At 42.3% G+C, this 56,733-nt stretch overlaps 2 protein-coding genes across 3 annotated transcripts; one reads left to right on the forward strand and one right to left on the reverse strand.

Annotated features, from left to right (window-relative positions):
* The first annotated feature begins 4,312 nt into the window (after positions 1 to 4,312).
* Positions 4,313 to 36,712, forward strand: LOC140997785 (nuclear receptor coactivator 3-like). Of its 2 annotated transcripts, none has more exons than XM_073467813.1 (23): positions 4,313 to 4,370; positions 22,395 to 22,462; positions 24,586 to 24,690; positions 24,961 to 25,121; positions 26,252 to 26,352; positions 26,573 to 26,747; positions 26,890 to 27,081; positions 27,373 to 27,459; positions 27,783 to 27,926; positions 28,809 to 28,956; positions 29,053 to 29,627; positions 29,780 to 30,738; positions 30,827 to 30,950; positions 31,123 to 31,359; positions 31,504 to 31,716; positions 31,903 to 32,023; positions 32,166 to 32,340; positions 32,456 to 32,818; positions 33,415 to 33,552; positions 33,666 to 33,927; positions 34,019 to 34,211; positions 34,594 to 34,864; positions 34,967 to 36,712. In XM_073467813.1, the coding sequence occupies exons 3-23, from the start codon at positions 24,605 to 24,607 to the stop codon at positions 34,976 to 34,978; spliced, it is 4,737 nt and encodes a 1,578-aa protein (XP_073323914.1). In that variant the 5' UTR covers positions 4,313 to 4,370; positions 22,395 to 22,462; positions 24,586 to 24,604; the 3' UTR covers positions 34,979 to 36,712. The 2 variants fall into 2 exon arrangements, with proteins under 2 accessions (XP_073323914.1, XP_073323915.1); XM_073467814.1 differs by having other exon boundaries at positions 33,666 to 33,918.
* A 3,342-nt stretch (positions 36,713 to 40,054) lies between these two features.
* id1 (inhibitor of DNA binding 1, HLH protein) lies at positions 40,055 to 41,287 on the reverse strand. The gene is made up of 2 exons (XM_073467815.1): positions 40,831 to 41,287; positions 40,055 to 40,615 (listed from the first exon to the last, which is right to left on the reverse strand). The coding sequence occupies exons 1-2, from the start codon at positions 41,191 to 41,193 to the stop codon at positions 40,580 to 40,582; spliced, it is 399 nt and encodes a 132-aa protein (XP_073323916.1). The 5' UTR covers positions 41,194 to 41,287; the 3' UTR covers positions 40,055 to 40,579.
* Between the last annotated feature and the right edge of the window lie 15,446 nt (positions 41,288 to 56,733).

Genomic DNA, 56,733 nt, shown 5'->3' on the forward strand with positions numbered 1-56,733 from the left:
GTATTTTAGGAGCTTCCTGTTTTCTCCATTTGCCTACTGTACATTTTAAGAGATGTGAGCTTAACGTTATTCAAATATGTTAGGACAGCATTAAACTTTACATTTGAAAAATAATCTCATAAATCGAGGAGGAGGTGTCACGTTTTGCCTAATCTAATTTTTATTTTCACTCCCACCTCTTTTCAACATTGGCCAGTGATGAAAAACCCTGTCTCATTTTGACATGACTCATTTCGCTTACACATCTCACAGTGTTATAAACCCTCATGACTTTAGTTTCATACTTTTGCACTTGTGCAATATGTGTGCAGCTTCCACAAACATACTGTACAGACCAGAGGGCTGCAAGCATAGAGACAGCTAGCAGGTAGGGGCTAACTTTGTAATTAGAGCTGCAAAGATGAATTGATTATTTGTCAACTATTAAATTCAAAAACAAATATTTTGATAATCAATTAGTTGGTTTATATAATGTTTAAGCATAAAAGTCAAAATGATCTGATTTCAGGTTCTTAAATGTGAATATTTTCTGGTTTCTTTACTCTTCTACGAGAGTAAACCGGGTATCATTGGGTTGTGGACAAAATAAGACATCTGAGGACATCATCCTGGGCTTTGGGAAACACTGTTGGACATTTTTCACCATTTTCTGACATGTAATAGACCAAACAACCAGCCGATTAATTGAGGAAACAACCGACAGATTAAACAACACCGAAAACAATCATTAGTTGCAGCCTTGTTTGCAATTTGTGCAATATCAAATGTAAATGATTATGACTTAATATAAACTTTGTGAAAACTAGCAAAGCCAATTTAAACTAGAGTTGCTATTACCACATAGGTCATTGCTTCCCTGCAGTTGAAACATGAGGCCTATATGCTGGAATTATTTTTTTATTTTAGTTGGTTGTTGCTGGCAATAGTAATAATTGTGCTCTGCTTTTTATAATTTATAAGATTTGGCTGCTCAGAAGCACCTGCCTGCAGTTTACTGTGGCCTCTCCTTCTACATGAAGACAGACAACAGCTGCCTCTTGTGGCAAATCTCTGTAACAGCAAAGTGCACAGAAGAACCGCCAGATTCAGATCTGAATCTGAATTTTAATCATAACCATATATGCAAAAACGGTAATCATATGATAGAATACTACCTGCACTTAAGTTTGAGCCACTTAATCTTAAATTGATAAAACAAATTAATTTATGAATGTACCTTGTGTAAGCACAATGTCAACAAGTTGTAATGTCTTAAACCCACCTTTTCTGTTTAAAAAACTCAAAATAGGGCCAAACAAATAACAAACTGTGAACTTTGGGTTCTTTGTGGACAGTTCCTGTCGTTGACTATCCAGCATTGCTTTAGGATTTCACTGCAGGGGTTTACCAAGGCCTCAGAAGTTATGGTGCTGACTTTTTTTCTGCCTTTAGTGAAACATAACAGCTCAATACAAATGGTACAAAATAATAAAGAAATAGCCTTGGAAAGAGTGATTGTGGGTTGTATCAACAAAGTCAGGATACCAAGTTTTAGCCCACAATGTCTAAATGTCAAATGATAAAAGTTAAGCTAGTTTTATTTAGCTAGTCTCACTAAATTTCATTGCTAGTTTAGTTGCAAGCAATTCATGTGTCGACATGGGACAAGATAGGCCTAAACTGTAAAATGTATTTTCCTACTTTAGAAGCTTTTTTCATTTTCATATTCTCACCAACTGACTTTAACATTTTCCTAATTAAGGCGTAGTTAAAGTTAATTAGCTTAAGAATTAGCTTAAAAGTTAGCGAACTGATTAGGCAGGAGCCCTAGACACACTCAACAGGGATAACTCGGCTAACGACGACGTGTAAAACACTTCCATACTAAAAAAAAAAAAAAACATTAATATTATTTTTATGTTATTAACTACATTTTATATTCTGTCACCTTTGTTTGTCCTTACGGTACCGTTCGGTCTCCAGACGGCAGACGACGAGCTTCAAAAGCGACCGACTGGTAACGAGCCCTCTGGACCACAAGATGGCGCCCTAGCCAGACTTTCACTGCTCAGACCAGTCCTTGAGCAGCCTTCAGGTCTTCAATGGGTTCAAGGCCTTGCATGTTACATCCGTAAGTATAAGTGGTTTTAGACTTCGATCATCTGTTTCCTTTTCAGTGCAGATGCTCTAGAGAAGTAAATATTCCTGGTCGCTTGCTGGCCTGTAGTTTGACTCAGTAATATCATTATTAATCTAAACTGCCAAAGAAAATGGATTAAACCATCAGAAAGTTGCATAAAGCAAAATGTTTCTTTATCCACTACTTGAGACTTGTACTTTTTGTGATCAATCACCAGGGACCACTGAGACTTTGGTATAAGTAATCATTAGACATGGGCATCTAATCCCTAAAAGGAGAATTCAGAAGTCATTTCAGGCATTTTAAACAGAAATATAATTTTGTTTAATTTTCCACTTAAAAATGTAGTTTACATGCAATGGATCAGAAACTGATTGTCAATGAAAAGGGAAACATTGAGAAGAAAATAGGCCTACGGATTAGGCCTAAACCAGCAGTTGATAACACAATGGTTTGTTTTACTGAACTTTAAAGACAAAAATTAAACTCACAGTATCATGTAATATAGAATACACAATGTCCGTTGTTAAATATCTATTGTCTTTGCAAGTAAAGATGCTTCTTTTTGCTTTATTGCATCTGCATTAGCCTTGAGAATTTGGGGGATGGGAATGGGTTTGGAGCAAAGAAAGGCATGCTGTTGGCTGTTTGCAGGTAAACCAATCTGAATACATTAATGATTATGGGGCTATCTCCTGTCCTTTCAAACTGTTATCTCCTGTCCTTTCAGAGTAGAGAGGCTGTGTAGGGAGGGGGGATGGGATAAAGTGTCTCACACTCACTGAGGGGGGAGGTCAGTTTGCCATGTTTTGTGGGGGAGGGGGCACAAACAGAGGGCCACTGGGCCCCTCTTTGGGTCTCCGTGGAATGTAATTGAAGCTCTGTCACTCAGGCACACATACAAACAGACCAAAAACACACACACACTCAGCAAGGTTTTTTAGTTGTTGTTTTTTTTTTCACTTTGGGTGATTTTATCATGTCATGAACCATTACCTTTACCATTACCAAACCATCTACATTGATCTGAATTTAGCTATATGTAGGCCTAATCATGTTTTGTATCAATATTGCTTATAATTGTATGAGTGACTTCCATATTTATAAGCTGTGTAGCACTCCAGTGAGGACTCTATGTCCTGCCAAAAATTGCAAAGTAAGAGTTCATTTTGTGAAGTGGTGGCATAACCTAAAATGTTGTGACAGTGGCGATGAACTTCATGCTTTCTCAGCAGCTATGTTTAACCAAACAATCTGTATGGATATTTCTGTCCTGCATACACACCTTTACATTTTGTCTACCTCAATGTTTTGATGCTGATTGCAAGAGAATTATGTTCAGACAGGAAAGAGCAAGTAAGGAGCTAATTGCCTTGATTTGAATGTTGCCTCTTCTCTTCCTTACTCTCTTCAACCCCTTTTCTGCTGCTCTCCCTCTGTCTTTGGCCCTCCCTCATCGGTAGTAAACATTTAAAGCTAGTGTGCCTGAGAGATCACCATGGAGCTACTTTCCTCAATACTCTGTGGCCACTCAAGGGCTCTGATATGACTGACAGTGGACCCAGAATCTGTGAATTAACGGGCTGCACACGATAGTATGTAGCCTAGCCAAGCCACGGAGACCATAAATCATGATTGCAAATTTATCTTCTCCAGTTTTATTTATTCCTGCTTGATACAGGCAGCATTACATATCATGACTGATCCTGTCAAATTGCCTGGATATTTATACCATGCTTCTACCTCAAATAATATTTACATGTTTTCCAAATTCGAAATGCCCACTTGCTTTAAATTATATTTTAAAATAACATGTATATATATATATAAATATTTTTAAAAAATAACTTTTTATTTTACATTTTGTGAAAAATACTCTATGCAATTATATTTATATTGAATAACATAATAATGTAATACTCTATGGCTTTGATAAATCATTTGCATAAAGCTGCTTTTCTGCCAGCCTATAAATACATTTTTAAATCTCTCCCCTAATAATATCAGTGACTGCTGCTCATATCGCCTATGGGTATTGGTGTAGTTCTTTCGCAGAGCGTGTCACACTGATTGCCGCGGCTTGAGAAGGAAAGCGACTCCATTACCCAGAAGTCCTGTCGCTGTGCTACAAGCTGGCTCCCTCCGCTCTGGGAGTGTTTCGCATTTAAACAAACACGGTCCTGCCGAAGATGGCGGAGAGTTTGTAGAGGCGTAAAAGAAACTGGTCTACTCAATGAAAGCGTCGAAGCCGGTGAGTTTTCTGTTAATGGTGTATAATTCGTTAAAACACAAGTTTTGAACTAATGCTAGTGTGTGTTTTGAAAGCGCAAATTTGTCACAGAGGCAGTGTGTGTGTTGCTCCGCTTCCGAGCAGGCTGTGGTTTTAAAGCTACCGTGATACAATGAACCACCTTACCACTGTCCATTTGTTATGGAATGTTTCTCATCATATTATTGGCTCCGAAAATACAAATAAGCTCATATTTGACGTGAAGCCTGGCTTGATAATGTGCCATTCGTGTCGGCTACGGTGTTTGTTGGTGTCCCTATTATCCGCTAGCTACAAAGTTTACGAGATACAGCCTCTCAGATTCGCTGGGGTGCAATAGCCTAGCTGTTAATACTCAACACTGCCTGTGAGTGAACTCGTTTGTGTTTCAAAACGTTCGTGTTAACTTTGCAGCACCACTAGACTGTGTTCATTGTCCGCAACGCAGCCGAATAGCTTTGGGCATTGTGTTTTCTTTTAGCAGACAGCTTCGGTTAAAATGAGAGCTGCAGAAATGTACAGCTAATGTTAGTTACACCGCAGCAGTAGTTGTACTGGGTTACAAAATAAAAATAAAAGCGTGTATTGCTCGTTTGTTACGGGTGTGTAGCCTCCACCATGAATGTAAACACACTTAAACACGTTTAGAGGACCTACGTTTTGTTTGTAAAATAGTTGTCTTGCCTTTAATTTGCACCACAAAATGCAACCCAATCTAACATATAACAACAAACTAATTCAGTTGATGTTAAATCACGTCATTTGAAAAGAAAAATTATGGCTTTTATATCTTGGTTGGTATTAAATGTATAATGTTAACCAACTTGTATTTACCAGTACATCACTGTCCCCTACTGCCTACAACTAAACTTGAACTGTCTGGCTCGGCATGGCTGCTCTGGAGATTCTACAGCATCTGTTATTTATTTTCATGGCTGTAGTGAGATTACGTACTCGTGATTACAACGGTTGGTATAATGACCCATCACAGTATGATAAATGTTGGTTTTCACCGCTGATAAATCATATTTAGGTTGCATGTGTGTGTGAGAGAGACAGGCAGACTGGCAGAGGGAGATGGATGTGTTTCAGCGCAGGGGAGGATGAACACTTGCAGGGTTCAGGTAGAGTCCAGGTTTGCTTTCTGTGTGCTCGACAAGGTGTATGCTGCTGAGATCTCAGTTGTTGTTTTTTTGAGGTGGCAAGAGGACATTTTTGGAGAGCGTGCTCATATGTAGGCAGACAATGAAGAGGGAACTTAGTCATTCCACTGAAACGGTTGAGGTCTAGGTGTGCTGTCGCTCTCTTCGCCTGGGGCCATCCCTGCCAATACTTGCAGGTATTTACAGCTCAATGCTCATTTCCATGCAAGAGTTTCTGAAGTCATCGAGGCATTTTTGTCATATACTGCTACACACATGGTCTAACTACTAGATTGTCACAGGAATTTTTCCTGCAAATACGATTATTGAGATTTTATCTCAATAATGTGAGCATTTAAATGGCGTGTAGCTGGGAATAGGCATGTGAGAATGGTGCTGCTGGCAGTCGTCAGCCGTCAGATGAGCTAACTTGTCTTTATTTTGAGTCTGATGGAATGCCATTACTCAAGCCCACGTATGTGGTATTTTTGTAAGTGGTAGAATGACCACTGTGGGAACCTGTCCAATGAGCTGCTTCTGCGCATATTCTTGGCAAATGGAGCCCCCTGTCCCCCATTCTCTGTCCCTTTATCTACCACTTTCTTTCTCCCTCACACAGGGTGTCAGGCTGCGTTAACAATGAATCAATCTTTGGGGGGATTCTTTGACTGCAGATGGGGTGAAGAAGTGACTGGGATGCATGGCTTTTGCTCTTTGTCTGCCGGCCCCTGTGCTCTCAATAATTCATTAACTTATCACTTTTTCTCATGGGACTGGGAGAAGTCTCTCTGCGCTGGCAGATTCTGTGGTTACATCACATCGCCTGATTGATAATCGAATGAGCTTACATTAAGTGCCGTTGCTGATATTTAGTAAATACTCACAGAGGTTAGTTTTTATGTTTTATATTTTTGCATCCTGTCAACAAAACTATAAAAATCTAAAATATTTTGACTTGATAAACTGATAAATCTGTGGAGCAGGCATGGCAGATAATAAAAAAAAATAGAATTGGCTGGCCGGCTGTATGAATTTATTCAATGACATCTGTGACTACTCATTAAAGATGGATGTTTGAATTTTGTCAATTCTGATTTTGTGCACTGATTCCAGTTTCCTTTTGAGCACCATGTCCAGCCCTTTCTAAGTTCAAACTGCACTTTCTGGAGGCTGAATTAAACATAGTGTTTCTCAGTGGAGCTCTTATAAAGTTGGATCTGTGTTCAAAATGTAATCTTTAAAATAATTAAAAACATATAAGACAAGAATTTATAAACATTTCGCAACACTTGCTGCTGACTTTTAAATTCTGGCTGGTGTCAGAGAAAGGACGAAAAATAAATGCAGAGCTTTCCACTTTTGTTTTTTTGGTATCTGTCTCTTATCTGTCCTCGTCAAGCTGCATTTTTGCATCCCTGATGTCTGAATGGGTGGCATTCTTTTAGCGTTTCGTCAGCCTGTGTGCCTACAGAGAGTCAGAGATGGTGAGTTTCGTTTCAAGTAATTGCCAATTGGTCATGTGGTATGTGTTCAATTTAAGATTAATAGCAGCGTGGGTGAGCAGTGGCTCTGTGAGCTCTCTTGATGACAAACAGAGCTGAAAGGAAAGCCTGATTGTTTCCCCTAATTGAAATATGATTCCACGCCCTTGGTACCTTTTTTGTTAGGCAGCAGTACAGGTAGTGTAGTCAAGGAAAACCCCAGAGTTGTGGCCTCTGGCTGATAAGTTTTAAGTAGCACAACATCTTTACGTTTTCCAGCATTCGTTCTTTTCTTCAATGTTAATGTGATTTACCTTGGCCTATTTCTAAGTATTCAACAGTTGGATTCTCTGAATCATTGCTCTTTACCATGAAGACTCGATTCTGACTTGTCAGTGGAGGCTGTTTTTACAACCAAGCTTTAAAAACACAAAAGTTTCCTGCGGTCAGCTCAAGCTCTGTAAAACATCCTGTTTAGTCCCCACATCTCAAGGTCACTCAAGCACTGACAGTGATCCGCATTTGTGTTTGCTAAAGTGCTCATACCACACACTGGTGTGCAAGTACTCAACAGGTAGGTTGGCTTTTTCTGCCTACCTCTGTTGAGCTAAATATAGAAACTCTGCTCAACAAGACAGTCGTGTTTCCTCTGCTAAAATATTTACAGCTACTTCGCCCAAACAAGTGAGAGTGAGACGATGAGAGCTGCTGAAACCAGATTTTTATTCACTATTCAGAGGAAGCCAGACAGCTGAGTCTCAAGTCAAGCGGTGCAGTTTGCACTCTGACTCTATTTGAAGTCACATCTCATTCATCCCCTCGGTCCCCTCTTCCTCAACTCTGAGGTAATACCCAAGTGTTAGGCTAGCTGCGCCATATGTGAGCCATGCACACTTCTACAAGCCAAACGGGCAGCCTGAAGCAATCATTGCACCCAATTCCAGTTTATAACCAGCAAGGATTTGGAACAGTTCACTCTCTGTAGTCCTCGTTGATTGGACGAAGGAAAGAGTTTATTAGGGAAGGGGGTGCCAAGAGCTTTGTCCCCCTCCCCTCCTTGCCCTTCCTCTTTAACTTCAACTCCCCCTTTAACTTTCGCTCCCCCAGCTGAAGAATGCTCGTAAAATGGGTTCACCTGAACAAGCCAGTGGGAGGGTAGCTCCCCGGTCTAGTTTTGTTACCATTGTAAAATGTTAGCAAGACCTTGTTTGTGTTTTGTTTAGGGCCCCCTTTTATAAAAAAAAAATGCTTTGGGGGAGAGACAGCAAGGGTGAAAAAAAGTTTGGTTTGTGAGATAACTGCTACCAGATGCTGTCTCTGTCTGTTATTCAGCATAAAGAGAAGGAGAAAGAGAGGCTGGTGAAGAAGGAAAGAGAAAAGACACACTGTCATTTCTGGATGAACTTCCCATCTTCTTCATGGACACTCCATCTTCTCCCAATTCTCTGATTTTCTTGTCCCATGTGTACTCTGCCTACTTCAAATACGCAAGAATTTAAAAAAAGATTTGTTTGCACAGGCGAAATAGTAAGTTTGCAACCAAAACAACAAGGAGTTTTCTCCTCGACCACAGCTCTGTCCAAAATCTTCACAAAACGTACCTTCTTTTGCCCTCAACACTGCATCGCCTGTAATTCAACAGTGTCAAATGGTTGGTTGCGTTTATTTCCTTTGTTTACATTTTGTTGCTCTTTCTCCCGGTACATCTCTGAGATGAAACAGTTTAATGTTAGACTTATGTGGCAGTGGGGTGGGGTTCCCCGGTCTCACTGGATTGAGAGGCAGCTGTGGCAGGCATGGTGCTGCAGTCAAAGTTGTAAGAGGATATGTGCACGTATGTAACCACGCAAGCTGGGACTGTAAGGGCACTGAGCCCCTCCTATCTTATAGTTCACCTGCAATTAAAAAGGCCCCTTTAATTAAAGTTGCAGTAAGTGAGCAGACATTTGCTCACAGCACTGTGCTAGACAGCAGTTTAAGTTTCCACAAGTTTGATTCTACTTTATTGCATGCTCGAGTTCAAAGAAAAGTCAAGTTGTGAATGACAGACTTCCACGCCATCGTTAAAGGCTCCAGACTTACTACAGCATGTCAACACTGGCAAGGCATGCGTCAGATAATTTATTATTATCCCTTTTTTCAACAACACTCTTTTCTTAATTGGGCTGATTTTTTTTTCCCCTTTTCTCGGTGAAGTGGAAAATGTGCTTTTCACCATTACTGCTTTTCAGTATGTTGGGTGACGTCACCCTGTGTATGTGGCGAGTCGTTAAGGCAACACTCTAATCAAAAGGTTGCCGCTCTGGAGCTTACCGTTGTCCTCAGAATAGCCGAGCCAACACTTGCCTCCTGACATTGCCACACCACATCAGGCTTCGCACCAATGCGCTCGTTTATATAGAAAACAACACTCACTAAAGTTGGCCACTCAATCCAGTATTAAATTTGGAAATGGCTCGACGTTTGGCTGGTGATCACCATGTTTCCATTCAGCGCTTTGTCGTGCTCATATATGCTCATCTATTTACTATTGCCATACTTGAACAAGTGATTCTATATGACTGCAGTATGACTAAAATAGGTCAAGTTAAGGTCCCTGTTTAATTAGCACCAACCTAATAGTCTTTACTACCCCGTTTCTTGTGGCCAACATTCAGCATTATTTAGAGCAATTTATGAGTTTGGTTTTAAGTAGAGATGGCAGACTTTTGACAGTTGTTTGGGCCAAAAACACAGTCAGTGGGGCAGATCACAATAAGTGTGTATTGGCCCAATGTGGATGAAGTCAACCCACATGGTTTGGTAAGCGTCAGTAAATTTCTTTTGACAGAGCAAAACATTGTAATAACAAGACAGTCACTGCGGGATACAAGGCTTACTCTTCAGTAGTTTTTAAAAATGAAAAACAGACTAGAAGATTCCTTACCCATTTTTCAGGAGACCTAAAGTGTGTACAGCAGTTGTCTTTTATGACTTGCTGTTTTCTTAGTTTTTTCATCAATCTCATAATTGATAATCTTACTTTTTGCAACCAGTTCCTTATTTGTACCTTATTTGTAACTTAGCTGAGGAAAAAATGGTTTCAGTGCCACTTCTGAATCTTAGTATGAGTTGAGCAGTACATCCTGCTTTATTATTTGCATCACATGTTAGCAGCAGGATATATCTTTATTGCTTCCATGCAAATTTCTTACTAAAGCCAGTGCACAAAGAAGTATATCATCACAGTGAACTCCACTCATGAGCTTCAGGGCATGTTGATCAACAATGCACTTTGAGTGGACCATTTAAAAAATGTCACCTTTCATGATTTGTGTTGTGACATCCTGTAAGATACAGGATACGGCATTTGCCTCGCTCTGCAGGTGTGTTTCTGTTAATACGTATTTTGATGTAATCGATCCAGTTCAGTGAAATAATTTGGTAAATTAACTACAGATACTCATGGGAAATGTGTTCATATTTCCATAGCAGTGCTACAAATAACATGTGCTTACATGTTGCTGTTAAGCTTTTTTACTTGGCATTGGATGTGTCTAACAGGGACCAGTTCTGAGTTCTTCTGACGGTGACATAAGTAGGCTGCAGACAGTTTTACAAGGGCAAATTGTGATTGAGATTTTGGCCTCCACAATAAAACTTGACCAGTTCCAGTGTTGATGCTTTGTGTTAAGTCCGTGTTCAGGTTCAGTTTAACCAAGATCAGCGAGGCAGGATTTTTTCATTTGGTCTCTAATATGAACGGGTATGATTACCTGAGAAGACTGTCAACATTGTGTTGTTGTTTTTTTATTTCTGGCAAAAACCATAAATAGATGTATGCACTTTTCTATGCTGCTTTAAGAGAAAAAAACTCAAAAACAACAACAGTAATACGAAACGTTTAAAGGCTCAACTATGTCGGGTCCCAACAGCAGTTTGACAAAACTCTGATTCTAACTGTAGGAAAATGGTTGGTCTGTGGACTAGAGCCCAAGCATGGATTTTTTGGGGGTAAAAATTCTAATATATGTATATTGGCAGATATTCAGAATATCTGCAAGAACATACATTTTTTTGCAATGATCCTTTCTAATGTGGTTATCAACACCTATGACAATGATACATCTATAATGGAGATGGGATATTTTGCAGTTTAACAATAAACTTCAGTCCAAAATGACATCGGTGCACTGAAACAGTCAACTTTACTGGGAATTTAATAATCATGAATTACCTCAAGCATCCGTTTTTCTGCATTATGTTCTGTAAAAAAAAGTTTTCATATCACACTTTTGGATAGCAGATACGGCAATACTGATATACTGGCTGGGCTCTACCATGGACAGCTATAGCAGACATGTTTTATTTAACACAGTTAGGTCTAATCCAAGCCACCTTACAGTATGAAAACATCACAATGATTAACAGTCTGCAGTATGTTTCTTTTATTCATTATACTTTTGGTTTGACAGTTTGAAAGTGTCTGAATCCATCAATTTGATTTCACTTTGAGCAGTATTCAGGTCTGCAAGAACATTGAACCTGAACTTTTTTCCTTCTTTCTTTTTGCTTGTGGGTAAAAACTAATACAGCAGTTTGAAGCAGAGACTAGAGTGTGTCTGTGTGTGTTGTCCTATGCCTGCTCCCTTACAGTGTGAGGGACTTGATTAGCAGTGCAGACTTAATCAGTCAGCAGATGGGAACAGAGTGCAGTGTCATCAAGACAAAAACAAACCCACAGTTGGATTATGGCTCGGCATGTGCGTGTGTGTGTGTACATGTGTCTGGTCAGATCGAGCACCTCTGATTTGATTTCTAAACAGATTCCTGTGTGTTATGATACAAGCTCAGCAGAGCTTCTCCTCTCTTTCTCCCCCCAGTTTGCTCTCTCTGGCTGACTTTCAACACTTGGTCCTTGTGACCCCTGTATCCCGCCTGTCCTCATAAGTCATTTAAACACACTTTTAATAATGTTAACCTGGAACTGAGCGGCATGTGGTGGGCAGAGTGTGTGGTAGGCTCTGAAAAGCAATGAAGGAACATAAAGAACGCCAACCAAAGAGTAAAGTAGGAGACCCTATAAATTGCGCAAGAATTAGGTTTATGTCAGGTTTTTTTTATAATTCATAATTCTACAGGTTTTATTGCACTGGGCTTGAAAAGTAGAAGATTACAATTGTCTTGTATGTGACAGAAGGTAATATTATCCATTGTTCTCTGATTTTTAGGTAAATTCTGCCATATTGTTTTTTGTTTGTTTGATTGTTTTTTCAGGTTGGCCATTCATCACCCGGGAGATAAGGAGGTATTTATAGTGGAGCTGCAACTATTGTATTGTGTGTATAAAGAAAAGTAGCCACTATTTTGATAATCGATTATTTGCTTTCAAACATCTGCTTCGCTTCTTTAATGTCAGGATTTGCTGCTTATCTTTGTCATTTATGACATATATAAAAAGTCTTTGGATTTTGGACACTTGATTGGACAAAATAAGCAATTTAAAGATGTCACTTTAGGCACTGGGAAATTGTAATGAGCATTTTTCCTATTTGTTTGACATTATTTAGACTAAATGATTCATCATTTAAATAATCAGCAGATTAATCGATAATGAAAATAATCAATAGTTGCAGCCCGAATTAAAAGTTTTCTAATAAAGTGCGGCTGTGAGGATTAAAAACCACAGCTCTGCTCCTGCTCTCCGTTTCCCCTCGTACCTCATTTCTGGAATCTTTTTCACCTAGGCTCTGTCAACACATGAAACTGGCCAGTTGAAAGAAAGGAAAAGGAGTAGTAAGGGGAAAAATGAGAGATGGGAGGGGGTGCAGTTGTGAAACTGGCGTCAGACCATCTTTTGAGTGGAATTCTTTGCAGGGGTCAGAGTTCAGGCGCGGCAATGTGGCTCTGTGATTGGCTGAGGAAAGGTGAAATGAAAACCACAGTAAACTTTTGACCCCGGCGCAGGAGCTCTGCAGGAACGCCCAGCCCCAGCTCTGCCGTGGTGGAACAGAGCCCGCTCTCTTCCTGTGTTTACTCCACCAATCCAACAGGGACGGTGGGGAGAGGAGGGGGGAGGGAGCACAGAGAGGGAGGAGAGAAAGACACAAGAGCGGGAGGGAGGGAGGGAGAGAGAAAGGAAGGGAAGAGAGAAAATCGTCAGAGCTGCGCTGCGGTCTGAAAATGAATATCTTTTTTTACTGAGTGGCACAGTTGAAACGTGTACACAAACACTGCTGCTGAAGGGCAAAGATACAACCAAGGCAGTTTTTATGTCAACATGGTGTCATTTCAAATACTGCCAAAAGTTAATACAATGGTTGACATGTCTTCACACTAAATTATCTGAGGTTACATGAGATTTCTCCTGGTTGCATCTGCATTAGTGGCTAGTAGGAATGTGTGTGTTATCAGACTGGGCAGCATGGCAGCTGATCAGGCCCTGGTGCTCTGGCCCTCCAGATAAAAGGCTGTTTAGCCATTGATTAATGAACTAATTTCCATAATATTAGCCTTCTGTGATCGCAGCCGCCCAGATTTTCTTTGGTCGCTGTGGTCTCCTCTGGACGACATCGTGTCCTCGCTGTTACCACTTCGACATAAACACCAACATGTCAAGCTTATAGAAAATAAAGAGGTGGAAAGAGATGCAGCGGTGCTCTGCCATGTGTTAGCTGGTTGAATCTGTGCCCGCGTGTGTCCTTTCCTGTTCCTTTCTGTTCTTTGTCTCTATTAATGATGGATAGTTGTAGGAGATGCTTGTGTGACACACACGCACACACACACACACACACACACACACACACACACACAGTGGAATCTGCCATCTCTTTGTTTCCACCTTCATTTATTTTCTCTGGTTTTTCTACACGTTGCAGTTTGTGTGAGAAGTATGGGGAGATGCACACACACACAGTCTGTGTGAACTGTGTGTGTGTTGTGTGCGCTGGGCGCGGGTGGGGGATGTTTTCTCTAGGAGAAAAGCGATCTTATGAAGGCAGTTTCTCTCTGCTTTGAACTACCTTCTCTCCCTCACCAGATTCATCTATGGGCATCATGTACACTTCGAGGAAAAGCCAACAGGAAAAATAGCAGTTTTGGGTTTTTATACTTCAGCTGTTTTCTATGTGCCCCTTTTTATGGGAAAATTTCTAATATAAATAGCCTCAACAGATCTTGTTTTGCAGTAAGTGTAAATGATTTGCAGATGGGCTGAGCAGTTTTTAATTCTTCTGATAATTCACCCCATATTATTTTTTGCTTTAATGTCTGACATAGATAATTAGATTTGGAAACCGTCTAATGTATAGAACATAGCTGACTTATAATACTTTTATTTATTTATATATATATATATATAGATAGATAGATAGATAGATAGATAGATAGATAGATAGATATAGATACACACATATGTAGGGTGTTTGATTGGTCAATCAAATTGAATCTTAGTTGGATCTTTACAGACTGAGGTTTCTTACTGATGCTTTTCTGAAATGCTTCACAAACTGTATTTCTGTCTGCTTTCCCAACTCCACTTCCTTGTCATCTTCTCTCACATTTGCGTCACCACCAGAGTTTTGAAAGGTGTGCTTTATTCCAAGGTGAAGTGCTCCTTGTGTGACTTTAATATTAACTCTAAATCAGTGACGCTTGCCGAGGCTTTTCATTTGAAAGACTTAACTAAGTGAATGAAATTCGTAAAAGCAGACATGAAAAGAATTTGTGTTTTATTTTTGGCTGTTGATTCACAACCCAGACATGGTTTGAACGGACCTTAACATTAAAAATGATGCAGAAGAATAAAGAGACAGAGACGTCTCGCTCTACTGCCAGACACACAGACAAACGAAGGGACATAGCCTGTGTTTTCAGTCTGGTTTTTAAGCCTTGCTGGAATTTCACAGCTGCACCTAAATGGAGGCTTTCTCTGAACAATTTACAGCTTCACTTTTTCAAAATCCACACTTGTGCACACATGCCTGACATATGTCCTCCTCATCCTCATCCCCATCCCCAAATTTCATTGTGTGGCAGTACTCCCCATGTCGCTATTAAACCGTCTGGCACCAGTGTAGTCCCACTACCCCATGTTTCATTAAAATCATGTGTGATGCTGCCAGGAAAACAGCTAAAAAGCAATATTCACCAACAACAAGGTTGCAATCGAGACTATGAAAAATGTTTGTTTCTGGAAGTTATCTTCCCTGAAAATTGAGGGGGAATCCCCACAATGTCACGATGGAAGACAGCTGCTAAACTAAGTGAAATTTGGTGCTAAATTATATGAAGCAAAAGCAGTAATGTTGTGAATGGTTCCTTTGTTTTTCCTGCCATCAAGTAACAGTAAAAAAAATTATTGGTTCCAGCATGGATTTCATACGTGTTAGATGCTGTGTTTATGCTACAGCAAGGATCCTTTTTCAAGTTAACTTTTGATTATCTGTTCATCAACACTGCAGCACTAATTAACTATCTTAAGATTATAGTATGTTATTATTGTACAGTACTTTTGGTTACATATATATCTATCACATATCTCACTATTAGTCACTGAAGTGAAGATGTAAGGACGATATGCTAAACCCCATCCCAGGACATTGATTGTCAAATCATAGCTTTTCATGCCTCTGAATAGAAAACACAAACGCAAAGGTGCAAGGAACATATTTGACCGTGTGTTCGTCTGCTGTCAATATTCGCATTCAAGACTAATTGTATGGTGATTATTTGATTTGTCACTCCATCCGCATTCATTTCCCTCTCTTTGTCATGGCCTTTAGAGCTAGTTCGTGAAAAATCGCTACTCACAGTGCTTTCTGAAGATTTGTTATCGGCCTATAATTAAATTATAGCTGATAAATAGAGCTAATATTAAGCGAAATTGCTTTCATTGGCTTAACAAGTGCCACATGTACACATTTTGATATAGTAGGTGGTGGTATGCACCCTTTTAAAATTGGTTTGCAATCCGCCATTACACAGAGAAGAAACCGCTGCACATGGGTAAAGCCACACATCACGAGAGCCAATCCCATTTCTTTGCTCACTACATCTTTAGTGTTTCTTACCCTCAGTGTGGATAAACTATAGGTTATGAACTTTTATAAAAAATGAAAAAATGTGAAATTATTGGTTATCTTATCGGTACCTGCCACCTGCAGGTAATTATTGGGTATCGTTTTGGCTGAAAAAATCCATATCGTAAATCCCGAGTGCTAACCAACAAAAGCCAAACAGGATCCTCACATTACAACATTTCCCTTCAGCTGTACGCAGTATGCCACAGACTCATGAAGCAATCATGAAAAGGTTGTTTTATTTGGATTTATGTAGTTTCACCAAATTGCACAATTAGTTTCACAGGATTCATTCAGTTGAGCATCATTAACAAGTTTCACAAGCTGCTTCTTGTTAACTACTCATGAAAAGTATTTTACTTCTACTACAAAATTACAAAAAGTGGTTATAAAGACAGCCCATCCTGTAGTGTGGATGGAGAGCTGAGCTGAGCTGTAGCTGACATTACAACTGTCTGTTTAGCTTGTGGGGTCCACATCTCCAAATGGTTTTTCTTTTTGCCTTGCACATGCAGGTTTTCATTCAGGACTATGTGTCCATGTAGCAGGGTTCCTATCTTATGTTATTCTTTCATAGTTTTTAGCTATTTTTTTATTTTATTCATGACTGAAGTTCAAAAGAGCCCAATTTGCAAGTTTGAAGGATCAACATTTGGATTCAGAAAACCATGGCTTCAGATTTTCCCAGGATTTCCTCTTGAATAAAGACATTGAGGCTGGGGTTGATGTGAGCGCCAGTTGCACTTAACTTAAAGTATATAGCTGGTTGTATGCTCAGCAGGAGGTGGAGAAGTTCTTTGAAGAAAAACAGGAAGTCATTCTGTCCTTTTGTTTCCTTTTTGCTCTTGATGTCCCAAACTCAAGTAGACACCTTTTGTTGCTTTATTACCTTGTGCTGTCTGTGTGTGTGTATGTGTGTGTGTTTCAGTGCAGTCAAGTAATGATGCTAAATGCTTCTGGTAGCTGATGTCTGCCTTGATTTTGAAAAGAAAGGGTTGCACTATGGTTTCAGTAGTACAGTGTATTTCCCACAACCTCAAACCCTGAGCAGTTTCTCACTCACACTGTTACAAATAAGACAGTTTGAGCACATGTTTTTTGGGTGTGTTTCTGGGGGTCTATAATTGTGTGTATGTGTGCCCCACTTTGTCTGATCTTTGTTTTGGGTAGGCCAGTGTTTATTGTTGGGCCTGCCACTCATTGTCTCAGGGAGCTCAGATTGCAGGCTTTATTTCAGGCCGAGCAGGAATGTCCTCCTCACTATTCTGGTCCTGGCTGACTGACTGACACTGCTGCCATTCTGGCTTTTTGCCAAATGCCTGTATATTAAAATAGTGTATTTCTTGCATTATATAGTACTAATTGAAATGCTTTGATTCTATAGAATGAAGAAAAATCTACATCATTCATTAGTATAGTATACATGAGTATACTTGTGTATTTTTATTAGCATCATAACTGAAAGCGAAAAGGCATTTTTAGTTTTAGGGATCCACAAGAGTGATTGGTTCTCACGTCTGGTAGACTTTCTGCTGGTCATTTAATGCCAAATGACTTAAGACACTGGCTTGTTATTCATCCACCGTATGGTGTGATACCAGATTCATGATAGCCGTCAACTAAGCATGACTGTCTTCAAAATCTGCTGCATGTGCAACAAATCGGCTAATTTAGCTAGCTAACATTAGTTGCCTTCCATGTTTGCTCTTGGGGAGTTGGGGAGATACAGCTTGTCACTCAAATGAGAAATGAGAATAGCTGGTCCAACTTAAAAGTCAGTCCACCTTAAGTGAGCCTGGGTCCAAGTTCTGACTCCCACCTTCACTTAAATCAGCAGGTGGCAAGCAAGACACAGGAACTTGGCTTGGGTCCTGAGGAGTTTTAGCATCTATTCACCGACAAACAGCCTAAACTGTCCACACTGCTGCATTCACAGCTGTACTTCACACCTCATACTCACTGACACACACACACACACACACACACACACACACACACACACACCCTCTTTTACTCTCTCTCGACCCCTAACTTGCTGAAGTTACACACACAACCTCTTCAACCTCTTTCAAATCTTGAAAGGTGTTCGCTACTTCTATAACATATTTTAGTTTAAAAACATCTTTAAAATACATTTTAGAACGTTTCCACAATGTTAAGGCACTGCAGGGAGTCAACTTGGGCCTGGTGAACAATACGCTGGTGGAAACCCTGCTCATTGAGGCTACAGAATCACTGACATTTTTCAAATGAGATCTGTGCGTAAGATTACCCTGTGAAAGAAACAAGAATCAGGGGACAGATTCTCTCCCTTCATTTACTCAGTGAAGTCATATTGGATACTAGAACTTTAGGCATGCAATACTTTGTTTGATGATTATATCTCCAGTGACATTTAAAAACTTGTTCTGTAACACATGATTGGTACAGGAGTGGTTGCTATGATGCCTGGGAAAACCCTCGATTCCAATAATGTGTGTCAACAAATGAAAAGGGAAAGGGGCAACAACGGTCTGGGAAAGCTGTGGAATACTCCAAAAACACCTGTTTGGAACATTCCACAGGTAAACGGGTTCATTGGTAACAGGTGATAGTATCATGATTGGGTATAAAAGGGGCATCCTCGAAAAGGCTCAGGCGCTCACAAGCAAGGAAGGGGGCGAGCTTCACCACTTTGTGAAACACATGATTGTATGAAGGTTAATACTACATGGACTCAGGAATGCTTTGTAAAACTGTTTGTTTTATTTGCACAGCCGCACGTTCAGATCCCAACTCTTTTTTTGGAACTGTGGTGGTAATTTTGATGAAGATTTGAGGAGCCAAAAGTCCACGAGGTCAATGGGGTTTGTAGCACACTGCAAAGTCACTGCTTACTGTCACATCTGACCAGCTCAACAAGCAAATTCACTGTCAAAGCTCAATCACTGCCCATTATGAAGAAGCACTGTCACCATTTAATCATTTCAAACTTATAGATATTGTTCCTGCCTACTTTTACATTTAACTGTTGGTTAGGTATTTTATGGCTATAGATATATATATATATCTATAGATATATATATATATCTATAGATATATATATATATCTATAGATATATATATATCTATATAGATATATATATATATATATATATAGATATATCTATATCTATCTATATATATACTGTATATATATATATATCTATAGATATATATATATATATACTGTATATATATATATATCTATAGATATATATATATATATCTATAGATATATATATATCTATAGATATATATATATCTATAGATATAGATATAAAGACTACTTTTATTCATACTGACAGGTGAAGAGCTGCATTACTATATTTAACAATCTCTGAATTTATACATTCAAACACAGTGGCAGACAGTAAATATATTGTAGTATATAGAAAACATGGTGCGAACACAGCCTAGAAGATGCCTGCGATCTTTGTAGGTATTACTCTGAGTGCTCTCTCAAAACAGACCTGAAAGCAACAAAACCCATAACTTTAGTTCTCACCCTGACAGTTACTCTACTCAACAACAGACAGCATTAGACACACGCAACTTTCTGTTTCACTCCCTGTTTCACTTTAGCTTCAATTTTTTGTTGCTTTGTAGTAACCTTACAGTACATCTGTAAGGTTGTGAAAAGCATTCATACGTTGATACTTTTTCAATCTCATACATAGATATCAATATTATTACATGTGTGTTGGTATGTGTTAAGTGTTTTTTTCTGTCTTAGCACAGTGTGCAGAAAAGAAAAAATATATTTTATTTCATGTGCCATGGACTTTTGCCTTTTAGCCCTGGTATGAAAAGATGTATTGAGTAATCTTTTTTTTACACTAGTATTGTATTCTGGTTTCGTGACAACCTTACATTGCGGTCTAACTTGTGTGTTTTTATTGGGGCTGCATTGAGAACTTTGCATTTTGGTTTTAAAAGTATTCAAAAGCAGATATTTAATTTTAAGGCAGTATATGACAGACATTCTGTTTCAAAACAAGTAGCCAACAAATTTACTTTAGGAGCTAATTCAAATTGAAAACGCTACCAGTATGGTAGCCATCACAATTCATACACTGTGTCTCCTCTCTTCTCCCCTCCCCCTCCTTGTTCCCCCTCCTCCTCCCTCCCTATTTCTACTCAATCTGCCTTGACTCCTCCTCCTCCTGAGGTCCATATTCATATACAAGATCTTATATCTCCTGGTTTGAATAAGTTTAACTTCCAGAAGTGACTTGTGCCTGTGTGGTGTGTCAGTAAATAAGGATAGAAAACGCAGAGGTGAAACAAGGCTAAAAATAATCATTTACATGAACGAAAGTTCATGCTTAAGTACTTTTATTTTTATTTCACTTTTTTGAGCATTTTTTTGTGAATCGTTGATTCGTTGTTTTGATGTTAGCAAGAGCCGACTCAGAATTATTAAAGCGTGCTTGGACAGTTGACAGAAAGGGAACACTTTTCTCTCTTTCTCTGTGTTAAATTATTCAACTGCAGCATTAGCTCAGTAGCAGCCCGGCGTTTAGTACTGATGTGATCAGTGGTCTGTGGTGGAGGATCACACACACACGCACACACACACACACACACACACACACACACACGCTGTGGGCTCAGTATGTTGCATGCTCGTAACTACTGCCTTGTGAGTTAGACTTATGACTAATAAGAATAAACCTTGATGGAGACATCATGAAAGAATTTTTTTCTCTTCAGGAGTTGAAACATTTAGCAAATCCAAGTTTTGCTGCTTTTGGGGAAAAAAATGTATCTGTTATTTTAATTACCTCCCCCAAGCATGTTATGTTTTCACCTGTGTCCGTTCGTTGGTTGGTTTGTCAGCAGGACTACACAAAAACTACTGAACATATTTCCACTAAACTTGGATAATGGATGGGTCTCGGCCCATGTGGAACCAGATGAAAGGACAGATCCAGGAATTTTTTTCTCACTGTCTAACATTGCGTGAAAAGGCGTTTTTCGACATGTTCGATAACTTCTCTGGGAATATTGCATGGATCTTGATGAAAAACATCTGGTGTATTTAGATGGCTGGTATCTATGAGTTAGTACAATTTGATGTGAATCCGGATCTAGCAGAGTTTTTTGTTGGATTAGGCTTGATTGAATTAAAGGGGACAGTTAAGCCTTGGCGGAGGTATGCGCTCCACTGCCTGTCATTCTAGCATGCATGTCCTTGGAATACAACGTACATTTTTCAATGAATCTTAAAGTCACATTATTGTAGTTATATTATGAAAAATGTGTATTTAGAGCAGTGAGATTATTAATAGATTTCATGAAGGCAAGAACAACTGACAGAATTATCGATGGCAGGATGACAGTGGGCAAGGTGGGAAGTTTTAGGAGCAGTTTGTACCCAAATACTGAAGATCAGGCTCTCAGTTTTTTGTTTTTTTTGTCAGGAGCCAATGACAGGTCCCATTGATATGAAAATGTAACTAGATATGAAAATGTGACTAGAAACAAAAACAGTAAGTGATTGTATCCGAGTGTGACATTGCAAAGGTTTTGAAATGAAAAACTGTACACAGATGTCAGAGACCAGCTCAAGAGAGACTCATTTGTGTTGCTTTGCTGAAAGCTTATCCAATTGCTCTGATGAGAAAACATTAAACCCCAGAGGGCCTTCTTTACTGTGATTATGTATAGCATTGCAAAGTACTGAAGGTTATAAGAGCTTTGACAGAAAGGTTAGGAGCACATGTCACATAGTGTCTGTCAAATGTTTAGTAGTACAGCACTGATTTTTATAAAGGAAGAGAAAGGTGGCATGGTCTACTTTTTAAGACACTACTTGCTTAGTTATGAACACAGTGAAGAAAGGTCATAATTTAGTGTTAGAAAATGTTTTATAATTGTTTTTTTGAATTGTCTGACCTGTGTCTGATTGTGGTCATTGGCACACTGTCTTGTTGTCTTATTGCTGAGTTAGCTGAGCTCTGATGGCCAGCAGCCATTGTACAAGGTGTGAGTAGCAACAAGGGCGACAGGGAACCAGCCTGATAAACAGAATATGTAAATAGGGTGGATGAGTGGCCACATTTCCAGGAAAGGGAAGTGATGACGCAGTGGAACGGGCTGAGGGGAGGACGCAAACAGGATGCTATCTGCTGTGACTTCCTGTGCAATTTTAGAAATCAGATTTTCCCATGAATTTCTGTGAAAGCAAACATGTAAACAGCTCGTGCTATTTTCTTAGGAAGTAGAGCAGGCTCGTTAATATCAAGTCATGTTGAGACATCCACAGTTCATGACCTTTTTTTGATCTTTTTCTGTTTTCAGGAGATGTTGAGACACTGAAGCGGCACTAGACCCTGGATGGAGCTTGACTGGGGCTTGTACTGGTCAAGGTGAGCATGTGTTATATGTAGAGAAACACACACTTATACACACACCCCAGGTGGAAAATCCATTAAAGATTCAGACCAGTTCAGTTTTAACTATGAGATGTAGTATTTCTCACATTGGCAGCTGCAATTTGTGTACCTGATGGTTTGTGCAACACACCTCATATTGTCCCTGAGCAAGTGTCACGTTGTCAAATGAAGCTGATTCAGGTTGGTGGCATACTGACAGGCCTGCTGAGACTGATTTGTGGTTGTGGTGGGCTGCTGCTGCTCAGTGTCTCACTCTGCTAGAGAGTTGTTGTCTACTTGGGTTGTCAGTTTTTAGATTTCAGTCATGTCAAACTTTTAGAAAGTCCAAAATGTCAGTGTGAGTGAACTAATGAAATATGCTATTGTAAAAGAAAAGAACAGTAAGTTGTGAGTCCCATGAAAAAAATAGTTGTTTTGGTAAAGTTTCAGGTACCAAAAAGACTTTTTATAAGGAAATTTAGTTTATTCAGGTTTTCTGCATGGCTTCCCCATGACCAAAGTAGAAACTGTGCTTCACCAATATGCATTCCCTGTTTTCATTAAGACCCCCAGCAGCCCCCAGCTCTGCTGTTTGTCCGTTTCAGGATGTGAGGCTGACTGAGGGCTGATGTCATCTCTCTCCACTGCTGCAGAGGTGAGCCTTAGGACAGAAACCAGGAGGGAAGGAAGAACGAGAGAAGGGAGGGAAGTGAGAGTCACAGCCGGAGCAGGATGGGCAGATTTAGAGAGGGGTGGTGAAAGGTAGACAGACAAGAAGCATGCGGTGCAGATTTATGGCGCAGAGTGCGTGTCTGAGACTTGGTGCTCTTCTTGTAGTAGTAGTAGTAGTAGTAGTAGTAGTAGTAGTAGTGGTGGTAGTAGTAGTAGTAGTAGTAGTGGTAGTAGTGGTAGTAGTGGTGGTGGTGGGTGACTGGGCTGCATGTCCTGGCCTGCCGTTGCAGAGCAGGGGTTGCATAATGGCTCCCATCCGTTCTTTTCCACTCTGGAATAAGCTCACTCTGTGTTCAAGAGTGCTTGTGTGTGTGCAGACACAAAGTCCAGGATAGGCTTGTAGTTGAACAATCTGGTTGCAGAGTCACACGCGAGAGCTTTGTGTGTGTCTCTGGGTGGGAATAGGAAAGAGCAGTGACCTTAGAAGCTGGGTACAGAGGTTTCCTCTAACATGAACTCTGAGGGGGTCAGACACAGGGCAATGCCAGAGCAAGAAAACAAGGGCAGGGTCCCCAGCCCAGTACTGCTACACCCAGGGAGGGAGGGAGAGAAGGGAGGGGCTGTCTTCGGATGGTATGGGGGGGAAACGGCAGTAAAAACCTATTGGAAGAAAGAACGGATGTAGCCTAGTATGGAGAGTAAAGAGAATGCGGAAGAGGGATAATTCTCACTAGTCCCTGAAATGCGCTGTGGAGCCTCGCCTGGATTGTTTCTAGGCTTCACAAGCTTCAGCAGTGTGCAGTTTTTCCCTGTGCAGACCCAGGCATTTAGACAAAAAGACAGGCTGCTGGTGAATATGTGCCTTGCTGGGACAGTAGCTCCTAGCACTCATCTTCCTACCAGACTGCGCTGCGACATGCCTGAACATGTAAGCATACTAGAAACGGTTTGTATATGCAGTGTGTACGTGTGTTGCCGCTGCTAGCAGAGTGGTATCATTCTAGCGGGCAGGCTGGCTGAACGCAGGATGACCCATCTCCCCCGAGGCTCCAAATCACTACATCATCATCAGTCGCTCCTCGCAGTGGAACAGATGAGATTTCACTCCCATCAAGCACTAAGCAGGAACCAAGGCTGCTTTACTAACTGGATAGTGTATTCTCATAAATCTGTAGGAATCTACAATCTACTCTCCCCTTAGAAGTCACTTCATTTATAACCTTCCTCAGTAGCTCTGGGATTTTTCAAGATTTGACCGAATTTGGCAGAATCTCTGAGTGGACTTTTGAGGGAACTTTCCAATCCATACTAAACCTTTGTTTAGTTGTACAACACACATATGTGTAGAGTGTATAAAACCACTCCCAGTTCAGTCTTCGTGATCATGTTGCACAATATGTTTGCGTGTGTGTGTTTACATGTATATATAATGTGTGTGCTTTCAGGTGCTGATATGCGCTGAACATGAGTGGCGTAGGAGACAACTCGTTGGAGCCGCTGTGCTCCGACCGCAAACGTAAACTGTCCACCTGTGACACACCAGGCTTAGGGTGAGTGCTGTAAATTTCTGCTAAGTGTCAATCACATACCAGTCCACTTTGTCTACTGCTGGTGTGAATGTCAGCAAGTGCACTGGGTCACTTCCTTCCTCCTGGCCTCACATAAACATCCCTACCCTCCTGGTCCAAATGTGTGTCTACTGCTCGCAAAATATCTAAAGCATCTGAGCCCCAGCCGTATGGCCTGCATACATCCGTTTGGGGGCATGGGGAGGTGAGGTTGTCATGGTAACGTGTCTAATCCCTTTTGCGCCCCGGCAGGTGTGACAAGCGTCGGAGGGAACAGGAGAGCAAGTACATTGAAGAGCTGGCTGAGCTCATCTCTGCCAACCTCTCCAACATCGACAGCTTCAATGTCAAGCCTGACAAATGTGCCATCCTCAAGGAGACCGTGAGACAGATCAGACAAATCAAAGAGCAAGGTACCAGCACTGTGCAAATTACACCCATACACTCCTGGTCATAAACAAAGCCACATACAAAACATATAATTTGTACCCTGCTGCAGGACAGATGATGCCACTGATGAAGTGGTGTGTTTGGTTCATGGCCAGGCTGTTTCAGAGTGACAGCCACCCTGGCTGTTTGTATTGCTGGGGGTAAACGAACACCAGTAATTGAAACCAATCCTTGGTAGTCATGGCTCAAGGCTGCCAGTGACAGTGTGTATCTGTTAGTGCCAAATGCTGCCTCTCTCTGGGAGGCTGTTGGGAGACACTGGTGATTCAGAAATCAGACCTTATAGAGAATCGCTCTCCCTGGGTCTTTCTCCAGTCGTTTTGCAGATTTGACACAAAGGAGGATATTTTCTTCCACCTGTTTTAGCTCTGTTGAGATTAGATATGTGAGGTTAAGTGGGTAAGGAAGAGAGAGAGTGAGCAATCACACTAGAATCTACCCAGAGGGTCACAGCTGGCTACTGCTGGCCCCGGTGTTATGCAGCCAGGTTGCTATAGTTACAGGATGGGAATGATGGAGGGCCGTTCTTTTTTTTTTTCTTCTCTTTTCTTTCTCTTGTCCAGTTAGCACACCTTTTCACTCCTCTTGTTTACACATCTTTGCATCATATTCCCAGGTGTCTCCTTTTTCTGTGTCAGTCACTTCTTTCTCAGTTCTGCTTGCTTGTGCAGCCTAGTTTGTGGTAGAAATGGAATTAAATCCAGTGTCATATTATTTGTTGACTTGCTCAACGCCACAGATGACCCCTATATAGAGTGGTATCTAACAAAGCCTCAGACACATGCTGATTTTAAAAATAGAAAGGCATGCTAACCATGCATCCATGGCTCATGCTGCCACCTGCTGGTCAGTTAAAAAAAAAACTACTTTATGTCCTAATGTCTAGGGAAACAGCCAACTGGAAATCATAGAAAGGTTGCCATGAAAGTATGATGTACAGTATTATCAGGGAAAATACTATGAAATAACATCTTTTATAGTGTGGCTGAAAACAAAGCTGTAAAGTACCAAATTGATAAAAAGCCAAATGAGAATTGATAGCTGTTGTAAATATCTCTTGATCAGTAGTGTGATGTTCTTCCTCTGTCCTCAGGAAAGAGCTCGTGCAGTGATGACGATGTCCAGAAGGCTGATGTGTCCTCCACTGGTCAAGGGGTCATTGACAAGGACCATCTGGGGCCGCTGCTCCTACAGGTCAGCTTACAGACAATCAACAGGGGGCAAAAGTCCAACTCCTATTAGCTGCTGTTCCATATGCTTGACTATCATTGCTCACTTTTCGCTGATAGAAAAGTCCCAGCTGGGTTGTAAAAGACCCAAAACCATAATCGAATAAGGTGTACTTTATGTTGTTATTTGCTTCGATAAGTCTTCCTCCATTCATCTCTCATTTTTGTGGCCCTGTTGTTCTTAGGCATTGGATGGCTTTCTGTTTGTGGTTAACCGAGAGGGCAGCATTGTATTTGTGTCAGACAACGTGATGCAGTACCTACAGTACAAGCAGGAGGAGCTTATCAACACCAGCGTGTACAACATCATCCATGATGAGGACAGAGAGGAGTTCCACAAGAATCTGCCCAAGTCCAATGGTGAGACATGGGTTTATACATGACTGGGTGTAAACACATTCAAGATCATATGTACCTTAATGTACACTCAAGTGTGGGCCCTCTCACATATGCGCATAAATGATTTAACACATGAATATCTGTTGCCTGTGTCTCTCCACAGCACCAAATGGGGCATCATGGGGTGGAGAGGCACCCCGGCAGAAGAGCCATACCTTTAACTGTCGTATGCTGGTGAACTTTGTTCATGGTCAAAGTCATGGGATGACAGAAGAGAGGCCTGTGGGGCAACGCTATGAGACAATGCAGTGTTTTGCACTCACTCAGCCTCGGGCCATGATGGAGGAGGGAGAAGGTAAAATGATTGTTAACAGCCTCGAATGTGTTGTTTGCTTCTTTTGTGTTTGTTTGTTAAAACACTTAAAGATGTTACAATGTTTAACATGTACACTTGTTCATGCAGAGGATATGATTTGAAGTAGCAGTAGGCTTACACATAGTGTGTTGCTGTGGGTTGTGCTGTATTTATTGGTCAATTTGTACTCAAAATTTGCAAATAAAACACACAAGTAAGCTTTTGAATGCCTGGCTTCTCCTCTGGTACAGTCAAATGAGGAATTAACATTATGCTGTCTTTCTTTGTCAGATTTGCAGTCATGTATGATCTGTGTGGCACGACGCATCATTGCAGTAGAGAGGACAGAGAGGTTTAGCACTCGCCATGAACTGTCTGGTAAGTTGCCACTGTGTTAAAACATATAGATGCAAGTACTTTCCCAGAGTGTGGTAAATTTGTATACTTAGGCACACTAGCTAAGGCCCATGTCAACTTAGACATACATAGACATTAAAATACCCCACGTATACCTTCATTATAAATACTGATATGACAATGTGACTTTTCAAGCCATGTCGTTCTAGATATTTGAAGCTGTACACCATAGAGTCTCAATACATACTGTATTAGGAATATACACTAGCTCTCAAGTAATTTCCTTTTTACCACCACTAGCCATTACTGTTTGTGTAATCCCAATGATGCATTTTCTCTTGCAGGTAAACTGATTGAAATTGAACAGCAAAGCTCTCTTCACACCACTATGCGTCCAGGCTGGGAGGACCTAGTGAGGCGCTGCATGCAGATGTTCCTCCATCGAAGTGAGGGACAACCGTGGTCCTACAAACGCCACTATCAAGATGGTATGTAGTCCTGCGCCTCCCTAACTTTCCTTGTCAACTTTCCACACCCTGTTTTGCATGTGAATGTATGACCTAGAGTTAGAGCATAGTCACAGGAAGGTATGATCTATTGTTATGGGTGCAGGGCAGGTTTAAGCATACAAGGAATGTTCCAGAACTCAAGTCACCTCAGGATAACGTTTGGTATGTGAGACACGGCCCCTGCAAGATAAATAAGACTCAAACCATTAATGAACAATCTCCAGTATAAAAGGAAACATGACCGGATTTGTAAGTCTCATTGAATAACACTCTTGACTTTATGGGGTGTGACAGAGGATAAACATACAGGGTACCTGTCACTTCCACATTAAATAGTGAACTGCACTCACCAATAATATTACAGTCCCCTAAACTAAGCTTTGTATCGTCATGTAGGTGACTAGAAAGAAAGTTTTAAAATCTCTATATTCAATTTTCAGAATTGTTGTAAGACTCTCTGTGATTTAGAGTTTTGTTTTGTCTTGTTCTTACCCATCTGGCCTTCTTTGCCAAAACATTAAAGCTATAATTGCTGTGTTAATCCAGTCAGCTTCACAGTAAAATCTTTTAGAAAATTGAACACTCGAAGGCTTTTAATTCTGGAGCAGCTACATGGAAGTTTCATTTGTTACCTGCGGTAGTGACTGATGGTCAACTCTTGCATTTATGTCAGAAGGTCAGGTTTCAGGTTTTTCATGAAAAGTATACAAAGAGCCGCGTGTGAGACATGCTAATTTCAGGTATAACTTCCAACATATTTTTAAGTTGAGGCATCTTAAGTCCCTGCCAGAACCAGCTGTTGTACAAGCGTTTGCTTTCTTGTGTTAGTGTGGGCTTTCATTGATCTTTTTCATGCTCCAGCTTTCCATAACGGTCATGCGGAGACCCCACTCTACCGCTTCTCGCTCTCTGATGGCACCCCAGTCACAGCCCAGACCAGAAGTGACCTCTGCAGGAATCCCAACAGCAATGAGCCGCACTCTTTCCTCTCTACACACTTGCTACAAAGGTGCAGATGCTGTAACACTTACTACGAGCACTGTGTTGTATGTGCTTTAACTCTGCTCTGTTTTAAATTTTTGCTATTTATCGTATTCTCTTGTAGGGAGCAGAACAGTTATCGTGGAAACCAGGGTGGAGGCATGAGGCCTCAAAATATGGGTGTGAACAATCCCAACCAACAGATGAACATGGGTCCAGGAGGGGGCATGGGCATGAACAGGGGCTACAGCATGGCTGAACAGGGCAACGTGCCACAAAGAGGAGTGCCTCCATACACTGGGGGCAACCGCATGAGTCCTATGAACCAGATGAATCAGATGAATCCAATGCATCAGATGAATCAAATGAATTCGATGCATCAGATGAACAACATGGGTCAAATGAATCAGATGAATTCCATGCATCCAATGAATTCCCCCATGAACTCGATGAACCAAATGGGGCCCATGAATCAGATGAGCCACCACGGCATGCATCAGCAGCAGCACCAACATCAGCATCAGCAGATGGGTCAGTTCCATGGAGGTGGAGGCGGACCTGGAAGTGGAGGGTACGGAATGGGAATGACCAGTCCCCCACAGGCTAGTCCAGGGATTAACGCCCCCCCACACAATGTCATGGGTTCACCCAGAGTCCGAGGAAGCCCCAAGATGGGTGCCAGTCCCTTCTCTCCTGGAGGTATGAACCAAACTTATCTAGAATTCAGGAAAAGAATCCTCAATTTTTAGTATGCAGAATTTGGAATTACAACTTCTTAAATCACAAATCTATTGGCATTTGTGTTAATAACTACATGGCTTGATAACATGACTTTCGTTATTCCATTGCAGGTATGAACTCCCCTATGAGCTCCAGTCATCCTGGTAATTCTGGAGGTGGTGGAGGAGGCACCACCTTCTCCAGCAGCTCCTTGAATGCCCTCCAAGCCATTAGTGAGGGAGTGGGCAATCCAATGCCATCCCCACTCACCTCTCCACCCCCCCACAAGCCTGACAGTTCCCCAAGCATCAACTCCACCAATCAGGGAACAGGGGGACCCTGTAAACTCCCAGCCTACTCTGACTCAAAGAGCCCAGGCAGTTCACTGGGGACTGGAGGAGAGCAGCAGCACCCACACACCCCCACCAGCGAGGGCCCTCCTGACAAGCCAGACAGCCAGGCCAGCAGAGAGGTGGGTCCGACCGGTGGAGAATCCAACCGAAGGGTCCCTGACAACAAGTGCCACAAGAAGCTGCTGCAGCTCCTCACGTCCCCTACAGACGAGCTGGTGCCATCTAATCACACACCAGGCTCGATGCCTGATGCTAAAGACGGAACAGTGGGAGTCACAAGCCCCTCGTCCTCGACAGGTGTGTCCTCTTCTACAGGTGGGAATCATGGTGCTGTGTCTTCTTCTGGCGGCACAGGACATTTAACAAGTCAGTCACTGCAGGAGAAGCACAAGATCCTCCACAAGCTCCTGCAGAATGGAAACACACCGGATGAGGTGGCTCGCATCACAGCCGAGGCCACTGGGAAGAGCAGCCTGGATTCAGGGACACCGGAGCCTGGGCCTACAGCCACTGGAGGGGCTCGAGGATCAGAATCAAAGCAGGAGCAGCACAGCCCTAAGAAGGAGAAGCCTCATGCCCTCCTACACTACCTCCTTAATAAGGATGACTCTAAAGAAAGTGGTGATATCAAGCCTAAGCTGGAGGAGCTGGAGGGGAGAGGAGCTCAGGGTGCAGGGGTCACCAGCTCTGACCCCCACTGCATGGATGGGAAGGTCAAGCTGGAGCCATCGGATGAGGTAAAGCCAAAATAACGATTTGTTCAATGTAGTTTAAAATGCCCAGTAGAACATTGTCTCTAATCATTCGTTTGTCCCGATGGTTCAGACGGAGACCCTGGAGACCATTCTGGGTGTCCCAAGGAACAACTCTAGCTTCTACCCTGAACCTGACTCCAGAGCAGGGAAGGAAGTGGGAAACAAACCAGGAAATATGCCTGACGGTTTACATGGTAAGCAAGCCGAGCCTTACCATGCAGTGGAAATGAAACTAAATGTAACACTTGACAACAAAAGGGCTCAAAACACAGAATATGCACTGTATATGCTCCTGTGTTAGTCTTAATATTAGAACCTAAATGTGTCGAGGGCTGTAATTTCACTTTGGTATTGTGTGTCTTTCAGAGGGGGAGAGAGGCCCCATGCCTCCTGCTCAGCGGGCTGCCTATCAAAGAGCCTTGTCCATGGATGCCAAGCCCATGGGTGGAGAGGGAGCAGTAGGAGGCGGGCTGGCTGGGAGAAGGAATGTCCCCTGTCCAACGTTGGTCAAACAGGAAAACATGGACACTCCGATCCGAGGGGCCGTCCCGAATGGCTTTCCAGGAGGCATGGGTGTGTGTCCACCACGAGGCAACCCAACAAGTAACTTGAACACTCTTTTCTTTGCATTCTCATAAAAGCTTTCTATGAAGGTCTGGGTCCAACAGAGTAGACGGGATGGAGATATTTATTTAGCTAAACAAGCACACTGATGAAACACATTTTTGTGGTCTTTGTGTTGTTCAGGAGCTATGGGCAGAGGAATGGGAATGCCCCAGCGGCCTCCCATGTCAGCGCCAGGGGACTGGGGGATGCCGAGGGCAAGCGGCAGTCCTGTGGCCGGACCAGGACACCCTGGCATGGGTCGCACCGGTCCAATGGCAGGACCCATGATCAACCGCTCCAACAGTGTACCCGCAAACACCAGGTCTATGCTGCAGCAGCAACTCATGGATATGGGTATGTCATGTCTCTGTTGTAGTGTGTGAAACTCTAACTAGTGAATGTTTGGTGCTTGAACTTAATTGGTGCATAATATGATGAAGTATCCAAGAACAAGAATCATTTTCTACTTATTGACTGGATAATTTCACTAATTGTTTCCACTCTATATTGATTATACACTATCTATTATCACCTCTGCAGGTACCAATGAAGCTAATATGGGTATGAGCCGGTTTAGTGGACCTGGGCCCCCACCTCAGTCCCCCTCCTGGCCAGACTCTGCTATGGGAATGGATAGACCACAAGGAAGGAATCCAAACAGGTGAATCCTCCACGCTGTTCCCAACTCTGTGCCTCGGAATTTTTTCCAAATTAGTACACCTAAAGCTGAATTCAGAAACTAAGCTTATGATAGTAGTCTGATTTTCTTGAAGTGACTCAAAATCTCCTGTGTCCATGTGTAGAAGGGACCAGTTTGGAAACCCCCTGGAAGAGCTGCTGGGGCCTCTGGCCAACAGTGAGGGCCCAAGTGATGAACGGGCACTTCTAGACCAACTGGACTCTCTGCTCAATACTGCTGATGTCATCGCTCTGCAGGAGATAGACCGAGCCCTAGGCATCCCTGAAATAGTAGGCCAGGTACAGAACATCCTACGCTATGCATTTTTTATATCCATATCCAATGTTGTGTTGATATTGCAGTAAAGTTTACCTCATCGAGACAAACATGACATGCAACCTTTTTGTACCTCAGAACCAGGGACCTGAAGGCCGCCAGCAGGGCCCAGATCAAGGCCAGGGACAGTGCCGGCCATCAGAGCCTTTCCCAGGGCCTGACTCCTCATTGGGCATGGACCAAAAACCCATGTATAACCAAGGCTACCCCGGGCCCCCAGGTCCCCCCTCGGTGGGCATGCAGCCCGGCTATGGTGGCAATGCGATGCAAGGCCAGTCTCCTGGAGGCTTCAACCCTGTGATGAATCAAATGGGCCAGACAGGAGGCTTCCCTGGCATGGCGGGCATGGGCAACCCCCGTGCAAACATGATGCGGCCTCGCATGATGACTGCCACCAAGCCTCTCCGACTGCAGCTGCAGCAGAGACTGCAAGGACAGCAGGTGACCACACAGACATAATATCCACCCTAGAAGTGACTTTTAGTATTGTTATACACTGCCCAGCCAAAAAAAAAGTCACACACTCTTATATTTCATTGGACCACCTTGGGGAATATGCCCCTGCCATCAGGAAAGAAACATCCATTGATGGAAAAACCTGATGGTTCACCACTATCCTTCCAGGTTTTAATGATGTGTTGGACAGTTCTTAACCTAATTTTAGTAGTTTTGGCAGTTTCCTTAGTCCTTTCTTTGCTTGATGCACGCCAATAATTTGACCCTTCTAAAAAAAGAGTATCATCTTTTCCACGATCACGGGGTATTCTGACAGGTTGTTAAAGAAATGAGAAGCTATTCACTGCATCAGTTAGGGTTAAATAACTTGTTGCCAGCTGAAACACATTAATCACTGCAGTAATTATCCAATGGAAGGCTCTTACCTATTTGCAGTTCCAGGTCCAGGACTTTTTTTTTGGCCAGGCAGTGTATATAACATATAAGAATACAGCAAGGCAACTTGTGTCTTATGATGCTATGGTAAAAGTGAACATAAAAACTGGCATATTGAACCAGACTTATCTTGTTTGATCTGGCAGTTTATGAACCAGACACGACAAGGCATGAAGATGGAACATCCCCCAGCAGGAAACCCCGCCATGCATCCAGGCATGCAACCTGGCATGCAGCCTACAGGCATGCAAGCTGGCATGCAGCCTACAGGCATGGGTGGTCAGGTATGTAGTCACCACCTCCTCACATCTAATGTAGTGTGCATTCATTAGTCACTTTCAATCTGTGAAGTCACTATTTGTAGAATTGAGGTCAAAGTATTGATGTTTGTCTGCAGCCTGGTTTCCTGAACGCCCAGATGATGGCTCAGCGCAGCAGGGAGATGATCACCATCTCCCAGATGAGGAGGCAGCGGATGATGATGCTGATGCAGCAACAGCAGCAGCAACAGCAGCAGCAGCAGCAGCAGCAGCAGGGGGCAGCAGGAGGCTTCAGTCCTCCACCTAATGTCACCGCACCAGCTGGTATGGACAGCCCCATGGGAGGTCCCCACATGAACCAGGCTGGACAGCAGAGCTTCAACTATGGAGGTAATTATGGTGAGTTAAATAAGACGGAGCTCTGCTACATTTTGTCTTGGATCTTTTAAGTTTCACACTCATGATTGTTGTCTTGTTTTTGTACTTGCAGGGATGAACCAGCAGGGGGACCCATCCTTCATGGCTCCAGGCAGCAGCCCACCAGGAAACATGATGCAGGGACGAATGGCAGGTCCTCCTCAGAACACCATGATGCCAGGGATGCAGGGCAATCCACAGGGCGGGCCTCTGTACCCATCTGGAGACATGAAAGGCTGGCCACAGGGCGGCATGCCACGCAGCAAGTATGTAGCAAAATGATGTAGAGTCAATTATTTTATTAAGTCTAGTTTGTCAGAATCAGAAATACTTTATTGATTCCCAAAGGGAATTTGGATTGTTACAGTTGCTCCTTCTAGAATAGAAATATCACACATTGGGGAGAGAGATATTAGATATAAGAGATTGAATAAAATATAGAGAAAAACAAGAAGTAAAATGAATATGTATGTATGTATGTATTGCACCTGATATTCCATGGAAATTTGACTGGAAACCAGTGAAATGAAATACTGGGATCTTAACAGTATTAACGGTAGAAATAAAAATCACCATTTTAGCACCATACTCAATTTGCAGAGCTAAATAACTTATGTCAAAACTTCCTTTATTCTTCTGGTTTTCCAGCTCGTACCCCCAGCAACAATTTCCTCAGCAGGGCAACCAGGGCCAGTTTGGACCCATGATGATGAACAACTCCATGGGGGGACCGGGGCCAGTCAGCGGTGCCGGTGTGGGACAGATGGGCCAAATGCCAGGACAGAGGCACAGCCAGATGCAGGGCCAGATGCAGGGCCAGATGCAGGGCCAGATGCAGGGCCAGATGCAGAGCCAGATGCAGGGCCAGATGGGCATGAACCCCATGGGTATGGGCAGAATGCCAATGGGACCTGATCAGGTAGGTTAAGCAATCTTGCATGAGGCTCAACAGATGTTTTAAAACACAGGTTGAAAAACAATTCCTTTACATGTCTATGTTATCTTTCAACTGTGTTTGCAGAAGTACTGCTGAAGACGACTGGAAGCATTTGACATTTGTGGCAGAGTGGTCTGAGCCCTGAGAAGAGCTGGACCTACACACTCAAAAACACACACACGCAGTTGGAGTTCTCCAGCCTAAAACGTGGCACAGGAGACTCGGCACAACACACTGCCTATCCGACAGGAAGTGGGCTACAAGGACAAACACACATACTGTAACTCTGCTACAGTTATGCACAAACACAAGATATCCTTGTGTGTGTGTGTGTGTGTTCACGTGAACGACCGGGAGCTGTCGGGCAGTATTCAGTGTCACGGCCAGGCTGCAGAACGGGACTACGGTACAACTGGCTGTGGCGGCACTTTACCTGGAGGCTTCTGTGCGGAATAAAGATTGATGCAATATTTCTACATCGTTACAGCCTTACTAGAGATTCAATGCCTTCACAACCATGGGTTTCTGTTTTGTTTCTTATCCTTTGGATGCGCCTCATTCTTGAAGTCATTGGAAGCTATAAGCACACAGTTTACTATGTTATGCAGATTGGAGCAATAACTCTCGCCTCTATGCTTTAGACTGTAACTGAGCATCATTACCCCTGTTATAAGCAAGCAAATGGTACTGCAGTATTAGATGTCCTCTGTGAATATGAATTGTAAATATTCTACAAAATATATCAAACATGCTTTTTAAAGGCCCATTATTGCACAAAGTATGAGACCTGGTTGTATTTTTGTGTCCCATAGGTCAATACTGACTTGGTTGGTTTGCTTTTCTTTTCTCTTTTTTTTTATGCCTTTGCAAATATTGCAGGCGTGTTTGGGTTATCCTTCCCTCGTTTGTGATTTTCTGAATGCTGTATTTTTTTAATTTTCCAAAAACTTTTTCATGTTTTAGCGAGGCACTTTTACTTGTGACGAGTATCTGATGAGTTGAAGGTTTGAGCTTTCACACAGTCAGAGGATTTATAGGAATGTGGTGGAAGTGAACTCTGTCAGGACAGTCGATTACAGGCAATGATTTTGTTGGGCTTTGTTTGAGGTGAGCTGTTTGGGGTTCTGCCTGCAGTACAGTGAAGACGGGAACACACACTCCTCAGTTTACCAACAGGCCTGGTCCCTGCAGTGTTCTCCCCTCCCACCAGCTCTGTCTAAGTGTATTTTTCCTCACACCATCTTCTTTTGACTGTTATTCTCAACTTGCTGAATATACCTTTTCAACATGAGCAATCCAAAGATATTTTTCCACATCTCTGTATAGTTTCTGAGGTTTCTGGTGTACATTTTTTATGATATATATTATGTTATATTAGTCTGATGGTAAATGGGTACATATCATGGATTCTGTAATAGCATATGATGGTTATGTACTGTAAGCATAAAGGGCATGGGGCTCAGTTGTTCCGCCGTGCAAAGAGGACTGGAAACTCCACAGCAGGAAGTTTTAAATCCAGAAAAAAAAACAAAGCATGTTTTTGCTGTGAAAGAGAAATACCAATGGAATGAAATCCACTTTAAGACATATCAATATCTCCTCTATTTTTCAGGAAACAACTTCATTTTATGTCCAGATTTTGTTACTTCAGGAAAAGGGAACTTTGTAGAGTCTGAATGAAGTGCAAAAAGAGGCAAGAGATCATTTGGTTTGTTTTTGTTTTTCTTTGTTTGGAGGTCAGATAAGCTGTCATTTTACAGGATGTATATTACAGATTTTTCTGTTGATGTTGATATTGATGTAAATACAAATTTCTATTTAAACACTCTTGACTCTGGTTCTCATTATTTCCTCACTCTGACTATGAGCAGCAGTGCTGTATTTTACTCAGTCTGACTTTAGTAACCATACATATCAGCTGGTATATTGCATCAACATCATCACTCTGATCAAACAGAAATGATGAGAGCTGCTGCTCTTGGGTTATTGGAATAAACTAATGAAGGATGAATCCATGCCCATCTTTAGATCAAGTATTCTTCTGTGAGAGGGAAAGCTGCTTTGCTTTGATTTTCAGTAAACACCCTGCTTAGTACTGTAATGTAGAAAACTGGCGTAAAGCATATACGGTATGATGAACTAACTTCCTTTTAAAATAAAAAATAAGTGAAAGTAGTGATAGAACCGTATATAAATACTTGAGAAGAGATGTGATAACAAATGCAAATTTGTAAATGAAGTATTGGGATTTGGACTTGATTAAAAGGAGATTAAAAGGAGTCCAGTGCAAGTAAATGTCTTTTATTTTAAATTCTACCCAAGTAAAAGTACATAAGCATAATCAGCAAATGTTCTTAGATTGTACAGTGAATAAGAGGTCATATAAAACACAGCAAACATTTTTCACCCAGTTCTTCTTCCCTTCACCCCAAACCACTTCTCTAAAAAGGAAAATGAATGTGTGGAGTGAAAGCGCTTATAGCTCTGTTTCATTTGTTTTTATAGTGTTCATAATGAGTCCAATACTGTCATAAGAATGTAATACTAAACCAGTGGACTGCTTTGCGAAAACCTGGCCCCTACATTACCCACGTTGCAACTTAGACAAGATTACATGCAGCTTCCTCCGGGTCCACATGAGGTTTTATACATTTTTTTTCACATATGCAGTAGTACTACCCAATACGTGTAAACATACTTTAATGTGTAAAAATGGTGGAGTTACCCTTTAATGGAGTTGGAAAGAAGAAGTTCTGCTGCTCAAATTTGTAATCAGTAACTTTTCTCTAATATTTAAATGAATACTTGCATACATACACTTTTTGTCTGATATGTATATTAAACCAGTTGCTGTCAGATAATGCAGTAAAGTAACATGTACTGTAACTGTACTTAAGTAGGCTACAGTACTTGATTGCATGTTACTTTCCACCACTGGCGAAGCAGATTCAGTAGGATGGATAGAGCGCAGTTCTCCTTTGTATTATCAGATTATTGTTATTGATTCATGGATATCTTATTACTTTATCGATACTGATCATCATATTTAGAGTGAGGACTCATTTAAAGGTCCACTATGTAGTTTTGGGGGAGAAATTTTAATTAGAGGAGAAAAATCTTCAATGACTGATTTTTTTTATTTATGCCTAAACAAACTAAATAAACAAACTGTCTTTGTTTTCATGACTGAATAAACAAACTGACCTTAAAGGACAACACACTTTTATACTGTTTTACTTTGTTTATGGCGGACCCTGCCACCTTTCCAGCCTCAAACAGTGTTCTGGGGAACAAAATATGATATTATTACCTCATTAATATTGTTAATATCAAAATTCTGAGTTTGGATTTCCTCCCCCCAAACGACTACTAGTGCCCCTTTAAACTAGTCCATGTACTGTACTGGAGTACTGTTACCACACTTCCACCTGAAATACTCAAGTAAAGCACGAGAATCCCAAAACTGTCCTTGAATTGAATTTTGAGTTTGAAATTAATCAACAAACATTTTCTGTCAGCAGCAGCATCATATTTACGGACGGTTTTCTTGGCTCTTTCGCCAGCAGGGGGCGCTGTTGCCCGTTAACATCTTCTCTAACCCTCACACTGCCTCACACAGGAGCCAACGCAGGCGCTCTACCCTGCAGTTCATCTCATGCTCCAGGGGGTGGGGGCGCTAGAGAGCTGGAGGAAGGTTTGACTCCTGTTTATAGACTGAGGGATAAAAAAAATAATAATTAAGAATGAAGGAAATATAAAAAAAAAAAAAAAAAAAACTAATCCGAGACACAAGCCTAATTGGATTTAATGGTAATAAAACATCGGGTACAGACTGATTATGGAGGCCACAATAGCCTGGTCCTCATTCTCTCCACAGCTCAGCCACATTACGTAAGAGGGATTTGTATCTGACATATAGATAATTATTAGGAATCTAAAGAGGAAAACGCTGTAAATGATTTTCAGGATAAAGGGAAACACTGAGCAGTTGTATATGTTAAATACGTCTGTTCAAGTACTTGTTGACACACTCTAACAGCTCAGGCATTGTCGGTTTCTGAAAGAAAAAAAAGAAAAAAGAAGCGTATATATTAATAGTAAATGTATAACATACGACTGTACTGTGGGAATCTCTACTCCCTCCCTCCCTCCCTCTCCCTCTCTCTCGGAGTGTTGGCGTGGTTCCCGGCCCATCTGCGGCCTGGCCCGTGGATTACTGTTTGTTAATGTTTCAATCAGCTGTGTGTTGAGGAATGTGGAGCTATTTAACCTGAACTTCCCCAGGTGTGCCGAGGCGCCGCTCAGTCTGGGCCCCGCCGCCCTCCCCTGCCCTTGGCACAAAGCTATCACACAAACACAATCACACACTGGCCACGCCGGGGCTGCAGCTGTGCGCATCGCACCGCAGGGAAATGGGAAAAACATTGCACCAGGGAGACAGAATAAATCTTATAACGAATCGGCTCGCCAAAGCCAGTTTAACCCCCGCGGTGCCGGGGAGAGACGAACAACACAGCAGATTTACACGATAACATATTGAAACAGCACAATTCTGTCATGGAGTGAAACTTGTTTTCTTACTTATTTAATTCTTATATCATCTCACCTGACTTCATGTTTGTCAGTCATATGTTAAAAACTCATAGAGGCTTAAATCCTCTTTTTAAAAAACTAATTAATCTTGATTCTGATGATTTTATCCAGTTGTTTTTTTTAGTTGTTTTTTTTAAACTTTATTTCAAACTCTTACCACCAGTTGTCAAAATCTTTAAGACTTGACGATTTAAAGGGAGACTTCCTCTTGTAACGTGATACGCTAATGACCCATAGAGAGGCAAATTACCAATTTAACTGGCTACGAGCCATTATGTTGACCACCAGCTTTGGTTTTATGTTACCTGAACGACTTAACAGCTTCTCCTCGGTGTAGCACTTTTTTTTCTTAGTAAGATCCACTTTACACTCCCACTACACTTAAGTCAGCAAGGAGAGATAAGCTGTTCAGATGAATGTGTTGTTAATCACAATGATAATAAGGCTGTAACAGCCCATAATAACCACATGTGTCATGTTTCACAGCTGTGGCTCTGGGTTTTTTAAGGAATCAGGACTGAAACTCGTGATTCAGCACACACACACACTCACACACACACACACAATGACACAGAAGGGTTCTTGTTCAAAAATAATTGTCTTGTTTTAATAAAAACACCAATAAGGTACATTGTAAGAAAACAATATCTTCACATAATGTGGCATTGTAATATACAATACAGTTTGTCGCTCAGGAATCTGAGAAAATGTTATTTTTTCTTCTTTTACAAAATGTTGAATTCTTTATATGGTTTACACAAGATACAAAGAGCGTGACAGAAACATTAGCTTTCTTTAGAAACTCTACAAGCAACAGGCGACGCCAGTTGCACTGAACTCGTCTTGGTCCCCCGGCTAACCCAGTCTATATCTGGACACCGCCGGTCTTCTTCTCTCAGGGCCCTCTGATCAATCGAGAGCCCTGAGTGACACAGATCCTCTCCGGCGGAGGATGTCCACACAACGTCGTTTCGTTTTCTAGCATTGGGAGTTTGAAACGTCCCTACACAGTTCAAGGTTTTTTTTAATCGATGTGATCGTCACATCAGGTAGCCTTGTTCGTTCTTTGCGGTGCTCGCTGTGGGGTGATGATGGTGCAAGCTCTTAGCGGCACATAATCCTGTCGTCTGAGCATCCATTCTGCGGGGGGAGAGAATGAAGAGAAGGTTGATTAGTACATCTGTTTTACACACGAGGCAGTGGCAAGCAAACTGGAGCGCAAAGCTGACTTTTACGCACAGGGTTGGCACCTTTACGCACGCGTATTTGCGTTCAAAAACATATGCTTACAGCGGTGCATTCATCTCGGAGCTATTCTCGGATTTATCGTGCAGTATATGTGAAGAGATATTTACCTCGACTGCGATGCTGGCGAGCTCTGCGTTCAGGGTGGTGAGCGGTGTGCGGGGCACATTGCTGACGGACAGCTGGCGGCTCTTCTCCGGCTCGTCGAGCTCGACCTGCAGGTCCCAGATGTAGTCGATGACGTGCTGCAGGATCTCCACCTTGCTTGCCTTCTTGTTGGTGGGCAGGGTGGGCACGAGCTCCTTCAGCTTGCTGTAGCAGTTGTTCATGTCCTGGAGGAATACGCTCATCTGCTCGTCCAGGAGCGGGATCTTGCACTTGGAGATGGTGAGGCTCTGTTCGGACAGGCAGCGCACCATGTCCTCGCCGCCGACCTTGCTCTTCAGGGCGCAGGTAGATCCGACAACCTTCATGTTGATTAGTGTAGGAGGTGTAGTTTCCAAAAAAGATTAGTCGAGCAAAGAGGCTTTTCCTCCTCTTAGAGATGTTGGCAATGTAATGTTGACAGTTCGCAACATCCACATGGGCAAACCTCTTCGGATTTATAGCGGAGCAGGAGCCGGGGGCGTGCCAGAGTCGTCCTGTTTGAAGGCGGTGAGCCAATGAGGAGGCCGAGTTCGTATTGAGGGGTCGGTCCACGACAGCGCTCGCAGCCAATGAGCGCGCTCGGCTGGTTATCGGGATTTACAATCTGTTTGAGGGATGGCGTTACAAATGGAAACAAATGTGTGTCTTTTATGGGTAATATGTGGGAATCCAGCTGTCCATGGCTTGGGGACTCTGCAGGTGTAGATAGCCTGGGGACAGTCACGGGGTGCTGAATGCCTGGGTATGTGCTGTGAGAATGTGTGTGGGATGCGACAGGATGAATAGGATGAATGGCTAATGATAATTAGGCTGCCACAGTGCCCTAGATTTGCCTCTCACAATTGTTTGATGGCACTGCAGATGTGGATGACAATGGTACAGTAAAAGTAAGACAATTCAGTGTCCAAACAATCGTGGGAACAGCTATTTTTATTAACTTTAATTAGTTCAGGATGATTGAGTTAGTTCAGAATAAAGTTTACAGTAAACGGTGCGGAATGCAGTCACTAAATAGATTAGCTGTTATTCGATTTATCAGATCATTAGTTTAATAAAATTACTTTTTCTTTTTTTCTTTTTTCTTTTTAGGACAGATTGTTGGTTGTTTGAGAAAAACACGCTGCGCGGTCACTTCTCTCCTCTCTTTTTTAAGCTCAAAGCTCTCTTTATGCTCTCTAACGGCACTTTCCTCGCAGCACACAGCCTCTTTTAGCTGAAGGACGCCCAGTGTGAGCAGCAGCTTCACGGATTCCTTCACATGTTTCGCGGTGTGTGCTCAGCCTTGTGTGCACACTCAGATCGCATCGCTCTGTTCTGAATCTTCCCCCCAGATTGTCCAAACAAGCCCGAGCAGACTGGCAGGCGCCAGCGCGGTGACGTCACCCATTCATCCGAGCCTTGACGCCTGTCAGCCTGGCGCCGCTCGGGCGGTCTCCATGGAGACGTCAAACAAGAGGGCTCGCACTCCTCCATTCACCTGCGAGGCGCGCGGAGCCCTGAGAACAAACCGGCTCCGGAGCTTTGTCGTTCATTTATCACCTTAAAAAGCAGCGGGGTGAGATTACCGCCCGGCGCACCTGCAGAGGGCTGCTGTCAGGACGAAGAGGAGGAGGGGGAGGAGGAGGGGGAGGAGGAAGGGTCGACATCATGTTGTTACCGCGTTTAACACTAAATAACTGATGCATTCCTCCACACAGCCCACTGGGACTACTGTGCGTCCCTGTGGTTACTATGAAAATGCTTTAAAAACAAGATTTCATGCATTTGAGCTTTTTTTGCAGGAATTAAGTTATACTACCTTATCAGCCATAACAGATGATTATCATGTCAAGTCATGCATTAAATTTATAATTAGGTTGTATACAAATGTATGCAAGGAATAACACAAAATACCAAATACATTTTATAAACGTATTTTACTATTTTTCCACTTCTCCATTACAAATGGGATACAATTCCTGCACAGTCAAAACCTTACTCAAGTAAAAGTACTTAAGTATTATAAGCCAAATCTACTTAAAGTATCAAAAGTTAAAGTACCTATTAACCAAAGGAGTAGCCCCTCTCAGTGTCATATTATTTTAAAATATTATTGGATTACCATTACTGGTCAATTAACATGTAACATGTATTTTAATATTGTACCAATGTGAACCTATATTTTCTATACAGCAGAGTGTCAGCAGATAATGTTTGTATGGAAAATCAGAATATGTAAAGTAACTACTTAGTAAAGCTATAAAGTAAATGTAGTGATGGAGTGTAACAAAGTACATTTACTCAGGTACTTTACTTAAGTACAATTTTGAGGTACTTGTACTTAACTTTAGTATTTCCATTTTCTGATACTTTATACTTCCACTCCATTACTTTAAGGAGGCAATTGTCATACTTTGTACTCCATTACTTTAATTTGATAACTTTAGTTAGTAGTTCAGAGCTGCATGAGTGCATTTTTAAATTAACATATTTTATTGACAGACTTAAACATGACAAAAAACTAATCAGATAATCAGAAAAATATTGGATCCGATAATTGGCCAGGCCGATAATCAGTCAACACATAGTATACAATATTTACATACATGTATAATTTACTTTTACTTGAACTTTTGATACTTAAGTACATTTAATATCAGATACTTTAAGACTTTTACTCAAGTACTATTTGTATGGGTGACTTTCACTTTTACCAAAGTAATACTTTAACTTGGTATCTTTACTTTCACTTGTTGTATGACTTTTGGGTACTTTACAACACTGAGTAAATGTAGAAGAGTAAAAAGTATAAAGTAGCATTAAATAGAAATAATCACGTAAAATTCAAGTATCTGAAAATTTGTCTTGAGTAAATGTACTTAATTACATTCCACCACTGTGTAATACGATGTCATGCTTATAAATTAAGTTCCTTTATTTAACTGAGGTCTGCAACATATGAGTGTTTATAAAAACATGTTTTTGCAAATGCAAGATTTTCATCAGTATTGTTATAAATTAATGGCACAGACTGATGCAATGCACAGTGTTTCTCCAAGTCTTTCATTAATTATCCTCTTCTTCAAGGAATCAAAAGCAGCCTTTCTCTCTTCAGATTTGACTATAAATGCTTTTTAAAGAGCTGCACAGATGTTTCCAGACCAAAGATAACGGCTGCATTGCTCTGCTGTCGTGTTACAAAGTTAACTACCACCGGGACTGTTTCTTCTAGCAGTTGCAGTAGCCTGTAAAAACTTTTTAAAAAACTTTCTTTTTTCCTTTTCTTTTTTTCCTCTTTTTTTTTTTTTGCCCTCTGTCCTAGGTCGCAGCTGACAGGGCGGAGGGAGGGCCGGGTGGGCAGAACAATGGGAGTGCGGTGCAGGGATTGTGGGAGAGAATCTAGGCTGGAGCCACAGTGTCTGGAGCGCCCCTCCACTCCCCTCATCCAGCTTTTGTTCAGCTGCAAAAGCTATCAGCACTTCCTACTGACACCAACAATAACTCCACACAGCTGGGCCCTTTTTAGCCTGTTTACAGCACATCAAGGCAGAGGGGAGAGAGAGAAGACAGAGGGAAGAGGCAGAGGAGGGGAAAGAAAAGTGAAACATATTAGCTCCTGATTTTAACTGACAGAACGGCAGTGCCCTCTCTCTCGCAGCTCTCCTTCACCGCTGACACACAATCCATTTCCCAGCGGGCTCTTTACATGTGAGCCGATTATCACTTTTATTTCTGCCACTGGCTACTGTTTGTGTCAGGGCTGTTGCAACATCCTGCATCCATCAAACAGCAGAAAGGCAACACTTGTCTTTTCTTTTTAAGGACATTGTGTATCTTGGCTATATTTGTTCCAGCACATTTCCCAGTAGCATTTTTTTTAAAAGATAAATCGTTCCATTTGGTTGACAGGAAACGTATTAGTGAACACACCCTTTTTATCGCTTACAGCAAATAGATCTACAAAAGCACACTACAGGAAGCCACAAGAGGAAAAGTTTGTACGGGAATTCATTGTGAGGAAATAGGACATTCCAGCAATGCTTTCACGCTTTTGCCGCTGTTATTATTGCTGTGGGGACAATAAGTAGTGCGAGTACTACTTCCTGTTACATGAAAGTGGCCAAAGCACAATAGTAAATGCTTTCTTAGACAGAGGATTGTGATTATTGAGATACTACTGTTGAAAAGAAATGTGCAGGAATTTGATTATGAGAGGAGAGCAACACATGTGAGTTTTCAACAATTTTTACTCACATACACAGACACAGACACACACACACACACACACACACACACACACACACATACGTGGGCCATCTCGCAGCTGTGGGATTAGTTTCCAGTTCCCAGTCTCGCTCTTCCTGTTTGCTTGATAATGATCACACCTGTGTGCAGGTGTGTGGAGAGGCTCATATGGGAGTGGGAGGGGTGAGTGTGGTGTCAGTTGCTGAAAAAAACTTTAACCACACAACACAACGTCACATCACTCCCCAGCTGAGTGACGACTGATCGGTGCCACTCAAGACCTGTCAGTCAGGAACTTTGTGCTGAGTGTGAGAGTTTGTTATGGCGTCTGTGGGTGTATAATTCTGCCTGGATTCCTTGTGTGTCCCGGCGTGGCCTGGCACCTCCCCGGGCAGCCCAACCTCTGTAATGACTGAGGACCAGTGGTTGGGAGTCACTTCCTGTGGGAGTCCTGGTTCAGAGATGTGTCATCGGCAGCGCAGACCGGCTGGAGCCTCGCTGCCTGTTGGGTGTTTTTCCCCTTGTGTGCAGGCAGCAGACTGGGTGGGTGGATGCATGGATGCCCTTCCCTGAGAGCCAGGGGCAGGTTACGGGAACACTATCTCCATCTGATAGTTGGTGCGGCGAGAAGCCTCAGAGAGATCCTTGAAGTCCCACAGGTGTCCTCTGAGCTGAGTCCTTGGCCTCGCAGGGACAGCTTGGTCTCTCTCTATCTCTTGTGTACATGTACGTGTGTGTGTGTGTGTGTGTGTGTGTGTGTGTCTGTGTGTGTGTGTGTGTGTGTGTGTGTGTGTGTGTGTGTGTGTGTGTGCATTCACTGGACCCAAAGCTCACCCCTCCTTCACACCCCTGTGGCCATCTCCCTCCGCCTGGTTCCCACACACACTATCAAAGCCCTTTAATGGCTTCTAATTAGCTCCCCATCTGCTGGTGACAGCGCACTGGTGGCATGCTAAAGCACCCATTGAGAGCATAGGCATTGTGCTCTGGAATACTTTCCACTCCAGTGGCAATTGCCTGGAGAGAGAGCTTTAGTTGGGGGTGCTGGGGTGGGGCTGGGTGAGGAGGGGGTGAGAAGAAGGAGGAGGACGAGATGCTGGGTAGTGTTCTCTACAGTCAGGGGCTTGGGGGAGGGCAGGGGTGGAGGGACGCACAATAGGAGACAGTGTTACGGCTTGTTGCAAATCTAATAACGCTAGAGTCCCTTTTCCGTCCGCTGGTCAACACCCCCACCACCTCCAACACCAGCAACTATTTCACAATCAACCTCACCCCTCCCTCGACTTCTTCACTTCAGCAACAGTTTGCCGCTGACATCTCCAATGTGACTTTGCGCTGAGGCCACAGTGAAACCGGCGACACAACCTGATGAGGTGCTCCATTGTTCCGAGGAGCCCCGTGGCTACTGTTCCCCTCTCGGACCGAACAATAGACGCACCTCTAAAGAAACTGTAAATGCAGCCTAATGAGGCCTCTTCATTAGCAGAACCTGTCTGTGTGTGAATGTGGCCTGTTTGTCAGATCCTATGAGGCCTTCTCCTCTCCAGGACTTCCAGCAGGGCACAGGTCCACTGGTAGCAGAAGGGGGCACCAGCTGTTCCCAGCTGGTAGCCAGAAGATGCCTATGGGGGACAGGCCTGATTGCTGCTGGCCAGCTGCCCCCTGCTGCAGGAGGGAGATGGAGAACAAACAAATAACTGCTGCCGTGAAAAACCATCAGATCGGCTGCATTCTTTGTCCGTAGACAATGTGGACTGTCTCTTCCTTTTTGAACCACAGAGGAAAACAAGTCTGCAAATCGGCAACAAAATTCAAATCTAGCCAGACAACCGTCACATAACCCACAACATCCACAACAAAAGGGGAAAACACCGCCGAGGAAATCTACATACCTGGTCCAAATTCAAATTATGCTCAGGTAGCATCAAACTGTTATATGCAAAAATTGGGGCGTAGAATGAGCCCCATACATAACACAGATAATCCACACAACATTAGACTTTCAAAATGAGTGCAGTGCACATGTCCAATTTTGCATGCATGTGATTTTCCCATTAAGTTCTGTTGAAAACGCAGCTAGGGTACTTATAACAGCTGTAACCATGATCTTTTCCTAAACCTAACTAAGTAGTATTGTTGCCTAACCAAGCTGCAACCATTAAGTGCTTCTTTTTATTACCATGACGATCAACTGACTATGCGTCTGCTCTCCACAGTGCGAAGTGCTGGTGTATCACCTGCAAGCAAAATTGGACTTAAGCGTATGTGTCACACGCAATTTAAATGTGGGAAGTCATGTTATTTGAAAGCAGGTTGCTTTAAAAGGGATAAAGCAAAAGATTTCATATGGTGTAGAGTTATCCTACTCCCTGTTGTTATCGCTGAACAGCACCATGATTTCTGCTGTTTGACATTTGAACATTGTTTGGAGACATAACGTAGGATTACAGAAGTGTATTCCAACAGTTTATTCAAGAGAGAAATTATTTCATCCCACATGTTTTCTATTCTATCACAAGCGTAAAACATATGCACCAGTCTCCACATTTCTGTTACATGTCCAACTTGTGGCACTGCTGCTAGGTTTAAGTTTTGCTAAGTTGGAAGGCTCCCAAAAGGATCTGTTTAATATCTTTTAAAAACTTTGCAAACTTTTTCCACTTATCTTTCGTAATCCAGGTCCCTTTCCATGATTATTTTTTAGGCCAATCCGATTTTGTTTAAATATTTTCATAGAATTTTTTCGCTCTTCTGTTTTTATGTCCTACCTAGTGTTCCAGTTGTACGTTGCAAAATACGTTTAAAATTTGAGAGAATGCATGTCTAATTTGCAGAAATCACCAAAATTCTTAGTTTCTTTAATTATAGAGATTTTTAATTTCATCAAAGGCTCTGAATCAAATATCTCCAATTAAGTCATAAAGTATGAATACCGGAACTAACCCATGTATCCCCCCCACGCGAAAAGATAGTCATTAAAAGTTTTTTGTGATTCCATACGGAGGATCTGTTCGATAAATATGGAGCAGACTTTGTTATTTGTTATTCTCTGTACTCTCCAAGTTTCTCTGGCTACAGAAGGAACTGTCCTGTCCTGTCTGTTTGTGTAAGGAAAGTCTCCACAGCAGAAGGATGCACTAATTGCTCTTCTACTCTGACCCACACAGGGATCCAAGTAGGGGGTGAATGTATTTTAGCAAGTTAAGAAAGAGAAAACAGACAGATGATACCAGTCTAGTCATAATAAATGCTAACTCCCCCTCTTGTCTTTTGCAGCATAAAAGTTGGCAAGATTAGAAATGGGTTTTCTTTCTACCCAAAATTTAGTGGTAACATGCATGTGACATAGTTGATCTTGAGAATTACAAACTTTTTAAATTTTTTTTTAAATTTTTTATTTTTTTAAACAAAATGAATCAAGAAAATGTTCAATTAATCCCTGAATATGGTTTTAATGAAAACAATGGAATGAACCACAATAAGAAGGTCACAACGAATGTAATGAAGCTGTAATAAGAAACGGAACTAACACATTAACATCAACGTATTCAATTGTCTGAACTCATTCTGGTGTTTTTCAGATTCCATGGCAACTGAACGCACCACTTTGAAATGACAAGCAAGAGCCACGTATTTGTGTGTGTGTATGAGACGAATGGTCTGTCACCTAACCTCTCTCTCCATCCCACACACACGCACACACACACACACACACACACAAACACACACACACAAACCCGCACATCCCCACAGCTGCACAGAGGCGTCCAGTCAGCACGGCCAGGGGACATGGGAGCCAAAGCCCAAAGATGGAGCATGGACAGTGGCAGCTGGGGAGCTGACAAAGCCCCATTCAGAGGGCCCAGGCCTGGGGACAATGGCTGGGCCAGGCTGAGCCCTCTCCTCCACTCTTCCACCCAAAGATTAATACTTCAGATGGGCTTCCCGGTGGCAGGCAGGGCTAAAAGGAGAGCCCTCCTGTTTGTCACTGGGCATTGTGCGAGTCGCCTGAGAACCAACCTCTTGGATGAGCTTGACAAATGAGAGCCGCCATTGACAGTGAACAGATTGGGCCTGCCACTTTTGTTTTGATTGTGGAGCGGGTATAATCAAGTTATTTGGGCCTCGGGGAGTTTTTGTTTCTCTCTCCTGATGCTCTTGACACCAAAGTCCCACCTTAACAGTCTCGGCTGGCTCAGCTGTGATCTGAGCCTGGTCAAGTTTCCCCTCCTGTTTGTTGTTTCTATTTATCAAAGCTGCAGCAGGAGGAAGTTAATTTACTTGGGTGTGGGAAACTGGCTGCCTATTCATGTGCCCTACAGAGGCAGTGCAGGTGCAACAGGTGTAGGTGTGTGTATTCTTGTCACAGTCAATAGGGCTACAGTAGAGTTATTGTTATGTTTTCTATGCAGATGTCCCCTGAACACCTGACCTGAGTAATGTTAAAAGAATCGCTCAGCTAGGGGACTACAGTAACCAGAGACCCTGTTAGGTAAGGGTTAGGGGTAAACACCACCAGCTCCCCCCCCCCTCCCTCCCTCCTTCCCTCCCTCCCTAACCTTTTCTCTGTTCCTGTGAGGTGAGTGCAGCGCAGGTGTTTAGCCCCCAGCTAGGCAGAATTTCAGGTTAAACTGTAGGAACGCTGCCCCGCCTTCACACCAGGAACTAGAAGTGGCCGCAGAGTACACAGCGTCACACCTGCACACCTGTGCTCCCAGTGTGTGTGTCTGGCTACTGTGATCACATCACATGATTTCACAACGGGAAATGTTCCTCCACTGAAACTTATTATCAGTAAGGGACCACGTGCTGTATTAAATATCAATGTTAGTATTTGATGTGTTGCCTGAGGCTCATTTCCATCTGCGATCCCCTGGCAGGCTACATCTAAAACATCCACACAGTGACGGAACAGCAGTAGGCAAACTAGACAAACAAGACAAAACACACACACAAACATACATACACACAAACACACCCTGTCAGCACCAGTGTTGGAATATAACGAAGTACATTTACTTAAGTACAATTTTAAGGTACTTGAGTATTTCCATTTTCTGCTACTTTATACTTCCACTTCACTACATTCTGGAGACAAATACAGTACTTTTTACTCCACAATGTGTTTCACAATAAAGACAACAACTCCCATGATCCCACACTACTTACATATATATATTTTTTTTATTGAGAGACCTCTGGCAGCAGAAATGACTTACTGTGCGTTTAAAAACATACTATGCTGGATTTGTTGATTCCCGTTGGTAATCATTATTCAAAGGTGACAGACAGTTGATTGTTGAGTCTCATTCCCAGGCTGTCAAATACTGACGCTTTGGTTTGGCAAAAGGATTAGTATTTGAAGACCTTGGAATGACATGAAATGAACCTTTCTCCAGAACTGTTGACAACCAGAAACGTCCCAAGGCAAAGTTCTCAGAAAATAAATTGCTTGCGGTTTTTGGGATCAATCCTGCCTAGTGCGCCTTTAAAGCTTCTGATAGATCTACCACTCTTTACGTCATGGATGTCCACTGAGTTGTGGCTTTCACAGAGAGAGCTGACTGTGACGAAAGGGGACAATTAGATCTCCTATAGAAGATATTCTTGAGGAGTTTACAGTTTTCCCAACAAAGTAAACAAAGTCACGTCCTGGGGGAGGGGCCAAGCCATTTAAATTTTTATTTTGGAGAAAAGTCTAAAATTCTCAAAGCTCAGAAGACAATGTTTCACCAGTATCTTATGGTGACGATATTGAATTGGATTTGTTTATGCAAGGACTCTTAATGACTGTTTCTCCTGCCTGCCACCAACATGTACTACAGTAAGACATGTGGGAAAGGATCATAGCGTGCATGACTATCTTTGCTGCGTCCACAGAGAGACAGTCAGAACAGACAGCGCTCATTCAGTCAGCATTATACATGCAAATAAGCTGCAGATAGCTAAATTAAACTGACCTAAAACTAATACTCCCTCAGCACTCACTCAGCCTTTGACTGGTTCATAAAGCAATGAGCAGGGACTGAACATTTGTTTTCATGTGCTGTGGCTACAATAAGCGAGGCCTGGGCCATCTGCCCTCTCTGTCCCGGTGTTATTGCCGCGCATCGACCAGCCATTCTCACGATAAAGGAATGTGCCCTTCTTGTAAACATACATCGACCCCCTTGAAGTGCCACAAGCGCCATTCCCTTTCCCTGTTCCCTCCCTTCCCTCCTCTCCTCTCACGCCCGGGTGTCGCCTCATCCACCCCAGTCTCCATCAGCCCCCCAGGTCCGTCTCCTGCCAGTCCCCTCAGCTGCCCAGGGACGATTCCTCCCCTGGTTCCCACGTGGAATTGAGAGACACACAGCTAAGACAAGCGCCCTGCTTTCCACCCAGGGCCCACTTCCAGGAATCTGCTTGTGTGAAACTTCTCTGCAGCAGAAGGTGCCCTACTTTTAAACTTCATTCTTCTCCCTGGGATTGTTTCAGGGCTTTAACAAAAGGGGAAAGAGCCTGTGTGTGGGTCAGCAAGGGGTGTGTGCGTATGTGCATCTAGGTTATACTGGGGTGCATGCGCTCACGTGCACGCCTGTGTTTATGTGACAGTGTGTATGTGTGTGTGCACGTGAGGGGAGGGCCGCAGGATTATAAAGAGGAAGTGAATGGGAAGTACACACTCAGTGACAAAATAAGAGGGAGACATTCCTTTGCTGCCCCTCCCCTCCTCCTCCCTGCTCCCTCTTTCTCTCCTCTCCCTCCGCAGTGGCAGGGCCCTGGGAAAATCAAACAGGTGGTTTGGGCCTGGCAGGAAAGCTGGCTGGGCCCGGGGTGGGCAGGCCTACAGGCTGCTGGGGGCTATCAAAAGCTCTTAGGCCCAGCTTTAGGCCAGCACTCTGAATGGCCCCGGGCTTCATTATCATGTGAATTCTGGGAACTGCCCCGGGCCCCCAGTAACACCAGTGAGCTGCCCATATGGCGTTCGCTTGGCAACTAGGGAGACCCGGCAGCCCCCCCCTCCCTTCCAGTGCTTCTCCTCCATTCCAGCACTCCTGATATCAAAGGAGGACAAGGAGGAGAGGGAGGCAGAGGCCCAAAGCCCCCCAGCCCCAGCCCTCTCCTGGGGGGGCTGGACCACACAGAGCAGCAGTGGACAGTCCTTAGGGACCCTGGATAACACCGCTGCCCTACAGGGCACTACAGCTAGACCTGCTCTGGGTGGATTTAGCCATTGAATTAGCATTAAAGACACATTCTAAAGCTGTCAATTTAGCATCAGAGCCAGAGCTTTGACAGATAGAGATGTCGGCAGCCTCTCCACTTCATAAGGGGGCTCTTAATCAGATGCACTCCTTCCATCAAACCATTTCTCTGATACACGTCAGTTACATTAAGCTCCTAAAGCATCTTTCTTTCTAAGCATTTTTCCCTGCACTTTGCTGTTTACTCAGCATTTTGTATAAGTTCACACAGTATCAGGGTTAGAAGGGTGAACTTTTAAAATGTATTCCAATACACTTACTAATTCCCTCTTAAAAAATGTAGTCAGTAAAGTAATCCAAGTATCACAATATGATTACTTTCTGTTACTTTTGGATTACTTCAATACCAAACATATGCTGTTAAAAACAAGTGAATAGAAATATCTCTTTTTTTACTGATAGTATCTGCAATCTAATTACATCTTTTTTGCTGTAACTTTAGCAAAATAAAGTTACTAGTGTCCCACAACTGTCTGCAAACCATTTTTTGCACCGTTTTTTTCATGGAGCAGTTTATACTCCAACACAGGAGGGCCACAATATCTTAAATGCTGTGTTAAAATAACAACATTGTAATATTTTAAGGCTATATCACAATAAGAAATATCTATATCTTGATCATTTGAAATCTATTCACGCAGTTCAGAAATGTTAGGTCTGGCCGACAAAATCCAATATCACAAAATTTTTGAACAAATACGTCAATACCAATATTGCGAAAATATTGTATTGGTATAATATCAGGTATTGGTACTATAATATCACCTAAATGAGATAAGTAAGTAATCATCAGCAATATGGATGTAATGACTAAGTGGGTAAAAACAAGTGTGTGAAGAAGTAGAACATTCTGGTAAGTTCAGAAAATGACATCACTTTACTGTAAAACCAGGAAAAAGACAATACTTGTCAGATCCTACTACAGTGATAGCCAAAATCTAAGACGATATATGGTTCATATCAGTGACGTTATATTTCCCAGCCCCAGCTGTGTGACCAGGCCTTTTGTGAGCCATAGCAGCCAAAACACTGAATATCTAGCAGTAGGTGTCCCGGCCCTACGTGGCCCCCCACAAGAATTCCAGATACATTAGCAGTGACATAAAAATCCCACAGAGATCCATCTGAGGTAAATACCCTTGTGAGTCATCTGATTTTCCTGGATGAGGATGAGGACACTTCTACAGAGGAGATGTCACTTAACAACAGAGCAGGAATGCTGCTCCAGCTGCTGCAGTCAGCCACCTGCGTTACAGTGCAGCGGGGGGAGGGGGAGGAGGAAGTGTGTGAGCTATGTGTGTTATATGTGCCACATGATCTCATGCTGATGAAGAGACTGGATGGCTCCGGCATTGTTCATTGTAATTACTGAGGTGTATGTCTCAATGTGTGTGTGTGTGCGTGTGCGCACGTGTGTGTAGGCATATACAGCACATGTGGATAATCGAGTCAGCTTACTTCACTGCTTGCACCTGTGATAAAGAAGGCGAGGTATGGAAAACAGAAGAGAGAAAAACAGGGCGGGGAGGGAGGGAGGAGTGTGTGAGTGGGAGAGAGAGGATGAGAAAGAATTAGAGAGAGAGAGAGCTGAAAGTGTGATCTGACTTCTGAGGAACTCTACTGGTGATTCATGCCGTTACACATGGAGCGATTCACTCCCTCTGCAGCTGTGCGGGCCACATGCGCAATATGATTTCACAACATCTTCCCTGTCCTTGGAAATTCCTTTTTTTCATGCAGCCCTCTCACCCCCATCCCTCCTGTCAGTGTGCTGGCTGTTACCCTGACAGAGAGGCAGGTGCACGACTTAGTCATTCTACTCTTCCCTGAATAGGTCTGTGCTTCACTGAGGCTTTAGTCAGCTAGAAGTACTCGACCAAAAAGCACTGTAGCAGTCATGTGTTTATCAGACTGTAGGCTTCACAGTGCTGCTGCTGGTGTTATCATCATCCCATCTCCCTTCAAGAGGCAAAACAGTCCCCCGAAACTTGAGTGACTCAGTATTTCTAAGTTTTGGTTCCTGCTTTTTGCCCTTCAGGCTGTGTTTGTTTACCTTTACAGTATCACTCTCTCTTTCTAGTATTCGATCCTCTCCATGTCCAGTTGTGACCCAGGGGTGAGCTCACACCCAGGATGACGTGTGTGTGTTGGGGCTGTGATTCATCCCACAGCTGCCCCCCTGACCGGCTCCAGCTCTGCAGACTGTTTACAACAGACCCAAATTCATAGCAGTGAGTAAACTTTCACGCTTGGAGGCCACAATGATCCAGAATGACTTGATTGACATCTGCAAGGCTTGATTAGTAGTCATTCCAAACTATTACATAGATTAAAAAAGCACGTTGTCCCGGATTTCACAGCATTTTAATTCAAGAAGCTAATAAATTATAGTCAGTTTTCCCAGGAGATCCATGTTTGTGTTCATACTGTGGCTGCAACAGGGATGGACCGACTCAGTGTGCCAGAAACACAACACTGACCTCATCAAGCTGATCTAGCATGGACCATGACATGATCGTTCCAAATTAAACACAGTCATTTTAGTATTCTGTTTCTATCAATAATTTTCAAACTACTGGATCATAGCCATGGTTTTCCACTTTGGAGATCGCAGACAAAAGAGCTCAAAGATGTGAGCTCGACAATGCATTGGCAATGCCTTCTTAAAGTTTTCAAGAAGGCTAAATATCTGGTCTTGTCAGAGACAGATTGGGCAGCCATGCAACAAGCTGTTGAAAGATCTTAATATCTAACCCCCTGTTGCAGATGTGCCTCTGATCAGGGGCTTTTGTAATGCAATCTCCAAATACAGTGGAAAAATCAGGACTACGATCCTGTAGTGTGAACTCTGCATTAAGTCACAGACTCAGTTTTTAGTGTCTTATATCAATCTTTAGACTTATGTTACCTTGAACAAAACATATAACATACACAATTAGTTGATTGCAGTGACATTGTTTTTGGTTTAAGAAATTTGACAAGCATCTTTAACAGAGATTCAACACTGAAAACTGCCACATGAGGTTAAGAAGTATATATGGGAACACATTTTGTACTTATAATCACCATCTTTCAAACTGCTGATTGCCACTGACCTCCAAATGGGTTAGATACCCCAGTGTTTTCACATTTGGAAAAACAAATCTACAGAAAGAGAAGATTAATGTGTGACTTACCTTATACTAAGTAATGAGATAAAAGTAGTGATAGTGAAGCCTATGATATGATTGTTACCTGACCTTGTCATTCTTAATCATTCTCTGTTACCATTCTTAGTCAGTGACACATTATAGAAATGATAGAAGGACAAGCGACAACAACTTCAGGCATCACCGACCATCGAATCATTGGAAAGTTAGTTTAATGTTTACCAATGTTGCAGGCAAAATAGGTTGAAACCACTAGTTTAATGGAATGGAAAAATCTATAAAGAAGTATTTTAAGAAAAACTCATGGTTCTCAGGGTGTAGTGAAGGCTCAGTACTTTTTTGCACTTTTATGTCACTGAATATCAAAAGATTGCATCTTGTGTAATCATTCTCTGATCTGATATTAGATTTTGATCAATTGAGATCCATGTGTCTTGTTTAAGACGATTCTGTAAGATTAGAGAAGGTTTGGGTTAAGTTAAGGATTTAAACAAGTTAATGATTCTGTAGTAACATGTTTGTTTTCCTCAACCTAAAGTATGGTAATGATTGACTGATGTCTGTATTGAAACTTAAAGGAGCACTATGTAGCTTTGGAGAAGAAATTAAATCTCAGAATTTGAACATTTACAATATTAATAAGGTTAAAAAATACAAATTTCTTTCCATAACTGAATGACCAAGCTGTTCTGGGAGGGAAATAAGGTCCCCTGAACAATGTTTGAAGCTAGACAGGTGGCAGGGTCCGCTGTAAGTAAAGTAAGTAAGTAAAACAGTATGACATTTGTTTAGGCATAAAAAAAAATCAGTCAATGAAAATCTTTCTCTTCTGATTTAAATTTCTTAATTAACAGGATTTCAGTGATATTAAAATTTTCAAATAACACCCAGTCCACTGCATCAGATTACCTTTAAGGAGATGTAAGATGTAACTACTTGCTGTAAACATCTTCAGGTGAGCTCACATTCTCTTGGTTGCATCAGTTAGGTGGGTGGTGCCTTTAATGAGTATAACCTGTTTGATATAGATACATAATATATGTTAAGAGCTATATTCATTGTTTCATGAAGCATTTCAGTCCCTAATCCCCCACTCAAATCACCCACCCACACACACACACACATATATATACCTCTTATCCCTCTTCGCGCCAAAAGAGCCAGCAGGAGAAACTGAAAGGAAAGAGAATGGGCCTTCGAATGGCGAGGAATGAGAGTTGAGTTGAGGAACAAGTGAGTGAGTTAG

This window comes from Pagrus major, chromosome 6 (assembly GCF_040436345.1).
Source record: "Pagrus major chromosome 6, Pma_NU_1.0".
In the NCBI taxonomy this organism is placed as follows: Eukaryota; Metazoa; Chordata; class Actinopteri; order Spariformes; family Sparidae; genus Pagrus; species Pagrus major.

Excerpts from the sequence above, each read along its gene's own strand:
- id1 (XM_073467815.1), bottom strand. The coding sequence starts at position 41,193 with ATGAAGGTTGTCGGATCTACCTGCGCCCTGAAGAGCAAGGTCGGCGGC. Across the intron at positions 40,616-40,830 it reads TCGCCAGCATCGCAGTCGAG|AATGGATGCTCAGACGACAG; the intron begins GTAAATATCTCT and ends CTCCCCCCGCAG.
- LOC140997785 (XM_073467813.1), top strand. The coding sequence starts at position 24,605 with ATGAGTGGCGTAGGAGACAACTCGTTGGAGCCGCTGTGCTCCGACCGC. Across the intron at positions 26,353-26,572 it reads TGGGGCCGCTGCTCCTACAG|GCATTGGATGGCTTTCTGTT; the intron begins GTCAGCTTACAG and ends TGTTGTTCTTAG. Across the intron at positions 32,819-33,414 it reads AGAGACTGCAAGGACAGCAG|TTTATGAACCAGACACGACA; the intron begins GTGACCACACAG and ends TTGATCTGGCAG.